Consider the following 72,089-nt stretch of genomic DNA (forward strand, 5'->3'; position numbering starts at 1 on the left):
TACCGGGTAGCGTAGTCTACTACGGTAAGGATGTAGCGCTTACCGGAGGGACTAGGGGTGGCCAGTGGTCCTACTAGGTCAATAGCAACCCTGCTAAAGGGTTCCTCTACAATGGGCATATTGACTAGATGCGCTTTAGGGTGATCGCCTCGCCTTCCCACTCGTTGACATACATCGCAAGTATTACAGTAATTCTTAACGTCAGCGTGTACTCCTGGCCAAAAGAATGTGTGGGTAATGCGGAGTAGCGTACGTGTTATAGCTAAGTGACCTGCCAAGGGGATGTCGTGTCCTATTTTGAGGATTTCCCGACGGTATTTGTGGGGTACTACCAGCTGTCGCCTACGTTGTCCCTTTTTCTCTGTCAAGCGGTATAGTTTCCCTTTTTCCCATAGAAAAGTTTCGTTATCTGCCCCGCTCCCCCCTGTCTCTGCTCGTTCCCGGTATTTTTGTAAGGTCGGGTCAGTCCTAGACTCGGTCTCAAAGGTAACTGGGGTGTCCCAGGGTATGGGGTCTAACAGGTCAAGAGAAGTCGGGGTTGGTCTTACCTGGGTCTCCCGCACTGGTGAGGGTTCTCGGTCCGTCCGGGCTTGTGCTCGTGTAGTCACTGGGTTCGCTTCATTGTTATATACTGGTGCATAGGCAGAAGTCATGGGGCCCAAATCGTTGCCCAGTAGTACTTCAGCAGGTAAATGGTCCATTATACCCACGTTCACAGCTCCTTTCCCCGCTCCCCAATCAAGATGTACTTTAGCGGTCGGGACTTTGTACACATCCCCTCCCGCCACTCTAACGGCTACGGTCTGCCCTGACCGCTTGTGTTCTGGCACCAAATGACTTTGTACCAGTGTTATGGTAGCCCCTGTGTCTCTCAACCCCTCGGTAGATCGCCCTTCGAGCCATACCTTCTGCCGATGGTGCTGTCGGTTATCCGAAGCCGCATATACCGGGTCTGCCTCGTGAAGCGGCCCCAAATATTCCTCCATAGGGGTCTCCTGGTTAACACAGAGGGCTCGGGCAGGACGGTAGGGCCCAGAGGGGTAATTGTAATTCCTGGGCGTCTGGTGTGTGCCAAGCGGGCAGTTGGCCATGAAATGTCCTGGTTGCTTGCATCGGTGGCAAGTGGGCCTAGGACGATCAAAATTGTTATTGGATGACCCTGAGTGTCTGGGGGGTCCGGCGGGTACTGGGGCCCGGAACTCCGTACGAGGAGGTGCACGGTAAACCTCTCTGGGCTCAACCCGTGCTGGAGCCCGGTAGTTTGTGGACTCGTGAAGACGTGAATCATAATGTTCATCAGCTAATTTGGCCGCTTCTTCTAGAGTGGAAGGTCGCCTGTCTCGCAGCCACTCCTTCCCTTTTTGTTCCATGCCATCGTAAAAATGTTCTAAGAGGAATAATTGTAAAATTTCCTCACCAGTCACAGCTTTACTTCCGCTCATCCAGTGATTTACCGCTCTCCGCATTCGGTGCGCCCATTCCATATGTGTATCGTTAGGCTTCTTTTTCGTGCCCCGAAACTGCCGGCGATACGTGTCTGGAGTCACCGCGTATCTTTTTAGCAGAGTCTCTTTAACTCGTTCATACTGTGTCACTTCCTCAGCACCCAAGGTACGAAAAGCTTCCAGGGCTCGCCCGGATAGCTTCCCAGACAAGATCGTGGGCCACTCTCTGGTGGGAATCTGGTGCAGGGCGCATTGCCTTTCGAAGTCTGCCAAGTACTCATCAATTCCTGTCTCGCTCTCCAGGAAGGATCGGAATGCCGCAAAGGGTATTTTAGGCTTCCCAGCAGTTTCAACAGGAACGATTACTTGTGGGGCTTCAGCAGTGCGTTGTGCGTTGGCCATTTCAACGTTGTAGGCTCGGGTCTTTTGTAAATCCGCGTCTGCCTCCACCATCAATTGTTGTATCAGTTCTATAGATGGGTTTGGCCCGTATAAGGGAAGCCTCCCCCGAACAATTCTTGCCTTTGCATCATCATCCGTGATTGGTGTTTCCGCCATTGTGGAGCTTTGATCCAGTTCTGTCAATTCTGCGATCAGTTCCCTCTTTGGCCGGTTGCTGGCGTGCCTTCCTCTGCTTTCCAATAAATCTTTCAGGGTTGTACGTTTCAATTTTGCGTAGGTGCTCTCCATCCGTTCCGTGCCTCTCCTAGGCTATCCAGAATCATCCCACCGCTGCCACCAAATGTTACGGTTACCCTTAGGCTAGCTGAGAGCTGGACCGTTTAGTTGTCTGGATTCCTAGTTGCTGAAGAGGGGAGAGCCGAGTTCCATAGCATTCCATACGAGTCCTGTAAGTGTGGAATCATCCCACTAGCTATAGCATAGCTAGGATACCTTTTCTACCCACAAAACGAGTCAAAGCAGCGATTTGAGGGTCACGTAAGAACTGAGGACTGGGTTGACCAGCCTGCTTTTTATTGTGGTTACATGTAAACAGGATACTCCCAGGGGGAGGCATAAAATCACCAATCACATATTGGGTACCTCCCACACATCTCCTCCCCTCAGATAAACAGTTAACCCAATTATACAGTACATATTTTCAACCAAGTTCTGGATGTACCCCGAAACCAGGGGGTACCCCTTTAAATCCTACACCGCTGTACAGGTCTTGTTCAGGGGAGCAACATATCCGAAAACCAACCCGTTCGGATGAACGGTTCAGGAGTTAGGGGTTTTCAAAGTTTTGACCGACCGCACAGACTTTCTGGCCGAAAATAGTTCCACACGTTTAGGCCTTGCGGTCGGTCTCCGTTCGTACGGGAAAACTCCACGAACCCATGGTCATCCATAGTTATCCTGGAGGTCGCTGTACTCCCCATGCGGAGAGTAATCGTCCTACCGAACGGTGGGCTGTTCGGTAGGTCCAGCACGAAGTTATGCTATCCTGGAGGTCTCAGCGGTAGTTCCAGACGATTGCTGGCAAACACCGCTGTTCGTACGTAAGATGGCCGCGAACACGTGCAAAGTCCCGAAATGGCGGCCACCTATACGCTTACACAAAGGATTCGTGCTGAACCATACCAACGACTGCACATAAGTCAGAAAGGCGAAAATAGCATTTAAAGGTACACAGTGCAATAAGGTTTTTGTAACAGTTTTTGTAACAGTGGTTTTCAAATTTTCTTTTAATATTGTAGACATGCTCTCTGAGTCTTGTCTTTAATAACCTTTTGGTTTGGCCCACATATTGCAGACCACATTTACACTCCAATAAATAAATAACCTGTTTCGAATGGCATGTGATACAGTCTTCCATAATATATGATTTATTAGTCTTTTGTGACTGGAAACTGGTTATTCTTCCAAAAGGGGGCCCTGTAGTTTTTCAAATATTGCACTGCCCGCATTTGGTCATTTAGAAAATGTTTAACCACATCAGGGGCCTTAAAACTGTGAACTATATTCTGTTTAATGGTGGGGGCTCCCCTGAAAATGATCTTAGGCTTAGGAGGTAGAATAGCACTTAATACAGGGTCTTTGAGTAAAAAATGCCAGTTTTTTTAAATCAGCTTTTTTAAGTGAGATGATTGAGAACTGTAATTGAAGATAATAGGACAATTGTGTTTGTCATTACTATGTATTGACGCATACTTGTTTCTGGGTAAAAATAATTGATTCCTATATATCTGGTTCACCCTCTGTATTGATTTATCAAGTAGATTGGGGTCATATTCCTTTTCCTCAAACTGTTTCCTAATTTTTTCTATTTGATTTAAATATATTTTTTCTTCTGTACAGTTCTTTTTAATCCTTTGGAATTGGCCTAGAGGAACATTATTTAACCAAGGGGGATAATGACAACTTGAATTAAGAATAAAACTATTAACATCTACACTCTTAATAAAGGTTCTAGATTTTAAAATACCTTGTTCCACATAAAAAACGAGATCTAAAAAATCTCTCTGACTGGCTATATTTATAAGTAAAAGATAAATTAAAATCATTATGGTTCATGTGCAACAGATTTGATTCCTCCCCTTCCCAAAGAAAAAAACAATCATCTATATAGCGTTTATAGAGGACTAGATTCGTCACCCAGGAATGTCCCCTCCAGATGAAGAGATTTTCCCAAAAGGTCATAAAGATGTTGGCAAAGCTGGGTGTGAATCTAGTCCCCATCGCTGTGCCTGTAATTTGGAGATAAATATCATTATTATGCCAAAAAAAATTATTAGATAAAATAAAATAAATACATTCTATAAGAAACTCTATTTGTTCCATGGTCATTTCAGCTTTTTCGTATAGAATATTCCTAATAAATCAAATAGAATTTTTTTTTTTTTTTTATCTTTGGACTTTTAATATTTGGTGTCATACAGACGATTTAATTTTATATTGCGCTTTTTTGTTCTATTTTTAGGAGAAGGATTTAGATTGCAAAATATCTAGGAGGTAGTATTATGTTCCAGAAAGGTTGCATAGGATCTATTCCACATATTCTTGAGATTTGCTGGCGATGTAACTATATGGCGGGTACTTATGTACATATCTGGTGGAGCTGTATAGGGATCCAGAACATGTGGATTTGGTTATTTGCTTTTCTGGAATATATGGGCATTAAAAATCTCCCTAAAACCCTGAAGGTGGCTCTACTCCATCTAGACTGGTCCAAATTAGGAAATCAAATCAATACCCAACTATTCACTGTTTTATTGCTGGTAAAGTACTTGCCTGTTTCTGGAAAGATGACCAAGCAATTTCTTGGGCACACGTAAAAATCACATTATAATACAACTGTCTATCGAAAAGAATTATACACAAATAACTTCTCCCTTTGTAAAAATAAATAAATAAGTAAGTAAGATAGATAATTGGATAAACAATTTCAAACTGTGATCCCCACGCCCTTGTGCAAATGACCAAAATTAGTTTTATTATATTTGCTGAATTTGAAAAATAGTTATAACATAAGTGGTTATTTGAATTCTGCCGGTCATGATTTTTTTTTTCTTTCATTATTGTATGAAGAAAGCCCAGCTGAAGAAAAGGTGCATTATATGTTGATGTCTGGTCTTTATGATACTTGTTGTTAGGTTTTTGTGTAATCAAAAAAAAGAGAAAAGAAAATTAAAGACAAATTTAAACACATAAAAGTAGATAAGGGCATCTTAACAACTAATTGATTTACAGAATTTATTTACAATAAGAAAAGGACATTCAAAACATTTAAATCAGATGGGTCAGTAGCATCCTATGACAAATATAAGATGCCAACACTATATGTACAAAAGTATTGGGACACCGAACCATGACTCCAACAGGTATTTTTATGACATTGCATTCTAAATACGTAGACATTAACATGTAGTTGCTACCTTCTTTTCAGCTATAACAGCTTCCACTCATTTGGGAAGACTTTCCAAAACATTTTGGAGTGATTATGTGGAAAATGTTGCCCATTTATTCAGTAGAGCATTTGTGATGCCAGGCACTGATGTTGGACAAGAAGGCCTGGCTTGCAATCTCCATTCCAGTTCATCCGAAAGGTGTTTAATGGAGTTGAGGTTAGTGCTCTGTTTGTGCCAGTCAAGCTCATCCAACCATGTCTTTATTGACCTTGTAATGTACATTTCTATCACAGACATGCTGGGATAGAAAAGTGTCTTCCCCAAACTTTTCAAACAAAGTTGGAACCATAGGATTGTCCAGAATGTCTTGTTATGTTGAAGCATTAAGATTTCCCTTCACTGTTAGTAAGGGGTCAAGTCATGAAAACTACCACCATTATCCCTTCTCCACTAAACTTTACAGTTGGCCCACTGCAGTCAGGAAGGTAAAGTTTTTCTGGCATCTGCCAAACCCAGAGTTGCCCATCAGACTCCCAAACAGAGACTTCAATCTGTGGTTGGGAAATTTGAAGGGCTGTTAAATTTTAATTTTGATCCACAATATCAATTGTGGGAATCGATTTTTTGTATGACCTTGTGACTTTGACAAGGGCCAAATAGTGAATGGCTTGATGAATGGGTCAGAGTATCTCCAAAATAGCAGGTCTTGTGAGGTGTTGCTGGTATGCAGGGATCAGTACCTACCAAAAGTGGTGCAAATAAGGACAACCAGTGAACTGGTGTTAGGGTTGTCAGGATTATAGTTGATCCAGCACGCAGCAAAATATCACACATAGGACTAAGGATAAAGTCTCACTGGATCTTAGAATGGCCGGACTTGAGAATAGTCAAAATACTTGCCTAGGTCAGGGACACAGAATGAGACACAGCGATGAGGAAAGCCAGAAGTCAAGGATACTAGAAATCAGGGAAACTAAGCCAAAGTCAAATACCAGAAAAACTCAATCAGGAACACACTCTCGGATAACCAGCTAGTGGAAACCAAGACAGGGCACTGACAAAAAGGTAATTTGGGTTTAAATAACCCTCCTTAGGCTGTAATTGGCAGTCTCTGACCCCAAAATGTGCGTGAGCTTCAATGACGTGACATTGCACGCACGTTGGCGCCATCTTTGATGTAAGTTTCATATAAAAATCCAAATGGCAGCGGCCGGCGTTCCTAAGAACATCACACCCACTGGTGACTGGAATGGGAGACTGAGCAGCTGCGCGCCGGGACCAAGGTAAGTCAGAATTATCTCTGTCAGAGTGGCTGCTTAGTTATTGTCCAGACACGCCGGCAGAGGAGCCAGGAGCCGTGACAAAGGTCATGGGTGCACAAAGCTCATTGATGCACATGGGGAGTGAAGGATAGCCCTTCTAGTCCAAACTTACTAAAGGCTGGCAGAGACAGTGTTATGCTCTGAGCAAGTTCTACTGGGAAATCTTGGATTTTTGCACTCATGTGGATATTACTTTGGCATGCATTACTTACATAGAGATTGTTGCAGACCACGTACATCCATTCATGGCAATGGTGTTCCTTGATGGCAGTGGCCTCTTTCAGCAGGATAAGGCACCTTGCCACACTGCAAATATTGTTTAGGAACATGACAAAGGGTTCAAGGTGTTGCCTTGGCTTCCAAATTTCCCAGATCTCAAAGTCAAACAACAAATCCGATTAATGGAGAACCACATTGCAACTTGCAGAACATCAAGGATTTGTTGTAGCTAGGTACCAGAGGACATGTTCAGAGGTGTTGTAGAGTCCATGCCCAGATGCATATGAGCCGATTTGGCAGCACAGGGTTGGTTTAAATGTTGTGGCTGGTCAGTATATGCACATGGTCAGTAGATACTACTAGGTGATAATCTGGTGATCAGCATAAAGATACAACAGCCAAGGAGTCATCCAATCAAACTGGAAGGAAGACATTTTCGTCTATAGCAAAGGAAACAATTCTTTATAATAAGAACCAATAATATGTGAAATTATCTACCTGAAGAGGCTGTTTTACACAATTCTGTAGATTTTTTTTTTTTTATTATTTAGGCTTTCTGTAGGCCTTCTGTGTAATTATACCAGATGGGCTAGTGTTTTCTTCCCATGTGTGTCACTGAGTTTTGTTCAATCATGACCCTGACACTGGTTCACTGGTTGCCTGTCCTTGCACCACTTCTGGTAGATATTAACCACTGCATACTGGGAAAAACACAAGACTTGCTGTTTTGGAGATGCTCTGACCCAGTCGTCTAGCCATAACTATTGGGCCCTTGTTAAAGTTACTCAGATTTTTGTTTTTGCTTGGCCATTTTTTCTGCATCCAACACATGAAATTCAAGAACTGATTTTACTTGCTGTTTAATACAGCCCACCCCAGGTGCCTAGGTAATGATATAATCAATGTTATTCACTTCACCTGTCAGTGGTTTTAATGTTGTGGCTGATCTGTGTATGTATATTTTAAAAATTATTTTTAGAGGAACTGTCACTTCTCTAGAATGCATAGCATTTTGTTAAACTTTGAATATTATGTATGACTCGTGCTAATCTTTTTAATGAGATTGTACATTTTGTTATAAATGTATTAGATGTATTAAGACATGGCAAATTCAGTGCAAACATGAAGTGGAGAAAAATGTATGCCCATCTCTGTGTGTTTTCTCTATGCTGACTACCAGGAGCAAGGACTCAAAATGGAGCTCCCAGTTGCAGGATAAAGAGGGGCAGATTTCAACATTTCATTTTATTTTCCATACATGGGATGTGACTGTTACCTTTTAATTTAATGGTGAATACATAGTGCAAATGTATGCAATTTGTACACCCAAAAAAAAAAAAAATAGATGCTTCATTTCAGCTAAAAACCATATATTGTAAGCCAAAATATCACAAAATTTAACTTTAGACAATTGGCTTTATTCATATTTCTTCAATACTTATTTTATCTAATTTATAAATAAATTTATACTTTTCAATTGTGTGTCCTCATCTGAGTATGCAAATCTAATTAAAAATTATTCACAAATCAAATAACAAAGCCATACTGGTGCAAATACCTTGTGTATTTTTGTTAGTGTAGGACATATAACTGGAGTGTTATGTCTACACTCACTAAAAAACACCAGTTATTAACACTAGTATGGCTTCATTATTTTAATTCTTATTTGATGTGCAAACATGATTTTATTTATTTAATTATTTGTATTTATTTATAAAATATTTTGCCATTAAGGATACATCGAGATTTATCTTGTCTTATTGAATGTCCTGGACACTCAACACTAAAAAAATGCATATATATAATTGTGCTGCACCACAAGGACTGTTCTAAATGTTCATCGTCTTAAATGACAAGATTCACAATCAACTGTAATGCTCATACACAGTGGTGCATTGTTACCACCATTTTCACAGTGTTATGAAAGAGTTATGAGTTTAAAGTGATTTTCAAATTTTAGACCATAAAAGTTTCCAGTTTGGCTATTTGGCCAAACATAAGCATATGTTATAGTAGTTAAGGCTGTATCAACATGTGCACCAATTGGCATGCTGCTGATTATACTAGTAGCCTGACATGGTTATCAATCTTATAAGCAACAGTCAAAGAAAAAAAAAAACATGATCAACTTGTTAATGTTTTATTACACATGCCATTGCCTGTTGATATATATTCTATAGCACAATCACTACAAATGTGTGGGTAACCGTGTGGAACACTGTTATGCTCTCAATATTGTCCAGTACAGTTTTTCTCTCTCACAACTATAATTATGATCAATATGCAATCGTTATAGCTAGATTAAATGCCCCATTTTGTATTATTGCTGACTAATACAACAGCTGGAAAATGTTAAGTATTTGAATTCTGAGTGTAATATCTTTATAATGTAGTAGACCTAATTTCAGATTTATTTTACAGAGGTATTACTTACAATTAGATCTGATGCCTTGATGATAAATAACATTGCTATTTTAGATTTGATAGCACAAGCAAAATTGCATTTATATCAGTACTAGCCAACAACCATTTCATTTTTAATAATGCCAACAGATGTATTAAGAAATGAGTCATTGTATAATAATAATGGCAAAAAATAGATAACAAGATAAGAAAAGTTAAATGAACACTATAAGCCTGAAAAACAACTTTAGTTTAACATAGCAGTTTTGATGTATGGATCATGCCCCAGCAGTCTCACTGCTCAATTCTCTGCCATTAAGGAGTTAAATAATTTTCTTCCTATACAGCCCTAGCCACACTTTCCCTGGTTGTGACCCACACAGCCTGCATGAAACAAAAATGGTTTCTCTTTCAGTCAAATGTTAACTTGCTTTAGAAGTTTATATCCTGCTTTGTAAATGTAACTTTAATCAAATACAGGAGGCTCTACAGGGTCTAGAAGGCGATTAACACTGCAGGAGATAAGAAATTCTAAATTAAACAGAACATGTAATAAAGGAAGGTTAAACATTAGATCTCTCTTTACAGGAAGTGTTTAGTAAGGCTGTAAAAGTCACTGGTTTTACACTATGGAAAGGCTAATTTTATGAATGGGAATTAATATAATATCAAATGTGTGAGAATGGGAGTATGCATGATGGCTGTAGGGCAGAATGTGGTCAGCTAGAAACACAGGTTTTTGTGTATAGGATAGGCAGCCATAAACAATGATATGTCAAGATAAGCAGGTTTTCTTTGTAGTGTTGTCCACATAACCCAAAGACAATAGGAATGTTTGATGATAATAATATTGTTTAGATTCCAGAGGGTCATATAAGGATAGCAATCTCTAACTGTATTCAGGTACACACGAGAAAGACCCCAGGTGCATCAAATGGAAGTCAATAGTGTATCTAGTAGGCTGGTGAGGCAGTAGTTAGAAAGAAGCAATGAGGGGAGAAGTGAACATCAGACCCCTGGAGATCTCAAAGAAAGTTATCTATGATCATGCACGAGTTATATTTGTAAATATAAGTATAGTTATGTTATACATTTATGTTTTATTGTTGGGGTTTGTTGTATTGTAAGGTGGGTTTGTTGTATTGTAATGTGCATTGTTTGAATTCTGGATTGTTTAAGTAAAGTTATTTCATTATAAACAACATTGTGGATTCTTCAATATTCTGTTGCTGTGTTCGGATATCTGTATTTTCCTAGATTCTGGTTAAAGTGGAAGTTTTCAGATAGAAACCCAAAAACAGATTAATATAGAACAGGGATTGTGTAATGAATAAGTCAGATAATGTGTCTATCAGTGCACCGGTAGATGTATTGTCTTGGATAAGGTAGTTATAGTAGCTAGAAAACACATAAGGCGTCTTTGAATATATCTGAATACATATCTAGTTTGCATTGATGTGTATTTGGATGTTTACATTGTTGGGTAAGTTGTAAGTCTCAAGCACATAGCACATTTAGAGCCCCATCCCCTATTATACAATCCATAGTTATGCATAGTTTTATTTAAATTTAACATTTTAAAATGTCAAAAAGACGGGCAAGGATGTGTGATTAGAGCTGCATAAACACATTGATTTTACTCCTAAAAACAGTGAATTGAGCAGTGAGACTGCAGAGGTATGATCTATACATCAAAATGGCTTCATTAAGGGGTGCGGAGCCAACACACAAACCTGATCAGATGCCATTTCAGGCTGCTCCTTGCAAGCCTCAAGCAGACCATCAAACAACTTGTTACTAACCCTCCATATCGCTTCAAAAACTATACTCTGGACACAGAGCTGCATCGATCAATGCATTTTTTGTACACTCCACGACAATCCAAGCTGAAACGCAAATCCGGGGCCTACCACACCCCGACAACACAAGGCCTGGAGACACTCCTCAGCAGTTTTTTGGAAGCACACAGCCCGGGTGCACCCAAACACCCTCTGCAGAATCAGCAGCCCCTTACTCAGACAATGGGGTAAGACCTACAAGCCTGAGAAAGATATCGGGACCATGCTCTAGAGGCCAGCCACAACACAAAACCTACCAGTGGAAGCCACACATCACGATGGTGCAACAATGAGGAACACAGCCCAAGAGGCCCTGCTCATGCCTAATTCTGAACCACATCATGTCAGCCAGAGTTTTGAGCACTCCCTCCTACATTTTTTCCATGACCTCTCCAGAGCCACATTGCAGTGGCCAAGAACCATGGGACTTGTCACTACCCACCTCCGCTCTGCAGAAGGGCCATACCAGTGGGGAACACCTGGCTCTCTGATGGTGACACGTAATGAAGTCACTTATACACTTTGGTCACTTCTGGACTCACAAGCATTTTACAAAGCATTGGGAATATCGAAACCTGATACCACCACGGCCTGACAAGCTAAATCTGGGACTTGGGATCCTGAAAATATTGTGCCTTTTACCCCGAGAGACAGAGGTACCACCTCATTGGGAACTTGACTACCCGGGAACTGCGTGCAGCTTATGTCTGCCCGACAAGCACAGCAACCCAGAACTGGTGTCTTGGTTCACAGACAACACAATGTTCTGATTATTTTTCTGGTTTTAGTTCCTCAGGTCAATAGTTTTTTTTTTTGGCTTATAATATAGTGAAAGTAAGCAACCATGCGCCTAGCTGGATATAAAATCTAGTATGTGATGACTTATCTGCAAGTCACAGACCTATATTTGTTCTGATGATGACATCCCCCCACCCCCTTTCATCCCCCTGAGACTCCCTATAGGTCAGGGGTAAATATATTTTTGCAGCGCAACTGGCTATGTACAGCCTCCTGTACCTGTGATATTAACCTCTTATGTTCCAAATATCCATGCTGCTCAAGCACATATTAATATTCTATGCCAGCATAGCTAGATGTACACAAGTTTTACCTTATTATCCATGCCTGTCAGGTTTTCCTAACCAATGCATGATAACGACGTGCTTCCACTTGAGTTCACTACTCGGGATCTTCTCAACCCTAGACCCAAGGAGTATTACCTGGCCACTGTTATGTGCCCTCCTGATTAAGTTGTCTAGGGAGCTGTTCTTGCAGAAAAAAATTAAGAATTTAGTGCAGGAATATATGGATGTAATTCTATTGTTGAATGTTGTTTTTTCTTCTCCTCATAAGAAAAGCCGGAACTTCTAAAAGGAGAAGCTATTGAAAACACCTGAACTGAGAACGGAGGACCTATCAGAAGAGGCATAGAAGACGGGAAAAGGGTATTTAAGAACTTAGGCAGGGAGGTGGAATATATGCACTTTGTAATTGTTTTTAAAGCACTGAGTGAAAAATCGACACTAGAATCAGGTGAGTACAGTAAAGGTTTTTTTACCCTTACAGTGCTGGGGGGAGGAGTGCGGAACATGGGGGGAGGGGCTAGAGGGAAGTATAGTGTAAGGAATACAACTTTTTTTAGTATTTCTTTTAGAAAGAAGAAGCAAGCTAACTGCAGAGTTAGACAACTGTCTCATTAAAAGCGACAGCGTTTGAATGATACAGTTGTCTCAAAGTGATGCATGTCCTTTTAAATGAGTGTTAACTGACAAATGTTTGTTCATAACGTGCACCAATCCCCTATAAATAGTGAATCATACAATATGTTTCATATGTTTCATTATGGATAATCCTAATTTCAATCTTTTATTTCCAAGTTCACAAAAATATTAAATCGTAGCATAGAATATAATTCTGTCTTATAAAATTGTTTTCACAAGTCTCTAAGCAGTTTAAAGGATTCTATTCAACTGGCATACCAATTGGCATACCAATTTTATACACTGCTAATAACACTAAAACATGTACACAGCAGATATTCTTGTCCCTCTTTGACTATGTTACCAAAAATAAACAGTTTTTATAGGACCGAAATATTGCTTTGATGGCAGTTGATGCATCCTTTTGGCATAAAGCAATTGTCCCTTTTTTCCAAACTGTAGCGTGAAGATAATAACATGGTTCAGTTCAAATAAGAAATCAAAATTGTATATGTTTCCAAACAATAGCTTTTCTACTATAAACTTTGGATTCCTGCATTGTTCTTTCATTTCTTAGCAATTCCAGCAGTGCAGCATTATTTTACAAAGATTGTTGAATGTGTCAGGTTTTTTTGTTCTTTGTTCCTAATTTTAAGTGAACAGGGCTTTTCGCTTATAACCATCTCTAAAAATATTTCTTAGCTTGTACGGCTTGGCTGATGGCCCAGGATGTAAAAATATGCCTTGAGAAAAGACATATTGGTTTATTTACGAAGAAGGTTCCATTCGTCACTGGTTTGTAAGTTTCCTATCTTTTCTGTAACTGCAGCAGATTCTCAGTGTGTTTATAGGCACAAACTAAGCAACAACTTAATCATACTGCTGCCAAGGTGCATCAAAGGTGCAAGACATTCCTATGAACACTTATATGATCCACATATATAACCATATAAACTTAAAATTCTAACAAAACGAAGCCCATTACTACATGACTATTTACATAAATATTTAGTTAATTATAAGTTATAGTTATATTAGCTTTCATGATAAAATGTAAAACATTTTGCAGTCTTTGGATTTCCTATTTTTTGTGCAAATTAGAAAATCTAACAGGGTTATGCACTAAACACAAAATTTTGTCCAAATTCTGGCCTTAATGAGAATTCAGATTTTTACTAATGCCAAATCCAGTCAAAAGTCAATCAGTCCAAGTGACCCTGCAACAATCGGATTGGATTTGAAGCATTTCTGGGTTTTAGCCATCTGCCTGCATTCGGTTCAGCTGAAATCTATATCTAATTCATGCTCATCCAAGATTTGGATTTGAATTGATTCTGTTCACAGTTGGTTTTACACTGATCAGTAAGGGTACATGCAGACTTTAGTGAATAAGCCTGTAAATTTAGTGACAAAGAGACCACAGAATAACAACCACGTTTTTGTAAAAATCTGAATTTTTACTTGGATATGTGTGAATATTTCCCTTGTTCCCTGCTATAGCATCCCATACTAGTGTCTTATACCTTGAGTCCTTAGAAACAGAATTGTATGACAGTTTTGATATTTTCATTTGCTAAATGTTGGCAAAGCAGTAATAGGTTGATTTACAAGATCCTAATGTCAAAAACAAGTCTGGTGTCACAACATTGTTGGGCCAAAAATATTATTTGTGTTTCTATTGTGATGCAAAAAAAGAAAGTTTCTGATTAGTGTCTAGTCTTGTCTATTGTAAATCAAAGAAACTGTGAAAACAATTAGGTATAAACTAGGATGTGACTTTTTTTGGATTTGCACTGCATTACAGATAGGGAATTAAAATTTGTTTTGCAGGATACCCTGGATCCCAGCATTAACCAGGGGAGTTTGATGAACGACCTTCTCTTTTTATCCAGCTCATGTGCTGGGGGCGTTATCCAAGTTTAACTGGGTAAAGGTCTAGCTAATAGCCTGTAGCCCTTTTTCCTGGTCTGTGTGGTGGAGTGTAATAAAATAACAGAGGCTACACAATTGTCCCAAACTCCTATCCCAATAGACAGTCCTTGTAATAAAAGTTCCCCTATCCTAATATCTAGAATATCAATCTATTTGAAGAAGTTCCAAAACACCAACCTCTAAATACAAGCAGAGCATGCCCAGAACCCTAGTACAAAGTGATGTCACCTTTCCTATGACTATGAATCCAAAGCTTATAGGCACCATCCCAAGATTACTCTAATCCCACCATCCAATGCCATGAACATTTCTACTCCTCACTTTTTAGGGATGTAGGAGGATTCATGCTATTAAAATATAGGTATGTCCCTTCTCGGTCTCTCAGCTCTGCCCGTGACCACCTCCTGTCCGTTGTCCGCACGGCCAACTCGCGCTTGCAGGACTTCTCGCGGGCGGCTCCCTTTCTATGGAATAGCCTGCCTACCACCATCAGACTCTCCCCTAGTCTTGCATCTTTTAAGAAGTGCCTTAAAACCCATCTCTTTAGGAAAGCTTATGGCCTCCAAGACTAACCCCTACCTCACATACCTGTCTCTTGCCCTCTCCTAAAGGGCAGCCCACCTTATTTGATTGCAAATTCCTGTCCTAATGTGTTTTACACCCTACCTCCTATAGAATGTAAGCTCGATTGAGCAGGGTCCTCTTCAACCTATTGTTCCTGTAAGTTTATTTGTAATTGTCCTATTTATAGTTAAATCCCCTCTCATAATATTGTAAAGCGCTACGGAATCTGTTGGCGCTATATAAATGGCAATAATAAATATATATTTTTTAAAAGCATGTATGTAATACATTATGATATGTATGTATTGTAATGGAGAATGGGATAAAAGTATGGGTGGATATTTAGGCCCTTTAGGATCAAGGGCCTATTATTTCCCTATACATAGATACACAATTATCTAGACTGAAAAAGACTCAAGTCAATCAAGTTCAACAGTTAACCCCTTAAAGATGGATGCAATTGTTTAAATTCTGAACTAAAACGCAACCTACAATTTGCAATACGTGTTTGTTCCAGTAAAAGGGAGGGGTTTCTCTTTAAATGCCTCCTAACATCTTCTATATTGTTTTTTGAAAGGTTCAGAATGGTTTTTTTGTTACTTCCCTATATGTATACCCAACACAACATATGACTAAAATGTTAAAAATGGGGGGTGGTTCATATTTTCATATTTCTTGTGATTAAAAACTTTACACATCCAGTGCAACTATAGGAAGATTACTCCAAACAGATTAATTTATCAGACCTGTTTGTATATAGTCCTCACATATTTAGAATCTAATCATTTTTTTTAGTAAGTAATGCTAACCCTATAATGATTTTCCAATGCAATACCATCCCTACCCCAAACCCTATTGCTTACACTGACTATAACTGTATACCTATATAAACTTACCACTAACATTAACCCTACATTATCCCTAACCCTAAAACAGAATTAACCCTAAAATAACATTAATCCTTATCTCATTTTGAGCACTGCATACACTCATCTGTCAGTCTGGGGCCACTTAATATGGCCCAAGATGACAGAAGGGAGCACTAGGTATTGACTGGTACAGGTGACTCCTTGGTTTGCAAAATGTTATGTGTCATTTTACAGTACTGTAGTGAAAGCAAAGTCTTTGCAGGACATAAAGTCCTAATCTCTTTAAGGGGTTACATGCATCATTTTATGATGTGGTTAATTCATTTATGGACGAAATATGCTTTGTCTTTCTATGTAGAGAATCTTGAACGTTGATATTAAGAGTATTTTTTATGAGGGGACATGAATTATTAAGTTAAAAAGTTAAATTACCATGGATGCTTAAATTACGCATTAATAAGGATCAATAGCATTTGTTTAAAAGGTAAATTTCAAAGAGATTAATGAAGAAACAGAATGTCATCTTATATAGGCATGAATTTGTCATTGGCCAATTCCTTTTTATAGGTTTTCCCACTGACCTTTGGTATTACCCATTAATTTACACTAGGGACACAACATTTTAGATTTTGTTTTGTAATGTAAACTTGTATTAACAAAGTCTTTCACTTTTGAAATAACGTATTTATAATATCAGTATCTTAAAAAACTGTGCTGTGTTCTTAAAATAAAAGTAATGTGAGAGGGAGGGGAAGTTACAAAAGGGGGAGGGAATAGAGTAGGGATGAAAGTGTGCTCTTTAGCTTCATACATAGTAAGGTAGGTAGCTCTAGATAGCTAAAATGGAGTATGAATGTGAATGTCTTACTTTTAGATCCACAACATACAATAGGGCAATACATTAGAGACGTAATCATTTTAAGAGTGATATGGGAACTTTTCCACTGCGACCAAGAGCAGATGCAGGAGCAGCGTATGCATGCCAGATTAATTTAGAAAGTTTAGATGATTGGGCATTTTAAATAAATCAATCTTGTAGGGCCATCCAAGTGTTTATCTGCACCACGTTGCTGAGAAACATTACAACACCTTTCTGATTCCCACCCCATGTGGATATATAATATATTTTGTCTATACTCTCAAAAGAACATAAGTAGTTGGTTGGGAAAATATGTTGTTAGCATGCAGAACAATGATACTATCTAGAGTACTGTAAAACCGTTTTCCCTAGCAGGTGCATGTGTTAATAAAAAAAAAAAAATAATAGCAATAATATGGGACAATTCATCTTCTTCAGGGGTCTGCATTATGTGCAAAGTCACATTAACACTAAACCACACAAGGAGTGTGTCATGAAATATTCAGTCTAAGAGGTGACAATGTAGACAGGCATATGGTTGAGGCGCATACACATTGCCCTGCATTTTTGTTATGAGTTAGTGGAGATATGATTTTGGTTAAGAGTGCCCTCCCAAAAACAAAGAGACATAAAAAGAACAAAAAAAAACCCACAAAACAAATAAACAAGGGAGAAACCCTATACGATTATTTAAACCCTTAAGGACACAGCTTCAGAAGCTTGTCTTACGCTTAAGGACACAAGCCATTTTTGCATTTTTTGCTGTTTGTGTTCAAATACAATTTGCATATGTCATTTATTGCACCAACAGATATTATATATATCGGTTTTTAGAGGGCAAACAGGGCTTTACTTTGATATTGCATATACATAGATACATTCTCATTAATTATAAACAAACAAAAGCAAAGAAAATGTAAAAAAAAAAAAAAAATCACAGTTTTGGCAATAATAGCATGTGCATAATATGTCCAGCTTAGAAAAAGTAATTGAAAATAATTCATTCATGTGTCTTGATTGTAGAATGCATCATATGTATAGGATTTCAGCTTATTTTGAAAGTTACCGATCACAAAATACAAGGACTAAAATAAAATTTTAATTTGCAACAATTTTAGAAGTTGGTGTGTTTGTCTTGTAGGTTTAGTAGCCATCACAGAAAAAAATTGCCACAAAAAAGTATATATTTAGATAAACTAGGCATCACAGGCTTTTTACCTAAGGTTAGTTTGACACTTTTAACATAGCCATTTCATCGCCAATCTCTGCAAAATATTGGAGTAAAATTGTGTTTTCTCTATTTTGCCATATACACATATAACAAGGTTTTTGTAATGTGTATTTCGTAAAGCTGGTCCGTGCTATTCCTGCCCCATATTGTGTTTAGCTACATCTGCTGAGTATAACGATAACCCCATTGTATGCCTTTGGCACTTTTCTATAAAGCTACAATGCCATATAAGAGACAAGGCTATTTCAGTTTCTATAGTTAGAATTCTCGTAGATGGATTTGAAAGGATTATGTCTCATTTTAGGGTATATCAGTGTAAGTGTTCAAATCACCCCACAAAGAGCATTTGATAAAGCAGACACCCCAGGGTATCTTATATGGTGTGTGTCTTATATGGTGTGTGTTGTGCGTTAACTTGTCACCATTTTTTCACCAATTTATGTCAATGTTTGTGGTGAGGGGGGAAAAAATTGCATTTTTACATGTATGTTGCATTTTTGCTGAGTATTTCTTACAGTTGAAATGTTGATAGGTCATAAAAATCGCCAAATTGTGCTCAGTTACATCTTCGTATGACCTAGACACTATTTTGTGAAGTTAAACAGTGCTATAAAAGAGACGTGACAAGTTCTGGTTTTTAAGTGTGAATTTTCAAAGAGAGTTTTGAGGCGTCTGTGACCCACTTGAGCAGGCTACATATTACAACTACACCACAAAGGCATACCATTTCTTAAAGAAGACATCCCAGGGTATTTCAAAAGGTATATTTTGAACCTTATCGTGGGATAATTTTTCTGCTAGCTTGTACCAAGTGTAGTGGTAATTGCATTTGTTCTGCCTTTTTGACACACAAAGTAAGTTTGCACAGTATATTTTGCAAATTGTATGTGTGCTACGACTGTATAATACTTCATATGTTGCTCAGCTATGTCGGCTGAGTACAGCAATACCCCCGTATGTACCTTTGCCAGGTAAGTGTGGACATTGGAGGGACACATTTGAGACACAGCCATTCCAGTTTTTTTCAAACTTTAAATTATTATGCTGTTTCCATGTTCCATTTTAGAGTAGTGTAGCTGGTTGGTTATTCAAACTTCCCCACAAACACATACTACTTATTAGAGAATGTACCCTGGGATAACTCAAAAGGCATATTTTGATTATTAGCATGGGATAATTTTTTTTTCTCTAGTTTGTTCCAGGTCTAGTGGTATTGAGCATTTTTAAATGTATTTTTTTTACTTTTTAAAACTTTTTTAGTTTTGAAAACTAATTTTGAAACTTTTTTTGCTTATTACATTTTTTAAACTTTCCTTAAATTTCTTTAAACTTTTTTTTGCAGATTAACAATTTTTAAAAAAAAATTATTTTACCGTTAACCCCTAACAAACAGTAAGCACCGCTAACAGAAAATTCCACAATTTCCCATAACTCCCACCCACCCTGGCTAGCAAAATATATAATTTTAAAATATTTAAATTAATTAATTAAATTCATTTAACCCCTTAAGGACACATGACATGTGTGACATGACATGATTCCCTTTTATTCCATAAGTTTTGTCCTTAAGGGGTTAAACACTGAGGGTTCAAAATAAAAAAAAGGTTAATCCTAAGGGGTTGCAAAAAAAATAATCGGATACTGTATAATACTGTGATCTGTATTTTGATCACTGTAGGTAGTAATCAACTGACAGGGAAGGGGTAATTTTTTATTAGGACTGGGTAAAGGGGTGGTATTTTTTTTTACTTTTTTTAAAACATTATTAAAACATTTTTTAAACTTTGTAAAACTTTTTTTAACGTTAATCCCTAGCTAGCCTAACACCAAATTCCCCAGTTGCCCACTATCTTCTACCCACCCCAACTAGCGAAATATATCATTTTAATATATTTAAATTATTAATAAAATAAAATTAAGGGTTTTAAAAAAACAAAAAAAAACATTACTGTAAAATGTAGTCCCTGACAATTAATCACTGTAGTCAGTGATCAATTGGCAGGGAAGGTTTTAATTTTGTTATTTAAAATGGGTAAGGGGGGGGGGGGATTTTAAACTAACTTTATTTATTTTTTTAACAGGGAGAAGAATACAGAGGCAGACCGGAAAAGCATTAATCCCGCGATCGCCATGATTACGACGATCTGGGGTTAACTTTAGCGCATGACATACCCGGTCAGTCATCTGGCATTAACTGCTTCCCCGGAGTACGGAGGCTATTGTATACGTTCTGATCAAAACAAAAAGCAAACAAAACCTAGAATTTGACTATATGTCTATTCAACCATAATTCACCTATTTCATGTGAAGTGCACCTACACTTATATATAATTTTGTTCAGGAGAAACAGGGCTTTCATTTCAGATCAAACATTAATTAATGAAACATAATTTAATATGAAAAAAATCGAAAAAATATATATTTTTTTTAGTTCTGCATGACATTTTAACTGTGAATGTCATGATACTGTATGCTTTTACTGCAATAAAATACACATATTCGTATTCAGCGATGTCTCATGAGTACAACAGAACCCTCCCTCCCATGTACAAAATATGTTGTTTTGGAAAGTTACAGGGTCAAACATAGCACATTCAATTTTTCAATTTCTACATATTGAAATTTGACAGCATGGAAGTGTGTAATAGTAATAAACTCTTGATAATATCAGGTGTATACTGAGAGATGCAAGGAGCCTAAATAAAAAAAAATAGGGGAAATAGCAGCAATAGCATACACTAAGCAATATGAGAGGGGTATTTTGTATATACACCCCTATATACTTATTAACCCTTAATAGGGAACCCATGGGATGGGCGGCAGCATTGTAACCAGGCTGTGTGATACAAAGTAAATACAAATACAAAAAGAGAAGTCCTGCGCTCACTCCCATGTGTTCCCTATTAAGGATTAATAAGTATATAGGGGTGTACATAAAAAATACCCCTCTCTGTCTCATTAGAGATATCTTTGCCAGAAGCTCAAGGAACCAGGCTGAATGGTCAGTGTTAGAACCCACTTAGGGGACAAATGACCTCCATTTGTCTAAATATACATAGGGATTAATGTATACATAGGGGGAGAGCGCAGGTAACTTTTTCTTTGCTTTGGTTTTAACCTGTTAAATTACAAATTCATGACACAATTTGTACAAGCACCAACTAGGAAGAACACTTATCTGGGCCTGGTTGTAACAAACAATGTAGATCTTATGACCAACATTCAAGTAAAGGAGGACTTGGGAAATAATTTCAAAGTACACTATATTTTGAGCACTAAATGTAAAAAAAAGCAACTGCACATTGAGTATACTAAAATATATAATTTTTAAAAGGCCGATTTCATTAAGATTATGACAGCTTTACAATATAATGACTGGCATAAACTCTTTAGTAAAAAAAAAAAACACTGAGAACAAATAGAATACTTTCAAAAAATATTAGAAAGGTTCATTTCTCAGCATGTACTTTCGGGTCATAAATATAAAAGAAACACATTGAAAGCACTGTGGCATTGTGAGAAAGTAAATCAAGAAATTAAAAATAAGAAAAGGACATGTAAAGCTTTTAATAACAAATATAAGGAGGCAAATAATGCATACAAAAAGACGATTAAACTAAAAAAAACTATGTGATAGACAAAGAGTGCAAAATCAACCCCAAAACAGTTTTTAAACACATACATTCTAAAAAAACAAAAACATTTAAGTTTAGGTAGACTGAAACATGGGATGGGGTGTTAGTTAATGAAGACCAGGAAAAGACAGAATTTTTAAATAACTGTTTCTTCTCATGTATATTAAGAAATAACCTATGGCTAGAGATGTGCAAAGTAAGGCTGCAAAAAAAAAAAAAAACTTGCATAAACATTGTGATTGGATAAATCATGACAAAGTGCTGCAGTAATTAAAGAATGTTAATTTAAACAAAGCTTTGGGGCCAGATGGTATTTACCCATGAGTACTTAAGGAGCAAGGTGTGGAAATAAGTGAACCTCTGTTTTTAATCTTTTAAGATTCTTTTCTTTCAGGAATTGTACTGGACGATTGGACGAAGGCAGATATGTATGCCAATATTCAAAAAGTGTTTGAAAATTATAGACCTGTATGCTTAACTTCTATGGCTGGAAAAGTACTGTATTTACTCAAATCTAATGCACACCTTTTTTGAAAATAAAGTTTCCAAAAATTAAATGCGCATTCCATTTGATGAGGCATTACATTCAGGGCAAAATTAGAAAACTGTATGGTGAATTAAAACTGCCATTCACACAGGCAAATTAAAACTTGTGAATGCAAACTGGGTAATTCACACAGGTGAATTCACACAGGCATATTTCATTTCTGAAAAAGGGTTTAAAGAATAGACTTAAACACTAAAATTGAAATACCTTCCATGTTACTATGTATGGCAATAAACATTTTCATTCTAGCACAATGTTGTATAGTAGTATCTTCTTGTATAAATGTGCATTACATTTGCCAGTCAAAACATTTTTAAGCTTCCAGGTTTCAAAAATTGAGGTGAGCATTACATTCAATAGCGTATTAGATTCGAGTAAATACAGTATTTGAAAGGTTATTAAGGTATGAAATTCAAGAATTCACTGAAAAGAACATTGCTATTGGCAAAAATCAGCATGGTTTCATGAAACATAGGCCATGTCAAACTAACTTAATTGCATTCTATGAAGAAGTAATTAAAAGCTTAGATCCTGGTGTTGCAGAGGATGTGATCTACTTGGATTTTGGCAAGGTTTTTGATACAGTTCCACACAAAAGGTTATTATTCAAACTTAAAGAAATTAGTCTAGATGAAAATTATCGGTCTTGGGTAGAACATTGGCTTACAGATAGAGTAACATAGAGTTGTCATTAATGGTACATTTTCAAGCTAGACGTAAAAGGTGTCTATCAGGGTTCTGTACTGAAACTGCATCTAATTAACATATTTATATATGATCTTGAAATAAGCATTGAAAGTCATTCAGTATTTGCAGATGACAAATCTCTGTAAAGTAATACAATATGAGCAAGATAGTACTTTGCTGCAGAGAGATTGGGGGACTGGGCACTCAAGTGGCAGATTCAATTTAATGTTGAAAAATGCAAAGTTATGCATTTCAGGGCAAATAATGCACAAGCAACGTATACCCTAAATGCTAGTGAATTAGTGATAACACACAAGATAGATTTTGGAATTGTTATAGACAACAAACAAGGTAACAGTGTGTAATGTCAATCAGCAGTGGCTAAAGCCAGTAAGGTATTGTCATGTATACAAAGGTGCATTAATTCTCGTGATGAGAATATAATATTTTCTCTTTATAGATTACTGGTAAAACCACACCTTAAATATGATGCGCAACTTTGAGCACCTGTTCTAAATAAGGATATTCTGGCACTAGAAAAGTGCAGAAACAGGATACAAAATTAATAAAAAAAATAATGGTAAAGCAGTGGGGGTTATGATAGCATTATACAAATATATTCAAGGCCAATACAAACCATTGTCTGGAAATCTATTCATAAACAGGACTACACATCGAACATGAGGTCACATGTTTAGACTTGAAGAAAAGAGAATTAGTCTAAGTCAAGGGAAAGGTTTTTTTTTTTTTTTTTTTTTTACAGGAAACACAATAAGGATTTGGAATTCTCTGCCTGAAGACGTGGTTTTATCAGAGTCTGTACATATGTTTAAACAGCAACTGGATGCATACTTGAAAATACTCAATATTCAGGGATATAATTTTTCATTTAAACAGGTAAAACTTTCTTGATCTAACGATAAATCTGACTGCCATTCTAGGTCAAGAAGGATTGTTTTCCTAGTTTGTTGCAAAATTGGAAGTGTTTCAAACTGGGTGTTTTACAGCAAAAAAAGATATGAGAAAGGTTTGACTTGATGGACACGTCTCATTTCAGCTTATGTAACTATGTGCCTATATCATACAAGTGATGCATGGTAGGTTTTTGACATTGTGATTTTCTTGTAATTTACATTTGGCTTTTGTGCATTAAAACAAATTATCATAAATACAAATGTATACATTTTTAACTTTTAATAAGCATTTCCAAAGCAGCTACATTATTCCAATTCATCATTTTAAAGGTATGTGATACAGACATTTCTAGCTGAATATCTGATTTGACACATCTGATGATGCATATTAATAACACAATGTAGATTTGCTTGAAATATATTAAAAGTCCAAAGTGCATGCAGGGAGAGATAAAAATGTACAAGGGCATGTGCATGCCATTACTATCATGAACTTTACATTTCAAACCTCATATCATCTGCCTTAATTTAACCTGATCATCAGCACGCTTTAAAATGCATTGGCATTTATCCTCTGCAATTTAAACAAATTGGTAACAGCAGCAGCAACTAAGAATGAATATTCTGTAAGGTCATTCAATAAATATCAAAGTATATAGTTTTAAACTGAGATTAATTTACATTTACATAATCTATCACCTTCATTTAACACCAGTTGTCTACCTGAGCACAAAGTTATAGAAATACACTTATTAAGAAAGTGAAAAGATGTGATTTATACTTGTCTTTCATTTTTATCTCGAAGGGTCACACAGTTATATAAGAAATAGTAGCTGTATTTGTAAGAACTAAGTGAGCTCAATCAGTATTTGTGGATAATTAAAAAAGCCTTTAGAAATATTGAATTTTACAATTCTAAGAAAAATAACCATAATTTATACAGATTTTTTATTTTTGTCCGGAAATCAAAATATTTCAGTTCAGAGTTTTCCGTGTTCTGTGCTGTTGAGTGACTTAATGTTATGTTTGATGTGAGTGTGTAAAGTGAACTCAGGGCTTTAAGTCCATGCAAGAGTATGCTCATGGGCTACATTGAGGAGTGGTGCTTGATAGCATGGCTGTGTAACAACCCACTGGGGACATGTTCAGTCCTGGAACTCAGGTATAATAACAGCTCTCCCTTACAAGCATGATCCACAGAGATAATGAGGTTGAGAACAGGATTCTGTTAGGGTTAGTCATGGCACGGGGGCTTTAATCAATATAACAGAAAATCCAAAGAAGGATCAGGCAAAAATCAGTCAGACGGTCCAGAGGTTAGGGTGGGCAGCAATTGGCAAAATTTGGAGAGCAGGAAACCAGCAAGGGAAAAAAAACATAAGGAGTTCTGAAGCAGGTAACAACACAACCAAGCACTGACTGAAATATGTGCTTTGCTTATAAAGGAGTGGTTCAATCACATAACCTGGTATCACCTGTTGGAGAGTGTTACCTGAGGTCAATATAACTGACTGTGGGAACTTAATGTGAACTAGAAAATACATATATTAAAATAAATATAATACTGGTTGTGTGTATAAATTAACACTAAGTGATGAATATATATTTCAGTAAATATTTTATGGTCATTTTTACACAGCAGTATTCTGTATTGTATAATATAATATCCACAAAGAAATTGATAGTATCGGATTATAGAGTGTTGTTTATTCTGTATATAATATTGTAAATATATATGAAATACAACCAATACTTTGATGTTATTGTCAGGGACAGAAAATAAAGAAAATATGCATGCATTTAACACCAATTGCCAATATAAAAAATCCATTTGTGAAGACTGTGTTAAATGAACCCAATAGGTGAAAGATTAAATAGTTATATTTCAACGCCCAAATTTCAACCATTCCTTTGGTTATGCAAGCTGTCAAGTTGTCTTTTATGTCACTGCATGCCATTAATGACACTAATGACATCACTGCATGACATTGTTGAGGATTTTGCTGCATGATATGTATTGTGATCTATCTGAGACATTGCATAAAACTGAACTATTTTAGGTACTCTATAAAATAATTTAGGTTACTTTTACAAAACTATGTTTTCAACAGCTAAAAATTATATCAACATATTGTGAATCAATATATATATTTTTTAGAGAGAGGATTGGACTGGAGTGTCCTGGTGGGAGAGTTAGCAAAAAGGAAATGGGAAAAAAACAAAAAGGAAGCCCTACCTTTATTGAACCTAAAGAAAAAAACAATAGTATAAAAATATAAGACAGGACAGGGTGAGAGACAACTAGTTTCTAAAATACCAGCATATGAGTATCCCACCACTATGTGGGGAGGAAAGTAGGAGATTGGAAGTATAGGCACCGCCCTACTAAACCAAGAGGCACCAAGCGGTTGTGGGACTATAAATTGCGCTAAACCAGTATTGGTGCCCTAATAAAGAGAAAATAAATAACATAAGGGCAGATGGTGCAAAGGCCAGGGAGACCGACAAAGTCCCCAGAAAAAATATCTCCTATACAGTCAAATGCAGATACCTATGTCCAGATGCAGACTGCGAAGAGGGGGTCCCATATGCAGCCCAAATGCAGCTTGTCAAGACATAGGACAGGTGCATGACTATAGTAATGCTGAGTAAATTACTAGTGTCCAGGTACAATAAGAGGTGGGGGTATGGAGGCTAGGAGTAAAGAGTAAACTACCCCAGAGGAAAAAAAACAAAAACTCTCATATCCCTATATTACCTCGGCACTGTGAATGAATCATTAGTGCCTACCAGAACCTCTCACCCTTCCTCTCAACCTGTCCTATGTCTTGGCAAGCTGCATATGGGACCCCCTCTTAGCAGCCTGCATCTGGACATAGGTATCTGCATTTGACTGTATAGGAGATATTTTTTCTGGGGACTTTGTCGGTCTCCCTGGCCTTTGCACCATCTGCCCTTATTTGATTTATTTTCTCTTTATTAGGGCACCAATACTGGTTTAGCGCAATTTATAGTCCCACAACCGCTTGGTGCCTCTTTGTTTAGTAGGGAGGTGCCTCGGCTTCTATATACTTCCAAACTCCTACTTTCCTCCCCACATAGTGGTGGGATACTCATATGCTGGTATTTTAGAAACTAGCTGTCTCTCACCCTGTCCTGTCTTAGGTTTTTATACTATGGTTTTCTTCTTTAGGTTCAATAAAGGTAGGGCTTCCTTTTTGTTTATTTCCTCTTTCCATTTTGCTAACTCTCCCACCAGGACACTCCAGTCCAATCCTCTCTCTAGTTGTATACTGCGGGTTATTCCCCATTAGGGAGAGTAACAGTGGGTATTTATTGGCACTGCTCCATTGGTCCCTTATCATATCGGGTTCTTTAGATCAGAGCCTATATTTACATTTTCATATATTTTTTTTAATATTAATCGATGGCACTAATGTTTATGAATCTAAATAATATTGCACCATTTATTCTCTTAAACGTATAATATGAAATAAACATATTTAGCCGTCTCTTTTTTTTTAATGCAGATTAAGAGTCACAGATGAATGCTTCCTATATATGAATATTTGTAAAAGCACTGGATCAGTTTTCTTTCCTTTTAATCATTTTTTTTTTTATTCATATATGTCAGGTCTTTGTGTACTGGCATATTTTTAGTACAAACAGATTGCTAGCAATCTCAACTTACCCAATAAGTTCTTACTTGAATTGAACAAATTGCCTGACTGTTAATTTTCCCCATTAGAGGCCTCTACCAGGAACTTATGTTATTGCTATTGTATCCAGTAGTCATATTGTTAGGCAATTATTGATTCTAGAGAGAAATTATGGGACTGCTGTATATGTGCCTTTGGGCTTGATACGTTAATTAATGCATGGCTCCATCTGTCAGTACCAGCTACAGATTTAGCAAGCATGATTAGTCCTCAGTGCAATTATCCCATCTGGCATGGCACTAACACCCCAAAACATCATGTACACAAATGGCATGAGTATGTCTATTTTTGGCCCTATCAGTTAAATATTTCCTTTACAAAATTATTTTAAGAGAACATCAAGAACATATACAAAATATGCATCACATCAAACTATGATGGTGGCCATCCTTGCTATTTTTAAACCCTTGTTACACTTACTTTAAAAATGGCTATTGAAACCTTATTAGGGCATCCATGAATCAGAACCTTAATAGACCAGCTAATTATCTGTCATCTTTCTGCTGTGAAGGCAAGATGAAATTGTTGCTTGTTCAATGATGAATTACACATATGACATATGGAAGTGTAAGTTAGCCATAAATATTTTATATAGATTTTATAGAAAAATCGAAAATTATGAGATATAGGCAGTTTTTAAAGTGCTGTATAATATTGCAAAGAGCACTTCTGATAACTGGGCTACTTTATTAAATTATACTATCCTGGAAATATACATTTATACTGTATTTTAAGAACAACATAAAATGAACTTTTGAGAGGCTATGTGAGTAACAGTAATCCTCTGAATAATTTTTACTTTTTTTTTTTATAAAGTCTTTATTTATGTATTTTGTATATCAACAAAATTGGTTACAGAATAAAGAAGAAATGTTAAAAAATTCAGGATTTGTATAGACATTAGAGGGGGGAAACATAGTACATCACATAGCATTCTTACATGAGATTGTACTTTGTCTAATAAATGGGAGGGTTGACCAGCATAGGAGACAGTGTGTCGGGATTCATTATTTCAGTGCAGCGGTAAAATTACCTTCCATGTCATGAGGCAGGTATTGTTGGAGGGGGTAATAATGATAGAAGCTGAGGGATCCATCTCCCCTCCTTTGGTATTGTAAGCCCAGGGGGGTAACCCACCCTTTCCCCCCTGCTAGATTTTGGAATTGGGGCGTTTTATAATTTTGACTTTTTTAAATGAAATTCCATATTTTCTCACATACCGTATATACTCGAGTATAAGCTGACCCGAATATAAGCCGAGGCCCCTAATTTTACCCCCAAAAACTGGGAAAACTTATTGACTAAGGTGGGAAATGCAGCAGCTACTGGTAAATTTCTAAATAAAATTAGATCCTAAAAAAAATTATATTAATTGAATATTTATTTACAGTGTGTGTATATAATGAATGCAGTGTGTGTATGAATGCAGTGTGTGTGTATGGGTGCAGTGTGTGTGGGTGCAGTGTGTGTGGGTGCAGTGTGTGTGTATGAGTGCAGTGTGTGTATGAGTGCAGTGTGTGTATGGGTGCAGTGTGTATGGGTGCAGTGTGTGTATGGGTGCAGTGTGTGTGTGTGAGTGCAGTGTGTGTATGGGTGCAGTGTGTGTGTGTGAGTGCAGTGTGTGTGTATGGGTGCAGTGTGTGTGTATATGTGCAGTGTGTGTGTATATGTGCAGTGTGTGTATATGTGCAGTGTGTGTATGGGTGCAGTGTGTGTGTATGGGTGCAGTGTGTGTGTATGGGTGCAGTGTGTGTGTATGGGTGCAGTGTGTGTATGGGTGCAGTGTGTGTATGGGTGCATTGTGTGTGTATGGGTGCATTGTGTGTATGGGTGCATTGTGTGTATGGGTGCATTGTGTGTATGGGTGCAGTGTGTGTATGGGTGCAGTGTGTGTGTATGAGTGCAGTGTGTGTATGAGTGCAGTGTGTGTGTATGAGTGCAGTGTGTGTGTATGAGTGCAGTGTGTGTGTATGAGTGCAGTGTGTGTATGGGTGCAGTGTGTGTATGGGTGCAGTGTGTGTATGGGTGCAGTGTGTGTATGAATGCAGTGTGTGTGTGTGTGTGAATGCAGTGTGTATATGAGTGCAGTGTGTGTGTGTGTGATGCAGAGTGTGATGCAGAGCCTTGGTGCGGGGTGGGCATTTTAATATATTTATTATTATTATTATTATTCTAATTTTTTTTGTTATATCATTATTTTTTTATTACTATTTTTATTATTATTGTATTATTATTTTCATTTTTTTTGTTATATTATTAATTTATTTATTTTTATTACTATTATAAATTTTTGTTGTCCCCCCTCCCTGCTTGCTAGCTGGCCAGGGAGGGGGGCTCCTTCCCTGGTGGTCCAGTGGGATTGGTAGTTCAGTGGGGGGGGGCTGTGGGGGCTGTCAGAGAGTTTACTTACCTCTCCTGCAGCTCCTGTCAGCTCACACTGTAAGTCTCGCGAGAGCCGTTTAGAGATTTAGAGATTTACACTGGGAGCTGACCGAGGTGCTGAACGGACGGCGCGGAGGAGGAGAGAGCTGACAGGAGCTGCAGGAGAGGTAAGTAAACTCTCTGACAGCCCCCACAGCCCCCAGTCTGTATTATGGCAATGCAAATTGCCATAATACAGACTATTGACTCGAGTATAAGCCGAGTTGGGGTTTTTCAGCAAAAAAAATGTGCTGAAAAACTCGGCTAATACTCGAGTATATACGGTATTTTGTAGAAAAGTGTTGCATTAATGTCTGATTAGCAATGTATATTCTTTAACCAAGTATTTTTGGGTGATATTGAAGACGATTATCAACCCATAATGAAATAAAATAGCAGCAAATACATTTTACATCCGTACACATATACACAATATGTGTTCCACTTTTTAAAGGGGTGAGGGCTACTCACCAGGGAATATGCCAGTGAATCTGTGCATGTCACTAGTGATCTACTGTGGCTTGATAATGTTTCTCTGTTTGAGTGTTCCTTTCTAACAATATTGCTACATGTAGCTATAACATCTACACAAGTTTATATTTTGATTTGGACACTATATGTCAACTTGATTTGTATTATCTAAGCTCTGGATTATTTTGGGGTTATCTTCTGTGCAGATATGTTTGTATATTTGCCCCATTGCTTTTATGTGTATTTTCCTTAAGTGTGGTATGGTCATTTCTTTGGTCTGTTGAGGTAATTTTAGTATCTCTTTAAAATCACTTTTTGGCTTCTATCTGATGCCTTTTTCTAAGTTGTGGAGATTAAACTTGAGGAAGGCTATTTGCCTCATCAGTTGTGGGGGCATTTCACAGATAAAACAAATAATAGAGGTGACAGATTACAACCTTGGCGGGTACCATTTTTGATCCTAAAGGAATCCAAAGAGAACCCAGCATGGTACACTAGTGCTTTGGGAGCAGAATATAAGACCATAATGCCTGTCATCACTTCCTGCAGAAAACCATACTTCAGGAGAACCAATTTCCCAAATAACCAATTCAAAACATCAAAAATTTTTTAGCATCTAAGGCCAATGATAGCTAAATACTTCTAAAAAATAAACGTGAAATCCAGTACTTCTTTATATGAAGAGTTAGTCATGTTCTGCATCATGTTGTGATTAGATCTGTATGTTCCAAGTCCAAACAAAGGATTATGAATCAGAATATCATCTAAATATTCCTCATTGGTGTGTATTTAAAATAGCACTAGTGAAATGGTCCACTTTATGTGCCAGAGCAATGTTTAAATGTCAGAGAACCATTAACAAAAGCACAATTTTATATAATACTAGAACCTTGATTGGCACTGAGCTAGGGCTAAATGGTTTAGGTTTAAACAGCATTTATTGTTTTGGGATTAGCAGGGCACTCAGTGCTGTGAAATATAACCTCCATGGTGCTATTTACAACTTTCATATATGTTTTTTTTCTGGATAATCCATGACAGCATCCCCTATGAGTTAAGCTCCTTCCTATCTGCTGATAGGACAGGAATATTAAAATTAAAATTAAGAAAATTATAAAATTAGTCTCCAGCCCCTAAACAGCAGTCTTTTTTTCGTATCCTCCAGCTGTTAGGCAGCATACAATTATATTTTAAAATTTACCTGCCCATAGTTCTTCAGTATGGCTCCCCTAAGGAGTTCAGCCTCTCTTTATAGGAAAAAACAAATACAGCCCAAGCAGTTTGTGACTTCCTGTGTTAAGGTTACTATATTAGTCTATAGTAAATGAAGAACTGGTAAAAATGTCTGCATATGTTATCCTTGAGGTGGTAAGGAAGCCTTATCTGGCCATACAAAAAATCTATAATCAATCTTTATGGATCTTAGAGCAGTATACAAAGCTATGAATTCCTTTAAACATCCGTTGAAGAAAAAATGGCTTTTATCCTTTTCCCCTGATTCTGAGAATTCTCAAGACAATCTGTGAGGAGGGTATAGCAGTATAAGTAAGGATACAGGATATGTAGATCTCCCAGACTTGTTGGAATTCCTCCAAAACAGCTTAGACAAAGGGCTGTGTCTTAACCCCTTCACAGCACAATTGTCAGTCTTTGCAGGAATTATAAATGTCCATTGGGCTCTTGACCTGAAAATGAAGCACTTTATTATTGGAGTTGTTAGAATCAGATCTCTGATAAAGAACTTTGTTACAGTCTTGGATTTTCCTACAGTTTTACATAGTCTCTCCATCTGCCTATTTGTACCTCTTGTGTGTTTATCTCTGTGGAATCTGATTCTGAAATGTGTCTCTTATTCCCATTACCTATACTTGTAGTGTCTCTGAAATCCAGGCTCTATCCTCAGATGCTCCATACACCCAATTTGGAAGACACTACAGTCCTTCGTCCAGTTCCAGAATTTCTCCCAAAAAAATGTCTCCAAGTTTTATTTCAATCAGGATATTGTTTTGCCTTCCTTTTGTCCAGACCCATCTTCTGATGAAGAGATTTTGTTTCATAATCTAGATGTCATGAGAGCACTTCATAATTTTCAATATAGAACAAATGATTTTAAGAAAGCAAATAGGCTGGGGCGTGGCCTGACTGCTCGAGGAGATGGTCGTGTGAGTAATCAGCTCCGCATAAGAATCCCAATATACAGCGACTAGAACAGGATTAATACCCGTTTGGACCAGCAATATTCCACCCGAACACGTGGGGAGCTTACCTGACTCGATGGCACAACGATCGATGAAAAAATCAAAGCCTAAGGCGCCATCGATGCAGATTTCTGCAATGTCCTTGCCACCACGCCGCGTCCAAGATGGCGCTGGGAGAAATCTATCACCGGCCTCGAGCTCGGATAGAAGTGATATCACCTCCATTTCTACAAAACACGTCCCAGCTATGGACTCTTCCATCCACAAGATGCTACAAGAGCTCCGAACAAATATGAAAGCAGATTTTGCCAAATTGGCAAAATAAATAAAAGATGACGTCAAAGGCCTTGGGGATCGCAACGATTACTTGGAGAGTAAGACGGAAGAAATCTCGGCACATAACAACGTGGTTGCGGCCCATGACAACATGGAGGTGAGACTTCAATCTATCATGGTAAAGCTTACTGACCACGAAGACAGTGACAGAAGGAATAATATTCGCATACGTGGAATCCCTGAAGAGGTCACATCTAAAGACCTGGGCGCGCATATTAAAGTGCTGTTCCACTTTCTGACCCCAGACCTACCAGAAGAAGCTTTACTCCTAGATAGAATGCACAGACTGCCTAAACCCAAAAACCTCCAGCAGCTACACCAAGAGACACCATCACGAGGGTGCATTATTACACTACCAAGGAGGCCATAATGCAGGCATAAAGGAGGCAGCCTACTCTACCAGAGGCCTATGGCAAGATCCAGCTCTTTACAGACCTTTCGGCTTCTACATTGGTAGCTAGGAAAACATTCATGCCGATTACCAAAGCCTTGCGAGCGGCGGACATACCCTATAAGTGGGGGTTCCCAGCCCGCCTGATTGTACGGCGTAATGGAGCTGAGAGACACCTTTTAAATCTGGAAGATGGAAAAAAAGCGTTGACGGAGTGGAATATCCCTATAGACACTAGCACACAAGGTATCCCCACTGGACAAGAAGTGGCAAAGACGCGCATGAAAATTACTCCAGACTGGAACACTGCGGCCGCAGTGACTCTACCATGCCCACTAGGGGTTTAAGTAACTTACATTTGTGCCAATTAGGTGTGTTACGAGGTGCACAATCCTCTAACGTTTTATTACGATTATTTTATACTACATATTAGTGCTGAAAAAAAAAATACATAATGTACATATGTTTTTGCTTAACGTAAGGTTACTCACATGGGTGATGGTTTAACCCGATGAACTTGATGATGTTAAGTCTCATAATCCATAATATAGGATTTAGGCCTATACGGTCTAGTTTATCTTATATCATAGTCGGACAACTCCCAACTAAGACAGATTTGTTTATCCCAATTCGAACATAAAAATATTTCCTGGCCGGATGCATAAATGTTCGGATAGCTATAAATGACTGTCAACGGGCAATGTTATCGATCACTAGTCATTTCTTGTACTCTGCATGATATATGACAATGACAGAAGGATGCAATATACCACCACAGATTATGACAGTTATTCACATGCCTCATAAATACTTAGCTGACGGCCTGACTGTTTCATATATACCAGATCTGATAGAACAAGACAGGCAAGGGTAGATTCCATCCTACATATTGTGTACCTTATCTATTTTATATTGTAGGCTAGATATGTACTTAATGAACTATAGCCTTAGAATGACAAACACGACTCAGATGTCTTGTCCACCCTGTGGGGGTGTGACGCATGGCCAATCCTGTATATATCCATACGTTAAGGGCCACATTTTAGGAATATATAGCTCACGCCACCTAGTACCACCTTACTATTAATTGAAAGTGGGCACTATATCTCACCCGCCACTGACAACAATTACCAAACACCATATACATGGGATTCTTTACCCCACACATGGGCTTAAGTGCCCAACAGATGAAAACACTGGGTCTCATCACAGAGACCTTTCTTTTGTATATAGTTTGTTATATGTTTTATGTTAATTTTTTTTACCTGTTTCCTTCCTGTGCCGAAATGATCCAATGCCAAAGCATTATGAACAAGGCATGGCAACATGTCTACGATTTAATGTTGAAGAACACAGTTACAATCTCACCATCATGACAATGTTTTACCACTCTACTATGCGCGGTACACCTATACTGAACTCAGCAATCTACATAATTACCAGAGCCCCCTCCCATGTCACTTAACATACTTTCACTGAATGTCAAAGGCCTCAACTCACCTTATAAACGGAGAATGGCCCTGGTTGAGGCGAAAAATCACAAAGTACACATAGCATTCTTTCAAGAGACACATTTCCTAAATACACAACATCCCAAACTTACCTCCAACCAATTCCCGATAAGCTATCATAAAAAAAAAAGAGGGGTAACAATTTTAATAAGCCGGGACGTTTCGTTCCAATTCATAAAAAAGGTTAGCGACAAGAAAGGGCGTTATAAACAATGCCCAATACACGCTAGTCAATATATATGGCCCACACAATGACCAACATCTGTTTCTAGACCAAGTCCTCACCCTAGCAAAAGCACACAAGTTTGGTGAGGTTATCCTGGGAGGAGACACAAACTTTATAAGAAAGAAAATAGGCTGTTCAACATTTCTTTGATTTGATATAAAATTGTAAAAGTGTATTACATAAACACAGGCTGAATAGAGAGGAGGACAATACAAAAATGAAGAAACACTATCCACTGAAGAACAAAATCCTTGGATATACATTTGTCAAAAGGGCTGGATTAATTGTCCTCTGTCAGATTTTTATTAGATTTGGGCATTCGGTATCAGCCAAATTAGAGTTTTTTCCGAATTTAGGCAGATCAGCAGCATGGATATGTTCTGTACATGCTTATGCTGGAACACAAATTAAACATGTAGTTGCATTTTTACTTTACGTTTATTTTCTAGATATAAATCATGAATTTCAAATAAATTATGCTATTTTTTTATTTATTTAATAAAATTTATTTCTTAATAAAAGTTACCAGGAAAGATACATCAAGCCTCCACTAGTTTCAGTATTATTGCATTTGGTTGAATGAAGGTTTGATTTGATGACTCATTTCCTATGAAAAAAATGTATAAATGCTCAGTGTAAACACTCTTTACAAACCAGCAAAATTATATACTATGGACATGTTTCTTATTTATTTTGAAAATATAAAAAACATTTCCTTTATGAAATCTCACAACATTTTTTTATAATTGTACTGAATTGTAAAGAGGATGTAGAAGTATACATTTTGTATTCTGCACACTTTGGTAAATCAGATTTGTTTTGTACAGAACTTTAAATGAATTTTCACAAGGGTTAAATAATTTGACTACCTTACATGGCAAGGCCATCAAATGGAAATACAGTGTGTTCCCTAGCTACATTTTAATGTCAACTTATTCAGGTAAGACCTCTAGTACATAGGAAAATAGGACACAATTATGCTTAACATTGCAGTCCCTAATTGCTAAGCGTAACACTAAAAAATAATAGAGTCTAGTTGCTTATATACCATTTCTTACAAGTCATTGTAATTTAACCAATTTAAGGGATATAGTCAATATTTTATCTCCACTTTTTAGACTTTATTATTATTTTAATTTTATTATAAGATTATAATATATTACAATACTAGTAATCTTTATTTAGAAATGTATGAATATATTACAAGTTAAGTGACCTGGTTAGGGGTCCCTTCTTTTGTTTTCTTCTCAAGTGATAGAAGCACTCCAGAGGTTAACATTCCTTGCAACACACTTTTCATCACATTTATTTTAATATATTTTAGTACTCTAGGTATTTCGCTTATTGTTATGGGAAGTAGGGATCACTCTAATGAGTTATTATGGTACAATATTCTGAGTTATAAAGGAAATGTAAAGACGATAAAGTGAGTCACTAGAGATTTTAATTAACTGAGCCCAAAAAAGTTACACTACACCAAGCAAAATAAATTCCTTTGTGAAATGATTAATGTCAAGTAAAACATGAAACCAGGTGTATATTAAAAAATAGACTATTACACATTCAAAGCTATGTTTAATAGCTATATTTTGCTCTCAGATCAGAATAATGGAACAGAAAAAAATAATACTTTACAACAAGTGCATCAAATAATATTATAATATAATAAAATCCAGGTCTAAACATAGTACCATTAAAAATTCTCACTTATTGGTCATATAGGCATTGTTTTAATATAATGATGGAATCGTGATTAAAATATAAACATAAAACAATGGATAGAAATGGCGACAGAACCATGTAAAATAAAGCAATTTCCTGTTTGTCTTGTTGATTGATTATAGAAATAGAATTGCTTAAATGTCATTAGATTGTTTTGTTTTATTATTTGTTCTATTTCTTACTGTTACAAATGCAGGAGGTGAAGGAGCAGGATTCATTCTGAATCCCCAGTCAATAACAATTACTGCAGGTAGAAATCCAATTCACACATACAGTCTTAGAGAACACAAAACTGAATCTACATACTTAAAGAGAAATAGGAGAAATAGAAAGAGAATAATGAACAAAGATTAGTTCATTCTCTAAACAGTGCTGTGAGGTTACTAGATCAACCATGTTTTCAGGGACAGGTATAACTGTGTCTTATTTATGAAAATGCATGAAAGGGTTGCCCTGTAGTATGTATAATCCGTTTTTGGCAAGATTCTTAACCACCAAATTACTTAATCTTATAAGACTTCTTCTGAATTCTACATACTACAGGGCAACCCTTTTCATGTGCTGTTCATCAATATGTATATGTTTATATGCCACTGAAAACAGTGTGGATCTGATAACCCTATCTATCATGGACTGGACCACTTAAATTACTAGACTTTTGCATGGCAAAAGATTTTCAGATTGGAAGAATTTTGGCTAAGACTATTTGTTTCAGTCCAAAATGTTTGCAGAATGTCAGGAAGACCAAAAAAACTCAGAAAGCCTAAAAAATGTCTAGTGACCCTTTAACAAAAAATAAATAAATCTCAGACTATAAATGAGTTATTCAAAGTTGATGGCAGTAGCTACTAGCAGAGCACAGTAAATGGAATTCCAAATTCCAAAATCAACCAAAACAGCTCACATATTTCACTAATCTGTTGATTGATGATTTGGTTATATTTTGGTATGGAATTTGGAAACACCCAATCAGGCACAAAGGTGGTCAAATTGCAGTTTGGGCTGAAATGAATCTCCAAGTCTACAAATCAATATACTTGAGGTAACTCCTTGTATATTTGGCTCATATCATTACTTTGACCCATGATTTCCTCTTTTCCTTTAAGTCACTGCACATAATAAGAACCTGAGGGCAGAAAAGCCAGGGCATGCAACCCCTATGAGCATTTGTCAGTCTTTCACTAGAGTACATTAGCCCAAAATCAGAAATGCACGCACATACTCACCACCCCCAGATCAAAGCGGTGCTGTTGTCATCGTTCAATTATCCCTTTTTCACAATCAATATGTTATTTTAATTGTCCCAGATGTTAAATAGTTGATGTTGTAGCTGATAGCTCCTGCAAATGGATACAAAGGGAATTGGCCAAGTGTAGAAAAGTAAAAATTTACCTCAGCTATACACTATGGAATGGGTGTTGTCTTCTTCCGTAGCTGTCAACTGAATGCACACTTGTTGGACAACATTTTCCCATAATTCCCATGCATGTTAACACTTTAAGAACCACACATCACTAGACATTTAAATGCAAATACAATTGACAAAATGATTAAGATAAACAGTTAAATAATATGTTGCTATCTCAGTAGGAGCAATTTCCCTTTAAACAAAAGGTTACTGACCAAGATCATTATATCAAGGCATATTTTGATGATGATTTAAAAATGAAAATATTTGATATGCATATTGACAATTATATTTTATTTTGTAGTATTATAAGAGCATTCATTGTTACAAACATAAATGAAGCGTTCAGCATGAATAATAGCTGAGATGAGTACCGGCATTAAGAGACCAATAAAATGAGAAACATAATGGCAAGTACGAACATCAAGGTGCACACAAAGCTGATTTGCACTAATAGCCAGCAGCATGCAGTCTATTGCTTATAAGGCTATGCATCAAATATAGTTTTTGCATTCAGAGTATAAGTACCAAACACATTCACTATTGATAATAGTCACAAAGTATGTAAGTAGCTGCTTGCCTCTGCTGCCATGGAACTCTATTTTCTTAAATCTTTTTCTAGAATTAAGTATTGGTAGGGCTCCAGTTTTATTCTTATAGACATTTTCACATTTCAATGATTTTTTTTTTCATTTCAATGAACCATTCTTGCAATACTTTAATGAGGCAATCCCACTTGACTGAGTGTTTTAAATCAAGGGTATACAGTCTTTTGAAATTCTTAGTCTACTTATTTGGTAGGGTTAAATTCCTGAAGAAGATATATTTTGCTTAGTATATTTTCTTGAACTTGAAAAAGTTAGCATCTTATAAATAGATATTACCATCGCCCATCTCAATGGAATTCAGTTTATTAATCTCAAAAGAATAAAAGGTGAATTTACAATCCTGAGATTCAAATGGGTTTTATAGTCGGTATTGACTGAGATATCCTACTCTCCAAGATAGCTAGTAATATAATAATAAAAGATGAACACTTGAATTTGATTTATTTCTTGCAGATAAAATTACACTCCCATGTGCTGTCAAAAAAATAAAAAAATAAATATACACTGGACTGGATTCAGACAGCAATGGAATTAATTCCATAATTACACTTTCCCTACCTAAAACAGTGATATTGTTTAGCTGTTAGTTTTTGTATGTGTCATTTTATCACTGTATTATGTTGGTTCACCATACTATGTTGTGATTTCATTTTAGGTTTTTTATTGTTTTGCTTTTATATATATATATATATATTAAAAAAAAACTACACTGAACTGAAACAACACTTTCTAGACCAAATGATATAAGTAAATTCTATGAATAAACAAACTACAAAATTGACTCCATGCTCATTATGCACAACAGATGAGATATATTCTCAAACAATTTAATTGAAAATACTATACTCAAGGTAACAAAGCAGGTGCATTCCTAGCTAAACAACTGAAAAAAAAGCAGAGCTTCTCTAAAATGTCTTATTTGTAAAACATTTTCAGTCCCAAGCATATTGCCTCTGCTCTTGCATTCATATGTTCTAAGCTCTACAACCTCAAATATGACCAGACTACATCTCATCCATCTCCTTCGGAAATATATCTATCCATCCATAGGTTTACAGCCAACCTCCATCAAAATTCACACGCTGTTCTTGGAGCCATATTTACGGCTCCATTACATGTGAGTGTACATTTTATATTTGTACCTACCCCTGCTCCTTAGCTCAATATACTACACAATGCTGCACTTTAACCTTAGACGGGGATCATTCCACTAAGGCGCTTAAGTCGGAGCTGCATTGGAGCTCCAAAAAAGCGTGAGAGCACATTTTTTTTTCTTTATACCATTTGTGGTTTTAATATACTGCACTATTGTTTTTCCCTGTTTCTCTTCTTGTCATTACATAAACCCTAATGAAGACTATTCAGGTGCTACACCTACTTCCTGTTTTATCCAGCTTTTGATTGGAAGAGAGAGACTGCACTTGGTGTTTGAGCTGATATTAGACTGAAATCTCTTTACTAAGCACTGAATTGTATTTTTTTGTTATTATCATTCCAAGTATTATACCAAACAAAGAAGGATCTGATGATACTTACAGGTTACTTAAACTATTACATATAATGCAGATCTCTAAATCCTATAGATTATTTATGGCATTAGACACAGAAAAAGCATTTTAAGGCTTCATAGGTGGTATATGATCATGGCTTTGGATCGTACAGATTTCTCTCTGATGTAGTTAAGACCAATTTAGCCATATATTCCAAACTTTCAGCCGAAATGTATTATACTGTTTTTTTCTCCTCATCATTTTCCTTCACTATATGTACTCAGCAGGAATGCTACCCTTTCACCTACACTCTTCACCCTGGCTTTGAAGTCATTCGCTATAGCCAATGCTTAAACATCCAGATATTTTGGGTACTTAGTTTTGCAGATATCATTGTTTACTTAATTTATTTTGTTTTCATTTTTTTTTTTATGTAGATAAAATAGATGTCACAATTCGCACTTTATAAGGTACATGGTCACTTTAAGAGCTAATACCTGTTTATAGATGAAATTGTAAACTAGGCTTTTTTAATGATAATTTTTGGTTTAATGTAATTAAGCACAAGTTTTGGTTGCTATTTTATTATGAATTAAATTGAAGTAATAATCTGTATATTTTTAAGTCAGAATTATATTGGTTTTAATAAACATTATATTGTAATTGGGGCAATATGAAATCAACCTATCATGAGGGACTTTGCCCTATTTATGCCCATAACCAACATGAACACGTCCTGAGGAAGCAGCAATACGACGAAACGCGTTGACGTCACGTAACGGGGAGGGGCTTGTTGTGCACGGAACTCGGAGCTGATTCTCGGGGATACACACAGACTAGCAGATCTGCAAACCCACCAAGCCCGGAGAACACAGTGCAGCCTGCCTGCCACCCCACTGTTAAAAGCTGAAGCAGTGAGTTACAGCATATGTTTTTTAAACTCACCACCAGATTGAGTAAGGGGCCAATCACCCTTTTTATTTATTGCTATTTTTCTTCATATATTTCGATTGTATTGATGTTATATTTTTCTGCATGTAGCAGACAATAAATCTATGTCATTTTTTATCTCAAACATTGAAAGCACCTTATTACTGAGATGCTACAAAAGTGCTAAGACGTCTTGCTTAATAGATGGGGAACACGTTCTCTATTATTGTTAACCATCTGCACTATCATTGCATATTTTTTCTTTTTCTTTGCATATAACCACATCATTCGGAGGAACCATCATATAACTGAAAAGTTTGTATTCTATTTTATTTTCTTTATTGTCTCTATATTTGGTGTTTCTCTTTGCTCCACTCATTATTTCACATTATTTCTTGTTGGTAGTTTTGGGGAATTGTACCAGAGTGTGAAGCGATTTTTAACACCTTAAATCCTGTTTAGCACCCAGATTCTGTTTTATTTTTTTATTAAAGGTTTTATATTTTTACATCAATATATGCAACACTTTTATATTTAATACATATAAGACAAATTGTATATGGAGATACATACATCAAATGTACAAAAAGAGTATATATATATATATATATATATATATATATATATATATATATCCAAAAAATAGAAAAACCCTGCACCCCAAATAAGAAAAATATATACCTGGTGCTCTGGTTGCTCAAATGTAGAAAATTGCAAAAAAACGGCACTCAAGGGATTTGATCAGAGATATTTACTGTTGAAAAGATTCGACGTTTCAGCTCCTCTAGGGAGCTTTCATCAGGACATACACATGTGTATGTCCTGATGAAAGCTCCCTAGAGGAGCTGAAACGTCGAATCTTTTCAACAGTAAATATCTCTGATCAAATCCCTTGAGTGCCGTTTTTTTGCAATTTTATATATATATATATATATATATATATATATATATAGTTTCTAGTAACAACAATACAATTGCTTCATTATATTGTTTTTTCATTGTATAGTTAACAATTAAACTTTTTTTAATTGAAAAGAAAAAAAAGAGAAATGAGAAACATTTCTCATGTGATTCTATAGTTCAGGGGGAAAAAGAGAAGGGAAAGAAAGGGAGTAAAAGGCAGAGGAGATGAGAGAGAGTTATAACCCTTAAAATGCACTTAGTGATAGGAAAATAGGATATGTGCTCCAGAGCAAACATTCAGCAATACTTTGCAGTAGTTCAGTCATAATTAACATATATTATAAAATAACATCAAAGGGTAGCATCAGATTAGCATTAAACCAAATCAAATCAATGGTTTTGCAAATAGAGAAAAATAAAAACATGAAAGAATAAAGTGGTTAAAAAAAGAGCAGGAGTTTGAGAACATGACATCATCTTTTTTGTTCTTGAATACATTTTCCCACTGGTCCCAAAGAGTAGTTAGTTTTGTGTGTATGCGTGATGGTTGCCTTATTGCAAGCTGGTATCTCTTGTTTTTACAAATAAAAGCAATAATTTCTGACCTAGTAGGTATTTGTGGTGTTTTCCAGTAATGTGGTAATATTGAGGTAGCTGAGATCAATATATGAGAAATAAGGATCTTCTCTACCTTATCGAAAAGAGTGGGAAGGAGTTTAACCCCTTAAGGACCAAACTTCTGGAATAAAAGGGAATCCTGACATGTCACACATGTCATGTGTCCTTAAGGGGTTAAACAAACCAACTCTTGGAGAGAGATAGTTAATATTGGGGGTTAGCTACTTGAATTATGGATAAAATAATGTCCCAGAATGGTTTGATTTTTCTACATTGCCACCAAATGTGAAACATATCACCCACTTCACCACAATCTCTCCAACAGGTGTCTGAGGCATCCCGGAAAATCTTTTTGAGTTTAGTGGGAACCAGATACCAGCGGCATATAACTTGTAAGTGGATCTCAACTTATTTTATGGTGACATTTCATTACAGTAACTAACCCTCATACTTCTCTGCTGGCCATTCAATCTATGCTGTATTTGTTTGGTAGACTTTCTTTTTTGTTTCTTGTTTTGGTATTTTTTTTTAAAGGAGTTTACAATATATAGAAAGAAAAAAATACCATTAAGCATCTCAGAGGCATGGTTACAACCCATAAATCATAAACTGGTAGCAAATCATCATGATTATAAAACATTGTGGAGCAAAGTTCTGTGAATCTATCAATACAGTGAGCATGTACATATCAGAGGTATTTTTTTGAAGGGATATTTGAAAGAAAAAAAAAACTAAACATTGAACATAAGCAAAAATATTCACAAATAAATATAATGTTAACAGGTCCAGTGAGAGATTGTGTCCTAATGGTAGCTGACCTAAAGAAAAACAGGGTGGATGAGATAAGAATAATATAAAATGATATAATGCTATGTGATCAAAAATGGTAGTAAATATTAACTCTTGCCTATAACAACATAATGTCTAATTAGGAAAAGGTGGGTAAAACTTTGAAAGACTTTGTTACAGACTGAATATTTCTAAAACGTGAGTGTTGACCATAGAAATAGCCAACTGACCAAGTGGTGATGAAAGTTGGTTACTCATGACTGGAGAACATATTTCATTATTTACATGAGGGTGAAAATACACAAAAAACTTAATGGCATTTATACATATTATTATGCTCAACTTCTCAATAGTACTAAACTGGAACTTTCTCATAGAAATATTTTTGCTAATAAGGTTGGGTTGGATAAGTACATTGATAATTAAAATATTGCTATATGTTCTTCATATATTGGGCAGTGCCAGGACACCCTCCCTCATTTATTCATTCTATCCAACAATTTTTATACATGGATTCACAAATACCATAAGTGGCTAGTAAAACACTTTTCTAGTGGTAGGCTGGGTGTCCTAGATATTAGTAAATATTGTAATTGCACATTGTGGAGTGCACAACACAGTATTGTGTTTATGGAAACATATTACTCTACTCAAACAGGTTATATGTAAATGCTGAAGAGACTCAGGAAAAGTAAGAAAATATTTTTTTTACTACAACAGATTATGCCATTTCTATAAAGAATCTACTTAAATTATATACTCTTGATTTTTGTTTAACCTCCTTCACCCCAAATGTACATTTAATTGATTGTATTGCTTAGGTTTCACCTGAATTTCTGACTTTTTAAAACAGATATCAAGCTTATTGCATATCCTTCTCTGGCAGTTATATATGGCTTACCTTCGAAAGATATATTGTACTGTACCTGCAAATACTAGAACCCCCTCCATAGATATCACATATAAACAAATTAATGCTTAATCACATGGTTCGTGGAACCAGAAGTGACATCACACAAGTCAAATACATATACTGTTCAACTTTATAAAACCAAATTAACTGGAATGCCGTTATATAATGGGTCTAAATATGGAGTATGATATCTCTACTTTGGTCTAAGGATACTGCTTCTGTCAGGATCCAAACCTTAATTTCGGAACTTTATTCATTTCATTCAAGTTTGCACCTGCAGTAACTATGTTTTTGCCACTAGTGGCCTCCCTAACCACTAGCTCTGAACTTTCCTTGACTCCTCCTCACCTGCATAGGGCTAATTACAGATCCTACAAAAGGCTACACACTGCTCAATACAAGGCCTTTAGATTGAAGTCGATGGTCAACCTGAAAAGACTTCTGTCCCTGGCTCTCGTGAACTTACCATCCTGTTGAATACTAACCTTGTCTACTCAACCAAGCTTCTTAATTCCAAGGTGAACTATACAACCAACTTTTTTTTGCTACCAAGCTTCATATCAACCTGAATTATGCTATCAACCTGCTTTATAATACCAACCTGCTTGATATCATACCCAGGAAATACTTGAAAACAAGAGAAAACTATTTATCCATCCTGGTAAAATATTTTATGAATAAATAAATATCAACCTGAACTACGCTATCAACCTGCTTTATGATACCAACTTTCTTTATTCTAACCTGTACTACGCACATCCAACCTGGATTTTACCAACCTGACCTACGATAATAACTCATATTGCAAAGATTATACCTGCTTTATCAGTACTCCTTCCAACATTGTGCTGATTCACTAAACTTCTATTTTATTTGTAACTCTGATATCTTTCAGTTCTGATTTGATTTTCTCTCTCTCTCTCTCTCTCTCTCTCTCTCTCTCTCTCTCTCTCTCTCTCTCTCTCTATATATATATATATATATATATATATAATCTCCTATACTTTCTCCTATAGGTGTTTGCTATTATCTAATTATGTCTTGGTAACAACCTGTCTTGGGCATATTGCCTAAGCATCTATTCTTTCACCTTCTACCTACTTGCCTATAATTCCGCTTATAGGTAGTGATGTCGCCAATATAACCGTCGCACTTTGAAAAAAAAAAAAAAAACGAGCGCAAAAAAAAAATCCTTCTTCTGCTTGAAATCCACCCAATCAGAGTGCTCTGTGTCATTTTACCCAGCGTGGGAAAGTTCTTTGGAATTTTCCCACGCTGTGTAAAATGACACAGAGCATTCTGATTGGCTTAAACCAACCAATCAGAGTGTTCTAAGCCTAATTGCAGGGCGTGGCAAGGCTTTATAAGCCTTGACCCGCCCTGCGGGCTCAGTGCGCGGCGTGCCCTCGAAGGGTGAAGAAGGATTAATTTTTTGTGCGCTCGTTTTTTTTTTTTTTTTTTCAAAGTGCGACGGTTATATTGGCTTTTTATTTGGCCTTTTTGGGGGCTGAAGAAAGAAGATTTTAGAAAATAGAAGACATCTAATGGTAAGTTTATTTTTATTTATTTACAGGTTTTTAGCTTTATTGACTCCCCCCTCATTATTTTTAGGGTGAGGGGGGTAGGTAAGGGGACCATTTTTTTAGGTCCCCCCTAGTGGTATTTAGGGCCCCCACCCGCCGCTCATGGGTGGGGGCCAGGGGGAGGACATTAGGTCCCCCCTTATTGGTATTTAGGGCCCCCACCCACCGCTCAGGGGTGGGGGCCGGGGGGAGGACATTAGGTCCCCCCTATTGGTATTTAGGGCCCCCACCCACCGCTCAGGGGTGGGGCCCAGGCCAGGGGGAGGACATTAGGTCCCCCCCAATTTGTGTTTAGGGCCCCCACCCACCGCTCAGGGGTGGGGGCCAGGGGGGAGGACATAAGGTCCCCCCCAATTGGTGTTTAGGGCCCCCACCCACTGCTCAGGGGTGGGGGCCAGGGGGGAGGACATTAGGTCCTTATTCTTGTTTAGGGGGCCCATCACTATTGTGGCCAGAAAGAGACCCTGTGGGTTTTAAAATTCGCCTGCCTATTGAAGTCTATGGCGGTTCGCCGGGTTCGCCCGTTCGCGAACATTTGCGGAAGTTCGCGTTCGCCGTTCACGAACGGCAAATTTCATGTTCGCACATCACTACTTATAGGTTCTCCTTCAACCTTACCTATAATTCCGCTTATAGGTTCTCCTTCAACCTTACCTATAATTCTGTGTATAGGTCTTCCTGCTACCATTTGCCTAACTCTCTTTTATGTTCTTTCTTCTTTAATTACCTCTTTCTTTGGCTTGCTAAGTATACCAATTATGTGTAAATGTCTAAAGTCTCCAATAAACTATCAAACATTAACCCTGGCATAAGTCTCTTACCTGACTTGCTCAAGACCATGACCGCTTCCTTTTGTTTTTATAATTTCTTATTTACTTTTTTTTTTTGTTTTTAATGCTTTGTCTGTTTTTTTGTTTTTTTTTCTAGGTGTGGATTATACTTGAATATGCCTCCCTGTAATTTGTGTCCATGTAAAAAAAAAAAAGAAAGTCCCCTTTCTTTTTATCTCTACACATATACTGCTTAATAACTAACATTTTATGCAAAGTTTGCCTTTCAATTTAGCTAGCACTGTCACTTGAAAATTTTATTATTCTCTTTTTTTAAATTATTTTATAGTCTACACATTGCTACAATGTATAGACTATGCAATATAATTATTTTGCACCTTATTTTTTTATTTTTATTCATGTTTTATTGAAGGTTTTACATTCATATCCATTGCTGAGTCATGCCATGGTTACAGATACATTGCGGTTCACGGTTATAATTGAACAAGATATTATTTGAAATGCTTATACATACATCCGAGGTTGTTATCTCGATATCATACAATTGGATACATTGATAAGTGAACAATACAGTAAGATTGAAACAAGTAACAAGGTCAACACAATTAACATTTAACCATTTAATTATTTGGTCATTTAGTTTTGAGGCAGGGCCACCCAGGGGAAATCCCAACGGTTGTATTAGGTTCCTGCCCTGTGAGGTCTGAGCGTTTCCTCCGTCATTCAGTAGTCGGGAAATGGTCCTATGTAACCCAAGTGAGAAGGGAGATATGTCTTCACCTGTGAGCACTCATGTGGCTTGAAGCCATCTCTCGATTAGTTTGTTTTGGCTCAATCATGGTCGGGGGGACTAAGGGAGGTGGCACACCGGGTGCAACTGTTAACTAGAGGTATTAATACTGTTTTCTTTAGAACTCATCAAGGACCGCCATGGAGCCCATGTTACCTGGATTTTTTTGGTTTTGGTCCGGGAATCAAATGACATGTGTTCGTATACATAAAATTGTTGTAGCTTATCTTTAAGTTGGGTGAGAGATGGGCACACCAGGGATTTCCAGTGTGTTGCAATCAAATTGCGGGCTGCGAGCATGGTAAGGGCTATCACTTGGTGGTAGGGATGGTGGGCATCTCTGTCAAACAGCAGTAGAAGACAGGTAGAGACAGTCATTTTGCACCTTATTTTTAGGTACAAGTCTATATGCACTTTATTTACAATATAGTATCAATGTTCACTGTCATATTACATTTGAATATGTTTTATTGTTTTCCATGTGCATTTTTTTTGTATTTTTTTGGTTCTCTCTCTATTAACAAGAGTACTTCTTATTCTTTAGAATTAGTAGATGTAATTTCTGGTTCAGCAGATCATGTGATCAAGTATTATAGCAGTTTCACTATGGGATGAATAAAATGTAAGTTTATGAAATTAAACAGTATGTGTATATGACCTGTGTGATGTCACTGTGGCTCAGTTGTAAATTGTTCCATTATATTTTGGGCTATTTATATGTGATGTTAATATAAGGACTCTTGTGTGTCGAAACATTGCCTTTCATTTCCAATAAGGTTTGCATTGGATTTTATTTTTGTGCCTGGACCTTTCTTTATTTTCTTTTTTTTAATTTTTTTTTTACCCTGTCTGGTTGCTGCTTATAATTCTGTCCTCAAAATGTTAACATTAATATGAATCGAAAGCCAAAACAATATTAATCACAACTGTATCAGTTCTTTTAAATAATTCTATGAAACATGAATGTTCTCTCCAGCTATTTTATAGAGCATTAGAGTAAAATTAACTTGTGGCAGTTAACTAACTGATGGCTAAAAACTGAACATAAATTTAGCTACGTATACTATAATATGTTTAATACAAAATCTAAAAACATGGGATATAATACAGAGTATCTTAAATTGTTTACACTGCATTTAGAATCTGGACTTAATTATTTTTATATTCCATAATGACCATCCCAATACAGTAATTGTATCTCTTAATGGCATAGATCAATATTTATCATAAACTAGATTAGTCTTTATGCTACAGATAATTTTACTCATTTCAATAAAACTTGGTTTAGTATGATTGCTCTTTAATAACCAAATCAATAACCTACTCTGCCATAGATCATAGTTTGGGTTTGGATTTTATTTCTGATTTTCTAGACATAAATTTTATGGAAGCAATTAAGTATCAGAATATGAATGTCCAATAATCCTTTTAGTGTTTCTCTTCAATAAACACATCTCTGGATTTAGTTTAGATAAAGAATATTGCTAAAAAAAATATATATATAGTTGTGACAGATGTGGTAAAGAGTATGATGGTGAAATATTTCTTTTAAACAGCTGAATGTAATTATGTATGGCTTTCTGTAAAATATTATCGAACGCAACAATATGATGCAAAGAAATGGCACAATCACTCTTACTAGAACTTATGAGAGATGAAAACATAAGTAGTTGATGTGAGAAGGACCAGTGGCGGATCCAGAGCCTGATCTCGGGAGGGGCACTTGTAGATTATTTAAAGAAATAGTCCAGACACAATAACCACTACAGCTCAGCGTAGCGGTTATGGTGTCAATAGTGCCGGGACCCCCTCCCAGAGTAAGTAGTCAAACCGTTTAATAACAGTTTAACAACTTACCTGAGGTCTGCTGGGAAATGGGGCTGTAGTAGGGCATAGGAGCAGTGGTGTGTGTGAGTGGTGCAATGTGTAAGGGGTGCAGTGTGTGTGTGTGAGGGGGACAGTGTGTGTGTGTGTGTGTGAAGTTTGCAGTGTGTGAGTGAGGGCGGCAGTATATGTCAGGGGTGCAGTGTGTGTGTAAGGGGGGCAGTGTATGTGTGGGTCAGTATTTGTGTGTGATATTTGCAGTGAGTGTGGGGCAATGTGTGTGTATGTTGGGGCAGTGTATGGGGGGTAGTGTGTGCATCGGGGTTTGTGTATGGGGTAGTGTTTGTGTATGTGGGGCAGTGTGTGTAACTGTGGGGGGCAGTGTGTGTATATGTGGGGGCAGTGTGTGTATATATGTGGGGGGCAGTGTGTGTGTATGGGGGCAGTGTGTGTGTGTATGGGGGGCAGTGTGTGTGTATGGGGGCAGTGTGTGTGTATGGGGGCAGTGTGTGTGTGTATGGGGGCAGTGTGTGTGTGTGTATGGGGGCAGTGTGTGTGTGTTTATGGGGGGCAGTGTGTGTGTGCATCAGGGCGGTGTCTGTGTGTGTGTATGGGGGGCAGTGTTTTTGTATGGGGCAGTGTATGTGTGTATGGGGGGCAGTGTGTGTGTGTATGGGGGCAGTGTGTGTGTATGGGGGCAGTGTGTGTATGGTGGCAGTGTGTGTATGCGTGTATCGGAGCAGTGTCTGTGTGTGTGTATGGGGGCAGTGTGTGTGGATGGGGCAGTGTGTGTGTGTGTGTGTGTATGGGGCAGTGTGTGTGTATGTGGGGCAGTGTGTGTGGATGAGGGGCAGTGGGTGTGTGTGTATGGGGGTCAGTGTGTGTGTGTGTGTGTGGGGCAGTGTGTGCGGATGGGGTGCAGTGTGTGTGTGGATGGGGCAGTGTGTGTGGATGGGGGCAGTGTGTGTGTGTATGTGGGGCAGTGTGTGTGTGTGTGTAGGGGGGCAGTGTGTGTGTATGGGGGGCAGTGTGTGTGTGTATTGGGGCAGTGTCTGTGTGTGTGTATGGGGGTGTAGTGTGTGTGGATGGGGGGCAATGTGTGTGTGTGTGTGTATGGGGGCAGTGTGTGTGTATATGGGGCAGTGTGTGTGGATGGGGCAATGTGTGTGTGTGTATGGGGGGCAGTGTGTGTGTGGGGGGGCAGTGTGTGTGGATGGGGCACAGTGTGTGTGTGTATGGGGGCAGTGTGTGTGGATGGGGGCAGTGTGTGTGTATGTGGGGCAGTGTGTGTGTGTGTATGGGGGCAGTGTGTGTGTGTGTGGGGGGTGGGGAGCAATGTGTGTGTGATTATAAAAAGCCCCCCACCCTTTTTATCACACACATTGCCCCCCACCTCCACACACACATCCACTGCCCCATACATGTTAATTAAATGTTTTTTAAAAAAACAACACATATTATATTACAAATATAAAAAGCCCCCCCCACCCTTCTTTTTACTTTTTTTATTTAATTAAAATCAATATATTTATGTCCCCCCCTTCTTACCTTTACTGGGAGGAGGGGGGGCATATTTTGTTCCCTGGTGGTCCGGTGGGGATTCCCTGGTGGTCCCAGTGGTGGAGAGTTGAACTCTAGCCCGTGCTCCAGGGCTATAGTTAACTCTCGCGAGATTTGGAGCGTTGCCGTGGTAACCGTGGCAACGCTCCGTGCTTGCGAGAGGAGGACCCGGAGGAGCTGCAGGTAAGAGCTCCCGGGTCCTCTCTCTCTCTCTCCCTCCCCTGCCGGCTGCCAGCACAGTGCCTGCAAACCGGGGAGGGAGATCACTGATCTCCCTCCCCGGTCCGCAGGCACATTACAGGGCTGGTACTTGGACACTGCCAGCCCTGCATTAGCTGGCAGGGGGGGACCTCGGGGGGGGGGGGCAATTGCCCCGTTGCCCCCCCACCCCCCTGGATCCGCCACTGAGAAGGACAGACATGCTTAGTGTCTTTGAGAATACAGAATGGAATGTAAGCGCAATAGTAGATATATATCTAAATCAGTGGTTTTCAACCAATGTGTCATGGCAAATTTGGTAAGTTTGTCATAAATTTTCTCTATTCCTGGCTAATCATGGCAGCATCACATATGGGTAATACCCAAGCTTACAGAAATGAAGGGTGGGAATAAATAAACAGAGAAAAATACACTAAACAGACTCTTATGCTGCAAAGAAAGTTAATATCAATGGGATAAAGAAACTGTAGACAGAACACTCTTCCCCAAGGAGGTGGAAGGAGAGGCCACGTCCAGTTTGTAATATTTTATGAACGTCATCAAGGAAGACCAGGTGGCTGCCCTGTACATATTACCATATGGAACCTCTGCCCAATTAGTGCATGAAGTCGACAATGCTCTGGTAGAACGTGTTCTTATCTTCATTGGAGGAGACTGATCTTTAGAGATATACACTTTCCTGATTATTAGCAAAATCCAACGTTTCAATGTAGATAAAGAGGCCACCTCACCTCTTCTGGCTCCTGAAGGTAGAATGAAGAGCTGGTCAGTCTTTCTGTATGACTTAGAACAAAAAAAGGTTTTGGTCTCAGACACACCCTGTCCTGATAGATCTGTAGGCATGAAGACATGGTAGAAAAGGCCTTAATCTCCGAAATTCTTCTTGCAGAAGTAAAAGCCACCAAAAACAAAGTTTTGTAAGTAAGAGGGTAGTATCCAAATTTTCAATGGGAATGAACAGATCGTCAGGTAATTGAGAACCAAGGGAAGGTCCCAAGGAGCGGTACCGGATCTGGAAGGAGGTCTCCACATGAACGCTGCCTTGAAGAATCTGGAGATCAAAGGATCCAAAACCCATGAGATGTTGCATAATGCTGCAAGAGCAGAGGATTGAACTCTAAGAGTGCTGAGGCTAAGGACTTTGTCTAGGCCTTCTTGGAGGAAATCCAAGATCTGATCATTGCGAGGATGTAAGAAGTTAACGTTCTTGGCTGAAGCCCATTCTCTAAATATATCCCAGATCCCATGGTAGCACGAGGAAGTAGAAACCCTCCTAGACTGCAAAAAGGTATTGACCACTGCTTCCGAAAGACCTAATTGTCGAAGTCTTTCCTTTACAAACCCCATACCCCCAACTTGAGGCGTTACAAATGAGGATGGGAGATTGGGTCCGGAGTCAGCATATCCTTCATTATCGGAAGAGGCAAAGGACGCTCTTGACTCATCATGGTTAAGAGAGGAAACTATGGCCTTCAAGGCCAGATTGGAATTCTGGCAATTACCTTTTTGCCTTCTGACCAAACCTTCCGCAGGAATCTGGGTATCATAGGTAGGTGAGGGAACGCATACCCCAGATCGAATGACCAAGGAAGAGAGAGAGCATCCTGGCCCATTGCTCGATTGACTGGATGGAGAGAGAAGTAATTCTCCACCTGACAATTCTGGTAAGTCGCCATCATGTTGATCCGGGGTATGCCCCAAAGATGGGCAATCCATGAGAAGACTGCCATGTGAAGTCTCCATTCTCCTGGAAGAATTTCTGTTCTGCTGAGGAAGTCCGCAGTAATGTTCTCTGAACCCAGAAGATAGATTGCCTTCAGACCTTGGAGACTGTTCATAGCCACCTTCAACAAGGGAGCTAGTTCCTTCAAGAGCAATCTGCTTCTTGTGCCTCCTTGGTTGTTCACATACAAGGCCAGCGCTCGGTTGTCCGTTATGAATAGGACCCAAGATTTCTCGATCATCGGAAGGAATACCGGGATGACTTTGGACATGCTCTTAGTTCTCTAGATTTGAGTGTAGGCGACTCTCTTCTCTAGTCCACTTCCCTTGTTTCCATGTGGAATTGAAGTGGGCACCCCATCCAAAGGAACTTGCATTTGTTGTAATAACGTTCCAAGGAGGTTCCTCCAACGGGAAGCCTTTCGCCAAATTATTCTTGCCCTTCCACCAGTTTAACCCTTTTCTTACCGGCAGGGGCAGAGTTATCCTTTGCTCCCAATCCGTTTACACTCTGTCAAATTGAAGGAGGAAGCAATTCTGGACAGGGCAAAACTTCCAGTGGGCCCATTTTACCAGCCCAATCATTGACGTCAAAGAACCTAGGAGACTCATAACTTCTCTCGCTGAGGCAGTCTCGAAACCTTGTAGTATTTTATTTTTTGTCTCTGATCTTTATGGCTCTCTCTGGAGATAGGAACACATGGGCTGAGATATCACTGCTCTTTCGATACCTGTCACCCTTATGAAGGCTATCAAAGTGACAAGAACTTTGAGAATATTCTTGGTGCCAAGCTGAGGCCCCAATGGAAGTCCCCGGAATTGAAAGTGCTTTCCCAGAGCCCAGAATCTGAGAAAATTTTACATGATCGCAATTTATAGGGATTGGTAGTAGGCATCCTTCAAGACTATAGAGGTCATCCAATCTCCTCTTTTGACACTTTTTAAGATGGTCTGTAAGGATTCCATTTTGAACGTTCTTACATCGAGCATGGAGTTCACTCCTTTTAAGTTCAGGATGAGACCCCACTTTCCTTAGGGTGTTGGAGCCAATTGCGAACTTATTTTTCAAGGTGGATTTCCTTTCTGGCTTGGTCCATTCTTGAAGGATCGTGTCCCTGATCGAAGAATGTACTAGGAAAGTTGGTCTATTAGGCTTTAGGTCCTCAAAGAATCTGTCAGCCTCTCATAACTCAAACTCTCTTCCATGAGACTAAGAGTGTCCCTGATAAGGGAAATTAGTCTATCAATAGACTTATAGTCAAGAGACCTGGAAGTATATTCAACTTCCTACTCACCATCATCTGAGAGCTCCCACACATCAGGGTCTACGTCAGAGCTGGAAGACTGAGGTTCCGCTCTGCGTCTCTTACTCGGACCACCTTTCACCATGGTAAACTTAAAGCCCTCAGCAATAGCTTGGGAAATCCAGTTTAAGGTCGTCTTGTGGGGAACTCCTATTGGGAGCATCCGCTATTTCCAATAAGCATTCTCTGCAGGAATCCCCCTTCCCTGGGGTGCAGGAGACGAATAGTAATGCATTCATTGGTTTTTTCCCCTTGATTTTCTTGCGGGAGAATCCAAATGTTTGCTGGGGCTGAAACGAAGCCATATATAAACATATATTACATGCCCAATCTGGCACTCTTTTTAAAACTTCCCCATGAAAAAATATTGGCTCACCTATGTTTTCTAGAGAGGAATCTTGCAGAGGCAGAAGGGGAATCCATACTAAAAAAGGGATATCAAAGAAAATGTAAAACCACATACCAGGCAAACTGACAAGTAAATGTCAAAAAATATAAAATCACAAGGAGAAAAAGGAAGCTTACCTTCTGATAACAGAGACCCACTCCAAGCAGCCAACAGCAATGCACAGACCAAGAGATGAGAATCAGAGCGCTCAGAATCGCTAACAGCTGATGCAGCATTCAGACAGAAACTCAGAACCCACACGATGAAATAGTGTCGGGGAAAGCCGGCAGTTCCGCGCATTCGCGGACCACTAGAACGCATGCTATGCCTTCCAAATGCTCGTGCCATAACCGCACGACCCTCACATCACTACCGGTCCCGCCGCGACGTCACTTCCGCCCTCTGGAATGCACTATTGCATTTCAGCGATCAAAAATGGAACGAGTAGCTGCAGAGAGCCCCAGGAAACAAGACAGGTAAAACAAGGAGGCAAAAGGAAAGTCCCTGCAATGGGTCCCCCCACCAGGAGGACCCCACACAAGTATGGATCCCAATAAAACTGCGACAAAGGGAGGGGGGATTTCAGGCCCCAATTTATAGGGGCAATGCCAAAGAAAAGGGGAATTTTTAAGGAGGTCCAACCCCATAAATACCTTAATGTAGCTGTGTCTCCCTCAGAACACGAAACATAAATCACACGCAGCAGTTCAGTACTGACACTGAACCTGACCCAGTTAGTCCTGCTCATGTAGGCTGTTTACTGGGTCCTTCAAATGAAGAGAGGCTGAACTTCATTTGGAACGGACCCACAACAAATGCAGGAAGGTGGCCAAAAAAGAAAAAAGTGTTTAGTCCTGTAGAACCAGCTAAGGACAGGAAAAAAGACTGTGGTGTAAGGGGAGGAGGGACTCTTTATACCTATCAGTCTAATTAATTAATTCCTGTCCTGTGACTGCTAAGGGAGGAGCTACCCATATGTGATGCTGCCATGAGAAATAGCCAGGAATATCCAATGTTAACATGTTTGCTTTTTTTTGGAACGTTATTGGGCTATAAGTACAAGTAGCACTTTGCTATTTCCAAACGATTTTCTTTCAAAATTAACGCAAGGTACATTGTAACACTGATATCTGTCAGAAATACCTGAATAACCCTTCACATGTATATATTTTTGACTTTTTTCATGCAACCATTTTACCACCAATCTATGCCAAATTTTAAAAAATAAAATATTTGATGATTGGTTTGACACACATAGCAGTTTAAGAATGCATGTATTGAGAACTTAAAGGGTTACTGCCAATGAACACCCCAATATGTGTTCAGCAACATCTCCTGAGTACAGTGATACCACCTATGTATAGGTGTGTTGGGTTCTCTTGGGGCTAAAATACCTTATTTGGAGGGTGCATATTCTAGTTTTCCAACTTGGAATTTTCTCAGCTGGTCATCATGCACCCATGTCCTATTTGGGATACTTTTGAAGCCAGCCAATGTAATTTACCTCCATATAACCATACATTTTTTTAAAGTAGACACCCTATGGTATTTCAAATGGTGGTATTTTAACACTTTCTATGCTTTTCTACCACCAGTCTTTGTCAAACTTTTGGGTAGTCATTTTTTGTTATTTTTCTCACATTGTACTTTAGGCATGGATTCTCAGTTCCTCTTATGTGTTACTGACAAAACACCGCAATATGTATTCAGCAACATCTCCTGAGTACAACAATTCCACCAATGTACAGGTTTTATGGTTTTTTTGTAAACTTTAAGGGGTCAAAGCAGCCCAGAAATGAAAATTAACCCCATCATACTATACCATTTGTTAACATAGACAACTCATGGTATTCAAAATGGGGTATGTCCAGTCTTTTTCAGTAGCCACTTTGCCACAAACGCTTGCCAAAGTTAGAGTTTATATTTGCTTTTTGCATTTTCTTTTTTACTCAAAAATTGCACTTACTTCCTATATGTATAATATATTATAATTATTTTATAATATGTTATGTATATATGATTTTATTATAAGTGTATTTTGAGATATATATGTATAAAATATTTTAAAATGCTTTAATTATTTTATAATATATTCATATATAATAAAAGTATAATATATAATATGTTTTTTTTTTTACTTTTTAGCAGCCTGGGGGACTGCCTGACAGCTCAGACAGTCCCCCTGCTGGCAGCACCAAAGACTCCTATTGTGGCGCTGTGATCATGGTGACCACATGGTCCTGGAGGGCTGGGGTGGCTGGAGTTGCTGCAAGGGGTCTTCGGTAATCCCCCATCCCCCGACCATGATCGCCGGTCCAGGTAAGTCCAGGGTTCCTTTTTGCCTTAACGACCATTTTTTTGTCAGACATACCTAGTATGTCCACGGTCGTTAAGGGGATATAAGTATTTATAACATCATTCAAAATGTATTTTGATTTAAATATATATGTATATTAATATCAAAATACAGTTAGAACAAATGTAAACAACTTTATAATTTTTTTTTTAAATTCCTTCATTTTTTCAATATATATGCTATTCAAACTGTATTTTCATACATTAGATTAATATTAAAATACACTTTGAATAATTTATGTATGTGTATATAAAAGTACTTAGATATTACATATATATATATATATATATATATATATATATATATATATAAAAGATCTCTGTACTTTTATTTACTTTTTTAAACTTTGAAAACTTTTCTACAGGCACTAGTGGGACTGCCTGAGAGCTCAGGCAGGCCCCCTGCAGGCATTGCACAAGCCGGCTATTCTGGCCATGTGATCGCGAGGACACCGCAATCACATGGAGGGCCAGATCAGGCAGTTGGGTTCTGCCTGAGATCCCAGGTAGACCCCAGATTCGCGATCACTTGTTCGGGATCGCCAGTGATCAGGTAAGTCCTGATCTACTAAATGACGAGACAGGTATGTCCGTGGTCGTTACCGACCGTTTTTTGGAGGACGTACCTGGTATATCATCGATTGGGAAGGGGTTAAATCTTAAAAGTCATTTTGGCTGGAAATATATATCTATAACTAAACCCACATTGTTTTTGCCTAGGTTAAAACTATTACCATATATACTCATGTATAAGCCGAGTTTTTCAGCACATTTTTTGTGCTGAAAAACCCCAACTCGGCTTATACTCGAGTCAATAGTCTGTATTATGGCAATTTGCATTGCCATAATACAGACTGGGGCTGAGGGGGCTGGCAGAGCTGTAACTTACCTCTCCTGCAGCTCCTGTCAGCTCTCTCCTCCTCCGCGCCGTCCGTTCAGCACCTCGGTCAGCTCCCAGTGTAAGTCTCGCGAGAGCCGCGGCTCTCACGAGACTTACACTGGGAGCTTACAGAGGTGCTGACCGGACCGGCGCGGAGGAGGAGAGAGCTGACAGGAGCTGCAGGAGAGGTAAGTTACAGTTCTGACAGCCCCCACAGCCCCCCCACTGAACTGCCAATGCCACTGGACCACCAGGGAGTAAGAGCCCCCCTCCCTGGCCAGCTAGCAAGCAGGGAGGGGGGACGAAAAAACAAATAATAAAAAAATAATAATATTAAAAAATAAAATAATAATATTAAAAAATAAAATAATAATTAATACAATTATTAATAATATAACAATCAAAATGCCCACCCCCACCAACACATACACAAACACACACTGCATCACACACACTGCATCACACACACTCACACTTCATTCATATACACACACTGCACTCACACACTGCATTCATACACACACTGCACTCATACACACACTGCACTCATACACACACTGCACTCATACACACACACTGCACTCATACACACACACTGCACTCACACACTGCATTCATACACACTGCACTCACACACACACTGTACTCATACACACACACTGCACTCATACACACTGCACTCATACACACACACTGCACTCATACACACTGCACTCATACACACACACACTGCACTCACACACACTGCACTCATACACACACACTGCACTCACACTGCACTCATACACACACACTGCACTCACACTGCACTCATACACACACACACTGCACTCATACACACACACACTGCACTCATACATACACACACTGCACTCATACATACACGCACTGCACTCATACATACACGCACTGCACTCATACACACTGCACTCATACACACACTGCACTCATACACACACACTGCATTCATACACACACTGCACTCACACACTGCATTCATACACACACTGCACTCATACACACACTGCACTCATACACACACACTGCACTCATACACACACTGCACTCATACACACACTGCACTCATACACACACTGCACTCATACACACACACACTGCACTCACACACACTGCACTCATACACACACACTGCACTCACACTGCACTCATACACACACTCATACACACACTGCACTCATACACACACACACTGCACTCATACACACACACACTGCACTCATACATACACGCACTGCACTCATACATACACACACTGCACTCATACATACACGCACTGCACTCATACACACACACTGCACTCATACACACACACACTGCACTCATACACACACTGCACTCATACACACACTGCACTCATACACACACTGCACTCATACACACACACACTGCACTCATACACACACACTGCACTCATACACACACACACACACACACTGCACTCATACATACACGCACTGCACTCATACACACTGCACTCATACGCACACACTGCATTCATTATATACACACACTGTAAATAAATATTCAATTAATATAATTTTTTTAGGATCTAATTTTATTTAGAAATTTAACAGTAGCTGCTGCATTTCCCACCCTAGTCTTATACTCGAGTCAATAAGTTTTCCCAGTTTTTTGGGGTAAAATTAGGGGCCTCGGCTTATATTCGGGTCGGCTTATACTCGAGTATATACGGTACATTCTGTGAACTTTGAAATTACCATTTAATGAATGAGTAAGTGTGCTGGATTTTTCTGATGAAGGTAAAAAGTAAACATAAAGTAAAAATGCTTTGGACATTTTTCTCTCATTAAAGTGTGCCTTGGTCCAAAAAAAAGGTTGGTAATCACTGATCTGAGGATTAATATTACATATAGCACAGTACACTGGGAATAGTCCCATAAAGATTTGACAAGAAAATAGATATTTAATTTTAAAAATTCCTACTAAAAGGCCAATGGAGAAAGAGAAAATAAAAAAAAGTCAACCGAAATACATAGGAAAACATGAACTGTATTATAATATTGTTACAGAGATCCCCTCTGGCTGCTACAATACAGCAACTTTTGTTCCTATGATGACACTTTTATACGAACAGCCCTTATAATCCATTTGTATGTACGACTGGCCGACCAACTGGTCCTTAGCGTGTGCCGCTAGTTAACCCTGTTCACCTTTAAAACACTGAATGAACCGACAAACGGCCGACCACCCTACCTGAGGAGTGTGTTGTGGTTAACCGCAGTCTAATTAACTGGCATCCTGGTGGTCACCGTTTGTATATAAAGGGTCGAACAGAGTGCCGAACAAAGAACTGAAAGAACTACCGAACGACGACCACCCAGACCCGGGCGCGTGCCCCCAATTAACCACCTTGAAGCTGCAGTTTCTGTGGTTAACCACAACATAATCACTTTTCACTAAGGGAGTCATTTGTATGCCAAACACAAGGTGGTGGCCATCTTTTGTCATTGAACACTTCTTGGGACTCGATTGCCAAACCCCTGGAACTATTATCGGACACTAATTTGTACGAATCCCGCTGGGGTACCGGTTGTCCCATCCGTTCGGGCAAAAATACATGAATGCCATACAGACAGACTTTATTCCAGTAGCTTTCGTATACCATTCATGAGATCTGAGTGCAATTTGTATATTTTGTACGCTCAGATCCACGCTGTCTGGAGATGGGTCGGATGGAATATTTTAGTAAAATAATGTAAAAGTTATATATTTTTAGGCTGTTTTCATGTGTTGAATAAAACGTGGACATTTCATGTCCCTGAAAATAATTGAGTTACTGTAACCGTTGAGACCAATTATCTCCAGGGTAGGGAGGAGTATTCAAGAAAATGCACTTTGTCCCTATTGGTTGTAATATTGCATTGTCCTGTATTCCATCAGGTCCAGGGGGGTGTTCCTCTGACTTGAAAACTTGTAAAAAAATATTGTGCATGAGTACCCATTAAAACAGTTTGTTTTACCCTCATCTTGCAGCCTCAACTAGTGTTATAGGGAATGGTGTATACTAGCTCTGCTCATAGCTAGTGGGGAATATCTACATTTCCAGGATTACTACAGTATGCTGACCAGAGCGGCACTCTCACTCTCCAAGATCGGGAACCAGGACATCTAAACGATCCAACTTCCAGCTAGCCTGGAGGCAATCGTAACAAATATTAAAGTTGAAAGACATATGGTAAGAGTGCTCAAACGTGAGAAACATTAGTAATTTATTTGCTTTTGTCATATGTAAGGCAATACTAGACTCATCTAAAATTGGTTTTAAACTGCAAATGACTGTATAGTGTACAAGCAATAATAAATGCAGAATATACAAAATATGAAAAATATAACACGTGTAGGAGTACAGAGCAATAGCTCTCAAGTATGTTAATGGGCCTGGACTACACTTGGTCCTTTGCATATAGTTGGGAATTGACTATTAATTTAACAATTCCCTTCATTGAAAACGAAGAAAATTAAGGGAAAAAGTGGAGCTTAATAAGACAAAAAGTGATCTGCGGACACAGATCTCTATGGTTTACCTTCTAAATAAAAAATATTTTGGTAACCAATATAGTGGAGTTTTTTCCTGTAGCAGATAAATATAAAACAAATACACATAGAGTAATCTATATATAACATGTGGTTTTATGAGAAGATAATCAGCAAATAGTGATGTCGCGAACATAAACTTTTCTGTTCGCGAATGGTGAATGCGAACTTCCGCAAATGTTCGCGAATGGGCAAACCTGGCGAACCGCCATAGACTTCAATAAGCAGGCGAATTTTAAAACCCACAAAAAAGCCCTAAAAAAACAATAATGGGGGGACAGTCCCCCACGGCCCACACCCCTGAGCGGTGGGTGGGTGCCCTAAATAAAGAGAAGGGGGGACCTACTGTCCTCCCCCGGCCTCCACAACTGAGCAGTGGGTGGGGGCACTAGATAATAATGGTGGGGGGACCTACCTTCCTCCCCCTGGCCCCCACCCCTGAGCGGTGGGTGGGGGCCCTAAAAAACAATAAGGGGGAGTACCTACTGTCCCCCCGGCCCCCACCCCTGAGCAGTGGGTGGGAGCCCTAGATAATAATGGTGGGGGGACCTACCATTCTCCCCCCCCGGCCCCCACCCCTGAGTGGTGGGTGGGGGCCCTAAAAAAACAATAAGGGGGGGGACCTACTGTCCCCCCTGCCCCCACCCTTGAGCGGCGGGTGGGGGCCCTAAATGAAAATCCGCCCCAATCAAGGTGACTAGGGGTCCCAAGCCCCTAGTCACCCCCCACCCAAATACAAGCTATCCCCTACCTACCCCCTCACTCTAAAAATAGTGAGGGGGGAATAAAATAACTAACCTGTAAAAAAAATTATCATTTGACGTCTTCTTTTTTCTAAAATCTTCATTTTTCAGCCCCAAAAAAGGCCAAATAAAAAGCTATCATACCCGACGAACTTAAAATAAAATAAAAAACCAGAGAGCAAAAAAAAAAACAGACGAAAAAGAAAAAACCCGAACGCAAAAAAATAATCCATCTTCTCCCATGGAGGGCTCCGTGCAGACTGAGCTACGCAGGGAGGGGGAAGGCTTATAAAGCCTTGCCCCGCCCTGCAATTAGGCTAATAACACTCTGATTGGTGGGTTTAAGCCAATCAGAGTGCTCTTTGTCATTTTACACAGCATGGGAAAGTTCTTTGGAATTTTCCCACGCTGTGTAAAATGACACAGAGCTCTGTGATTGGATGGCTTGAAAACCATCCAATCACAGTGCTCTGTGTCATTTTACACAGCGTGGGAAAGTTCTTTGGAATTTTCCCACGCTGTGTAAAATGACACAGAGCTCTGTGATTGGATGGCTTGAAAACCATCCAATCACAGTGCTCTTTGTCATTTTACACAGCGTGGGAAAGATCTTTGGAATTTTCCCACGCTGTGTAAAATATCAAAGAGCACTCTGATTGGTGGGCTTGAAATCCTTCCAATCACAGTGCTCTGTGTCATTTTACACAGCATGGGAAAGTTCTGTGGAATTTTCCCACGCTGTGTAAAATTACACAGAGCACTGTGATTGGATGGATTCCCATGTCAGTCTCTTCATTAACCTGCCAGAGCATTCTGATTGGGTGGCTTAAACCCACCAATCAGAGTGCTCTGAGCCTAATTGCAGGGCAGAGCAAGGCTTTATAAGCCTTCCCCTGCCCTGCAGAGCTCAGTCTGCGCGGAGCCCTTGCCGGGTGAAGATGGATTTTTTTTTTGCGCTCATTTTTTTTTATTTTATTTTTTATTGCGTCGGTTATTATGGATATTTATTTGCCCTTTTTTGGGGCTGAAAAAAGAAGATTTTAGAAGAAAGAAAACATCGAATGGTAAGTTATTTTTTTTAGGTGGATCTTTTTTTTGGGGGGGCGGGTGAGGGGGAGAGGGTGACTAGGGGTTTTGGGACCCCTAGTCACCTGGGGGGGACATTTTTTTTAGGGCCCCCACCCACCGCTCAGGGGTGGGGGCCGGGGGAGGACAATAGGTCCCCCCTATTGGTATTTAGGGCCCCCACCCTCCGCTCAGGGGTGGGGGCTGGGGGGAGGTCAATAGATCCCTCATTGGTATTTAGGGCCCCCACCCGCCGCTCAGGGGTGGGGGCCAGGGGGAGGACAATAGGTACCCCCTTTTGGTATTTAGGGCCCCCACCCGCCGCTCAGAGGTGGGGGCCAGGGGGGAGGACAATAGGTCCCCCCCTATTGGTATTTAGGGCCCCCACCCGCCGCTCAGGGGTGGGGGCCATGGGGGAGGACAATATGTCCGCCCCCCTATTTTTATTTAGGGCCGCTCAGGGGTGGGGGCCGGGGGGAGGACAATAGGTCCCCCCTATTGGTATTTAGGGCCCCCATTCGCCACTCAGGGGTGAGGGCCGGGGGGAGGACAATAGGTCCCCCAATTTGTATTTAGGGCCCCCACCCACCGCTCAGGGGTGGGGTCCAGGGGGGAGGACATTAGGTCCACCCCCCAATTTGTGTTTAGGGTTCCCACCCACCGCTCAGGGTTCCCACCCACCTATTGTCCTCCCCCCTTTTTTTACTTTAGGGCCCCCACCCGTTTAGGGAGGGGGACCCTTTTTTTTAAATAGTAATAGGGGGCGGACCAAACATTGCATATGTTCGCCGTCCGTGGCGAACGCGAACACGCGATGTTCGCCAGGAACTATTCGCCAGCGAACTGTTCGGGACATCACTATCAGCAAACTCACACTTTTCAGATCCCATTAAAAGTTGGCTCGAGACTTATAGCACTTTTCATCTCATCAGGAGATATCAGATGGAATTTCCAGCAATTGCCTTTTCGAGGAACTCAGGAACTCAGCACTGCTTTTGAAACAGGAACTCCAGAGTCCAGCATGGATATTAAAGGTAAGTATTTATTAAAAATTGATTTAAAAAATAAAGTAAAGTACAACGCGTTTCAACCCTTTTTAACAGGTTTTCCTCAGGTACACATATCTTCTGAAGTGAGCATACATTGCTTTATATACTATACAAAGAAACTATTTCACATGTGAAAAATTGGTTTGGCATTCCTTCCCACTTCCAAATATGGACTGGATCTAGACCCCCACCCCCAATATAGCGGTATATCCGGTCTCAGACACTGTCCTTTACCCACCCCAACATGTCCATTCTGTCTTTTTCAATTCTCGGCACATATGCCGATACGTCGCTTCCTGTGATGTACTTCCAATGTTGCATATTGCTGCATTCTTTTCTTTCTAGCGTCATTTCCTGTGACGCTTTGCTGGAACTTGATGTATCACATGATCGGGCTAGTAGGGGAGGCCATAAGTCTCTTGCTCCATTTCCATAAAAGGCATCAGCACCCATAGTCCATATTAAATAACATTTGGCAAAGTAATAAGAAATAAGAAATGTAAAAGTTAGTTTTATCTCTTTAATACACTTCGTTTTTTTTTGTTTTTTTTTAAATAAGAGGTATATATAAAATGCATGCATTAAAAATAACAGGAAGCATAAAATGTAGTATCAAAGTATGCCATTTAAAACCATAAATTAAGGGAAGGTTGATCTTATCATAAAAGGAGGATACAATCAATGTTTTAAAACAAAAATACATATAGAAAATATATAAAAAATATTTGTATAGTTTGGGCAGTGTATAAATTGGCGGTAGTGGTGAACAGAACCTCGCCACGGGCTCCTGGATGAGCCTGCTTGCCAGCTTCCTGCCTCAGGACTATGGCCCCTGCAATATACTTTGTCTAACAGACATTAAACTGCTCTGTTCATGTTGTTTGGGTTATATGGTTCGGGAACCGAACAGCCACATGACCAGAGACCACCCGGAAGCTTGTTAAGTCTAATTGACAGTTTGTAATGATTTCTACTGCAGTGTTCTAAGTGTTCGTCTGGGTTGCTACATTTTGTATGAATGACCACAAGGTGGCAGCCATCTTGTTCCTGCGAAATCAGGCAGTGGTGTTTGGGCATCGATCTCCTGGAACTAAAATTGGACACGGAAACTCCCGAATACCGCTTGACTTCCATAATTGCCTGCATTCGGTTCTATACAACTTAGAAGAGCACTGTTCGGTGTAATCATTCATCTGGAGGAGGGGAACAAGCTCCACGGTATGAATATTGACTACGTTTGGTAGTTTGTTCATTTTTAAAAAAACGGAACTTGACCAACCGTTAGCACTGATTTCATGGAACTATTTTGGGCATAGGACAATGTGTATGGGCAATCAAATAATTGACTTCCATAGAAAACCCGAACCTCTGAACCGATCTGGGTGATTTTTGGATATGTTGGTCACCCAGATCTGGGCTATCAGAGGATGTGACTTTTGTGGGATTTTCATGTGTTTTGGTGGTACTTTTAGAGGTATTGTTATATTGCATGTTTTCTGTACTGGGAGATAATTTAGATTAGATGTGTACTTTGCAGCAGTCTCCTCTCAGGTCCAGCAGAAATGCCCCTGGAATGTAATTTAGGAAAACCCTTGCATGGGGAGTTGCATAAAAGGCCATGTGTGGCTCACAATAAACCAGTTCATTCCCAACATAGAGCCTTGTCTCATGTTTGTGGGAGAAAGCTATACCTGCTATAATCACTTGCTATATTGCTCTTTGGATTGCTATACAGCTATAGTCTCTTCGAGGAGAGGTCTTCCCACTAAAAGCTGGATCCAGGTGTTGGTCCAGAGTGGGAAGGGATGGTAAGACCACAGCCAAGCTGCGGTAGCTAAGGTGCTTATGATGTCCGGTGCGGTGCATATGGTACTCGGTGATACTAGGAAGCAGCAATTGGTGGAGGTACCCAGTTCGGGTGCTAGGCGGTCCGCCACACCCGTATCCTGTGATGTTCAAATGATAAAAATGAGAGTTCTCCTTTATTTATAATATTTCTATCTATTCCTTTGTCTGAGAGTAATTTATAGGTTAATCCCCCTGGTCGCTCAATAATATCTGGCATAAATTCTGTTTTATCCCCTCTACCTCAGTACACTGATTTTTACCTACAGCCAGGGCCGGACTGGTAAAAAAATTAGGCCCGGGCATTTGTCAATCAGAGCGGCCCTCTAAGAAGGGGGCGGGGCCAGAGAGGGTGTGTTTTGTTATCATTAATGACAGTTACGCCCCCTCTCAAAGTGAGCATGTTGGTTCAATGTGCAGAGCCCTGCTGAAGAGCTCTGGCATTAGAAAAGGGCCCTGAATTTGTTCTGCGCAGCGCAAGCAAATTTAATAACATGCTTGCACTGTGTCTGCTTTTAAATTGTCTCTGGTGTCTCCACAAGTGGGATACTAGAGGACAAAAGGGCCAGGTGCATGGTGCATATGTTTGGAGCCTGCTTGTGGGATTGCGTGTGTGTAGAGTGTGGTGTGGTATTGTGTAAATAGGTCAATTTAATTTGTGTTTGTGGTGTAATATGTGTGGCTAGGGGCTGTAGAGACTGTGTGTATAGGGGGCATAGTGTTATAGGGGATGTAGCGAGTGTGTGCATACGGGCTGTAGTGTGTGTGTATAGGTGACGTAGTGTGTGTAGGGGTTGTAGAGAGGGTGTGTTTAGAGAATGTTGTATGTGTTTGCTGACATGTAGTGTGTATAGGTGGTGTATAGGAATGTAGTGTGGTGTTTAGGAATGTAGTGTGTATTGGTGGTGCAGTGTGTGTGTGTGTGTGTGTGTAGGAGATCTACTGTGTAAAGGACCCAGAGTCTGTATAGGAGATTGTGTGTGTGTGTGTGTGTATGTAGAGGATTAAGAGTGCATAAAGGGTAAGGGATCTAGCATGTATCTGGAGCGTAATGTGTGTAGTGGTGCAGTGTGAGGGGTGATGTTGTGTGTGTATGTATATGTATATATATATATATATATATATATATATATATATATATTTGGGCGTATTGTATGTGTGAGGGGCGCAGTGTGTGTGTATGTCAGAGGGGTGCTGTGTGTGAGGGTGTTTTTATCTGCTGTCACATTCTAGGTTTCTAATTTTCTTTGTCTGTTAACTCAAAGGGTTATATATTATATAGATATGTGTGTGTGCTGTATATGTGTGGGAGTGTGCTGTGTGTGTGAGCGAGGGTGCTGTCTGTCTGAGGGTGCTGTGTGGGAGTGAGGGTGCTGTATGTGTCTAGGTGTGCGCTGTGTGTCTGGGGGGGTGCTGTGTGTCTGGGGGTGTGCTGTGTGTCTGGGGGTGTGCTGTGTGTCTGGAAGTGCTGTGTGTCTGGAAGTGCTGTGTGCCTGGGGGTGCGCTGTGTGTCTGGATGCACTGTGTGTCTGGGGGTGCGCTGTGTGTCTGGATGTGCTGTGTGTCTGGGTGCGCTGTGTGTCTGGGGGTGCGCTGTGTGTCTGGGGGTGCTGTGTGTGAGTGAGGGTGCTGTATGTGTCTAGGGGTGCGCTGTGTGTCTGGGGGGGTGCTGTGTGTCTGGGGGTGTGCTGTGTGTCTGGGGGTGTGCTGTGTGTCTGGAAGTGCTGTTTGCCTGGGGGTGCGCTGTGTGTCTGGATGCACTGTGTGTCTGGGGGTGCGCTGTGTGTCTGGATGCGCTGTGTGTCTGGGGGTGCGCTGTGTGTCTGGGGGTGCTGTGTGTGTCTGAGGGTGCTGTGTGTGTCTGGATGCGCTGTGTGTCTGGATGCGCTGTGTGTCTGGGGATGCGCTGTGTGTCTGGGGGTGTGCTTTGTGAGTCTGGGGGTGCTGTGTGTGTCTGGGTGCTGTGTGAGTCTGGGGGTGCTGTGTGTGTCTGGGGGTGCTGTGTGTGTCTGAGGGTGCTGTGTGTGTCTGAGGGTGCTGTGTGTGTCTGGGTGCTGTGTGTGTCTTTGTCTGGGTGCTGTGTGTGTCTGCGAGTGCTGTGTGTGTGAGTGTGAATGTATTTTTTATTTAAATTTAAATATATTTTTTTATTAATAAAGAAAGTTATATTCCCCCCCCCTTCTTACCTTTAGCCTGGGAGGGGGGGAGCCGTTCTGCCTAGGAGGGGGAGCCATGCTGCCATCCTTCCCTGGTGGTCCTAGTGATGAGAGTGAACTCTAGCCTGCGGTAACCGTGGCAATGCTCAGACCTCGCAAGAGGACCCGGTGGAGTTGCTGGCTAGAGCTCCGCCGGTCCTCTCTCCTGCCTCCCTCCCTCACACCCCGGCCGGCGGCTGCCTGTAACAGTGCCTCTGGGCCTGTGATCTCCCCTGATGGCCTCGGCCCATGGCATTTGCCCGGTATGCCCGATGGCCAGTCTGGGCCTGCCTCCAGCCACCAGTCAAAAATTGTCCATTGTCAATGAGCCTATTAAAACTTTTAAATGGGACGAAGACTATCTGCTCATTACATGTGATGTAATAAGCCTATACACAATCATAAAGCATGAATCTGAATCAATCTAATACATATATTGAGGCTCAAAAAGGATTTATTTTGGAAGGCATTAAAATGAAAATGAAAATTGAAAACAAGTTTTTTTTGGTTCGAGGGAATTTTTTTTAATGAAAATCAGAGGAACCACGATGGGGACCAGGTTCGCACCAAGTTATGCCAATCTTTTTATGGCATACTGGGAAAGAAATAACATCCATCAAGGACATGACTTTGGTGCAAACCTGGTCCTATATAAGAGATATATCAACAACATTTTTATTATTTGGAAGCGATCCAGTATTTTATGTGATAACTTTTTAAACTTTTTAAATACAAATGACTGGGGTATCTGCCTAACTAGAAATGTGAGTAACAACAGTATTCATTTTTTTTTATCTACATATCTATATCTCAGACAACACTATAATGACTATAATGATATAAACAGCTACATTAAAGTGAATAGCTGTCACTACCAGCCTTGGTTGTTTAATATCCCTAAGTATCAGTTTTTAAGAATGCAAAGGAATTGCTCAAACTTGCAAGAATTTTTCTCCCAATCATGCACTTTAAAAGAACAATTTACCCAAAAGGGTTATGACGGAAACCCTTGACAAACATATTGGAGAAATTGCACTTTTAGAAAGATACCCCTTTTCGGAATATAAGAAAAGGAAAACTGAAAAAACACAGAATTAAATTTAATTGATTTTTAATCATTCAAGTTATGCAAGTACTATTAAAAAATCATAAATAAGAATTGTCACATCTTGAGACAGGAAGATAAAATAAAAGAGTTTGTTGGTGCAAAAACAAAATTTGTTTTTAGGGGGGGGGGCAAAAAAAAATGTAAGCAAATTTTAACCAAACGTTTTTTAGACAAGCAAGTTCCTAATAATAATAATTGTTTTAACTAATTGGACACAAAACCAAAATGGCTTATTCCACTGTGGCATATGCAATGCATGTAGAAACTCAAACTTATTGAATATATCTCGAATTGAAATGTATCAGAGTTTAGTTCCTTTGTGACAAAAAAAAGAGTATAAAATTAAATTGCTCATTACTTGTCATACAAGCAATATAATTTATCTACTTAAATGCACATGAGGGTATCAATATATAGATTCACCTTCCCTTAATTTATGGTTTTGAATGGTATACTTTGATACTATATTTTATGCTTACAATTATTTTTAATGCATGTATTTTATGTATACATTTTATTATATATATAAAAAAAAAACCTAGGTGTATAAAAGAGATCTCACTTACTTTTATATTTTTTATTTCTTATTACTTTGCAAATGTTATTTAATATGGACTATGGTTGCTGATGCCTTTTATGGAAATGGAGCAAGAAACGTATCAACTCCCCTACTAGCCTGATCATGTGATACATCAAGTTCCAGCAAAGTGTAAATGACACGAGAAATACAAGAATGCAGCAATACACAATGTCGGAAGTACGTCACAGGAAGCGACGTATCAGCATATGTGTCTAGAACGGAACAAGACAGAACAAAAATGTTTAGGTGGGTAAAGGACAGTGTCCGAGACCACATATACCGCCATAATAGGGATGGCGGTATAGATCCGGTCTGGACCTTATTTGGAAGTGGGAGGTAATGTCAAACCCATTTTTCACATGTGAAATTGTTTCTTTGATTATTTATATGGTATATAAAGCAATGTATGCTCACTTCACAAGATATCTGCACCTGAGGAAAACCTGTTTCCTGTTTCAGGTTGAAACACGTTGTGCTTTACTTTGTTATTTTTTAAATCAATTGTTAATAAATACCTTTAATATCCATGCTGGGCTCTGGAATTCCTGTTTCAAAAGCAGTACTGAGTTCCTGAGTTCCTGGAAAGAGCGATTGCTGGAAATTCCATCTGATATCTCCTTGATGAGATGAAATGCTCCATAACTCCCAAGCCAACTTTTAATGGGCTCTGAATAATGTGAGTTTGCTGATTATCTTCACAAAAAAACACATGCTATATACACATTACACTATGTGCATTTGTTTTATATTTATCTGATATAGGAAAAGAAACTTCACTATACTGGTTACCAAAATAATTTTTATATGGAAGGTACATCTGTGTGCTCAATCTCAATTTAAAATTCTGGATCTTGCTTTTAAATCTCTACATAATGCTGCTCCCACCTATCTATCCTCCCTTATACACAAGTATGTCCTGTCTAGGCCCTTACAATCTGCTGAAGACTTACGTCTATCTTCTGTCCGTACTCCCACCTCTGATGCTCGCCTTCAAGATTTCTCGAGGGCTGCACCATTCCTGTGGAACTCTCTTCCCTCCTCCGTTAGATGCTCACCCAGTCTCCACTCCTTCAAAAATTGTTAAAAACCCACTTCTTCATAAAAGCATATCAATTAAACTGTTAATAGCTCCCGACTGATTCCTCTTGTACAACTGTCACTAGTCAAATACTATCCTTACCTTTTTGTGTCATTTTACCCCACTCCCTCTAGCATGTAAGCTCATTGAGCAGGGCCCTCAACCCCTCTGTTCCTGTCTGTCCAAGTTGTCTGGTTACAACTACATGTCTGTTCGTCCACCCATTGTAAAGCGCTGCGGAATTTGATGGCGCTATATAAATAACATAATGATAATAATAATAATAATATGTATTCATGTGTTTATATGTATCTATATATATATATATATATATATATATATATATATATATATATATATGTGTGTGTGTGTGTATGTATAAAGTGTGTATATACATGCATACATGTATATATAGGGGAACAGGTGTATGTATACATATACATATGTATGGGTCTATGTCTTTGTAGGCACATTGTTATATGTGTAGGTACATGTATTGCTGCTTGTGTGTGGATGTTTGTGTAGGTGTGCATGTACATATATTTGAGCATTTGGTTGTATTTATATGTATATTTATGTATGTACTTGTGTATAGTGTGTATGTACTTGTATATGTGTGTGAGTGTATGTGTGTGTGTCAGTGTATGCTGGATATAGGCCTTTATGAATATCCTGTAACTCTTGGAATTAATGATTTAGTTCTTTTTTTCACACCTTCCTTTTAGCACCATCCTCTGCACTGTTTGCTTGTGGGTTTTTCCTCT

Source organism: Pelobates fuscus, chromosome 1, assembly GCF_036172605.1.
Source record: "Pelobates fuscus isolate aPelFus1 chromosome 1, aPelFus1.pri, whole genome shotgun sequence".
Lineage (NCBI taxonomy): Eukaryota > Metazoa > Chordata > Amphibia > Anura > Pelobatidae > Pelobates > Pelobates fuscus.